The sequence below is a fragment of the Sciurus carolinensis genome, chromosome 14 (genome assembly GCF_902686445.1).
Source record: "Sciurus carolinensis chromosome 14, mSciCar1.2, whole genome shotgun sequence".
NCBI lineage: Eukaryota > Metazoa > Chordata > Mammalia > Rodentia > Sciuridae > Sciurus > Sciurus carolinensis.
In genome coordinates, this window is record NC_062226.1 from 39,970,586 (window position 1) to 40,042,674 (window position 72,089).

Genomic DNA, 72,089 nt, shown 5'->3' on the forward strand with positions numbered 1-72,089 from the left:
TAAAAAGGCATATTTGTATCAGCTAGAAGAAATAGTATGTGTTTGACTAGAAAAGGCTCCATGTTCATTGTAGGAAACACAGTGTAATCACACCCTGCCTTCTCATGCTCTGCTCTCATGTTAATTTTAAAATGTTGCTTATTCAAATTCTGTTTAATTGGGTCTCTGACAACTCTCTGTCAGTGAATACAGTACCACCCAGTCTAGGACTCTGGCTTGAAAGCTAGACTGAGTTCAACTTCCAGTTCAGCCTCATCTTGGCTATGTTTCCTTGGTGATATATGTAACAGATCTGCTCTTCATTTACCTTTCTTGCTTTTCAGTTAAAAGTGTAGCTCATTTTATTAACTTTGTAAAGATTCAGTGTATAAATATGTAAAATCTTACAGTTTGGCCCATAGTAAGAGTTTAAGTAATACTCTTGATTACCTTTTCACATTATTCTCTCCAGGGGTCTCAGTTCAGCTTCATGATGGTAGAACTTCATTCCAGTGCCATTGTCTGTTGTTACTCTGAACACTTTATGTTTCTCGAACATTTTTTCTGTGGTGTCTTAGAGTTTCTTATATGGGTTTGCAATTTTTACTTGTTAAATCTTTTAAGACCTGGTTATGTAAACACTCCAAAAATTATAAAGCACAACCTGTCTCTTAAAGTCAAAATGTATAAATTGATCTGAGTTTAGTAGGTGCTGGTGATTTGGTTGACTGGAATGATCACATGAAAACTACTCTTAGCTGAACCTGGAGGAAACATATCAAATTGTTTTATGTTTTGAGATTTTAAGTGGTGAATTTTAAAAAATTTAAAAGAGTCATCTTTCTAATCTTTCAATTTTAAATAATTCTTCAGGTGATATTATTCACTCTTCTTTGCTTCCTTTTTTCTTTGCATTCATGATACATATATCTGCCCTACTTATTTTGTGTGTGTTTAAAGATTTTTACTGCTGCAAAATATATATAAAATTTTCTCTCTCAACCATTTTTAAGCATATAATTCAGAAGTATTAAGTACATTCATACTGTGCAACCATCACCATCCATCTCCAGATATATTTTCATCTTGCAAAACTGAAACTCCACATTCATTAAACAATTAATTCCCTCTTCCCTCCCCCTGTAGTTCCTATAAGCCACCATTACACTTTTTGTCTCTTTGATTTTTGACTACCCAAAGTATCTCATCTACAGAAAAGCATTTAGTTTTGGTCTTTTTGTGATTGCTTTATTTTATTTAGCATAATATTCTCAGAGTTCATCCATGTTGTAGCAAATGCCAGAATGTTCTCCCCTTCCTTTTCCCTTTGAGTACTGGGGACTGAACCCAGGGGACACCCCACCTCTGAGCTACACTGCCAGCCCTTTTACTTTTTAATTTTGAGACAGCTAAGTTGCCCAGGCTGTCCTCCAAATTGCAATCTTCCTGCCCAGCCTCCAAAGACGCTGGGATAACAGACAAGTGCGTGTATGTGCTACATTTTGCTTATCCTTTCTCCGTTCGTGGACACTTGGGTTGTTCCCACTTTTTAGTTAGTGTGAATAATGATGCTATCAACGTGTGTAATAAATTTCCCTACTTATTTTTTACTTCTGTAAACTCTGTGTGTGTGTGTGTGTGAGTGTGTGTGTGTGTGTTTTGGTTTTGTCTTTAACTTCCCTTAAGCCCTTGGGGCTAGCTAGAAATCTTTACAGTTGTGATGTTTAATCTTGGTTGTTAGTGTGAATGGATTGAGCGATGCCTAGAAAATTAGTAAAACACATTCCTGGGTGTGTCTGAGGGTGTTTCCAGAGATGATTGGCATCGGAATCAGCAGTCTGAGGTGGGAAGACCACCTTGAATGTGAGCAGTGCCTTCCAATAAGCTAGGAGTCAGGTTAAGACAAAAAGCTGGCGGAAGCTTGTGAGTGCGCATGTGTGGGCTCTTGCGCCGTTTTCCTCCAGCGGCTGAGTGTTTTTTGTTTTTTGTTTTTGTTTCTGCCATGGCTTATGGACGTCAGACTGCAGATTCTTCAGCCTCTGAACAAGGACTTACACTAGCAACTCCCCTGGGAACTTCCAGAATTTCAGCCTTAGACTGGGGCTGCAAACAGCCTCTGACCAGGTGAGCCAGTTTAATAAATCCCTTCTTGTAATTATGTATGATTTCCATCGGTTATGTTCCTCCGGAAAACCTCAATGCACTAATTTTCTGTGATTAGAACCTTCTTTTTTTTTTTTTTTCTTTTTTTCTTTTTGGTATAGGTGTTAGCTATGTTGCCTTGGCTGCCCTGGAACTCATGCTCAAGTGATTTTCCTGCCTCAGCCTCCAGTAGCTGGGACTATACAGGCCTAACTCCTAATTCTTTATTCTAAATCTCCAACCCCTTTTCCTGCTGTCTCCATTAAGAGACCTCCCCTCTACCATTCAAACATAACTGCAGTGACCAGGAGTTTCCTCACATTGTTATTCTAAATCTACAAAAATAACTGCTCCCTATGGCAAAATTTTCCCTCTTTGCTACTGTAATGTTAGACGTACAGCTTCTCCTGTGTGAGCATGCTCACATTAACTCTGCATTTGACTCCTCTAAGTCATTCCTCAAATCGCTCACACTCAATCAACTACCAGGCCCTTTAGAGTCTGCTTGCCAGTTTGGTCTAATTCTTTTTGTATCTACAGCAGTACTTCTCCTAGCTGGTATTAAGTTGAAAAAAGATACGTGGTTGCTGGTCTTGTCTGCCCTTTCTCTTCTGCTTTCTTCCAATGCTCTACACAACATCCAGGGCAATTTTTCGTAAGTGTAATCCTTATTCTTTCACTATATTGCTTAAATCTGTCAGTGGCTTTTTGGTGCCCTCAAAATAACATCTGAACAGATAAGAATATCTTGCAAATTTTGCCTTTGCATACCTTGTCATTCTCTCTTGTGCCCATGCTCCAAATTAATGATTTGATGGGTGAAAATTATTTATTATTTATTTGACCTCCAAAACTCAGTTTTCTAAGGGGTTAGTATCTGATCTTGGGTAGATTTATGGCAGTAGTTTATAGAATTTTGATTATGCATACTTAGTTTATAAAATGATTTACCTGTAGATAAGTTCTTATTTATGTTTTATAATTAAGTCATGAATTAGTTCAAAAATAATTAAGTCATGAATTAGTTCAAAAAGGTGAACTGAATCAGAGAACAAATATACTTTCAGCAGTATGTTAAATTGTCTTTGCCAACCACATTTGTAAGCCAAATGTCATCAATTTCATGATACTCACTGATAGGCCAAATGTTGAAATGACTCATTTCACAAAAACTTTTGAAATTATTTGCAAATATTCTACAAATGGCTTTCCTTTCTCTTCCTTTAGCTGGTTAAAAGCCATCAACAATGCTTTGTATTTGTCACAATTAATATGTCTTGGAAATATATGTGCATCTCATTTCCAATGCAGTTTACATAAATCTCTCAGTCAGACATGCCACTTTTAATGAAATACTATTCATTTTTCTGTCTGAGAAGAATTTTTCATCTGTGGAGATGTTATTATGTCAAAAGGGCATTTTTATCCAGAAAGCTTGTAATATTAGACTGGTAGAATTTATTTCCTTTTAAAAATTCTTTATCATGTACTATTCTCAGATGTTCATTCTTGGGGCATACATTCTTAGAGTTCCATACTGGAAAATTAAGTTATATTCTTCAGAGATATTAAACTTCCTATCCTGTCTTTTTAATTAGTTAGAAGCATGATAAAATTATGTTTTTGAGTCAAAACCCATGACAAAAAAGTAAAGACAATTTATTTAGTATCAGCTCTCTGAAGACATTATAGTTATTTTAAAATGAACAGATAATGCAAATTAGGACTTTCAGCAGTTATAGGTGGTAGTGAAAACTGTACCTGAAATCCCAGTTTCTCTCAGGAGGGGCATGAGCCAGCATGCAGAAACCCTCTTTAAAAACTGTTATCTAGACATTTCAGGGTGCATTTCTTTCTAGTCCCAAAGGAAATCTCCAATGACTTGAGTAGGGAGATCAAATTGAAATGCATTTGAGACCAGGACTTTGGTGGCTTTTCTGATATGACTGAGTGTGGAGGTGGAGGGGCAGGGAGAGAAAGTTGAAAGAGCATGGTGTATGAGTATTTGGGGACATTGAAGGAGCAGCTACATAACATAGAAACTCAATTGACAAAGACGACTATAGACATGGTTAAAATTATACAGTTTTACAAAAACAGGATAAAGGCGTGCAGATCATTACATAACACACGTGGGCTTCACACTGCTGGAAATACAGTTACATATTTATTTTCTTATTTAGTCTTTACACTGCCATATTAGAAATGCAGTTTTTCATTAAAAAAAAAAAAAATGGACAGATTCTAGGAGGACCTTACAGTGTTATAAAGTCTATAGGACAGAAATTGGTTTTTCTTCTTAGGCTTGTCCTTATCTCAGGCTTGGACCTCCACAGATGAGGTGTCCTCCACAATACTTTCTGTATTCTGACTTGTGTGTTTCTCCATTTTCTCTCCATCCATTTCCTCGTCAAGTCTCATTCTAAGGATTCCAAACACCCAGAGAAAGTTTTACCCCCTCAGATTTTATTTTGCTTATTGAACTTTCAAGCATACCTCAGGTATGAGTTGGATTTAGTATCTCTGTTATGTTGTATCTTAACTTGCAGGTTACTGGGTTATGGGGGTGAATGAAATCAACTTTACCACAAGGGGCACTGTGATCCTGTTGCTTTCCTTTTAAGTCTCTTTGAAGTGAAAGTAACTTTCAGGTAACCTATTTTTCCTAGAGATGACACAATTCCATACTAAGGGAAAAAATATTACTATTCTAATAGCAATACTTTTACCTTTGTGTAGAAAGCTATTTTCTTTTCTGTTTTTTTGTTTTTTTGTTTTTTTTTTTTAGTTTGTTTTTCTTCTGTCTTACCTGTGACTTGACTGTATTTTATAGGAACCAGGAACCACATTATTGCACTAGTCTAAATGTACCAGTACCAGTTAAATTATTTGATTCCCATTACTTTTTCATCAAAGGAGTCAGGAACAATGAAATTTGCCAGTTTATCTGAAATAAATATAGTGGAAATTTCTGGTATCTCAATGGATAAATGACATGCTTTGAAAGTGATTTCTGTCCACCTGCTTGATTTTGATTTCTCTTCTTAGATTTTAGAATTCATTAATTCCATTAGAATATATTGTATGCCTACTGTGTACCAGGTTTACTGCCAAATGCTGAAAGTTATTTAAACTAAATAATTACATTGAAAACTAAATCAAATAATTGCATTGAAAACTAAGGTCAGTATAGAGATATGCCAAAGTTTATGCCCCACTTACAGAATATGATTAAAATAAATGATTCTTTCTGATGTAGTGGCTTTGTTGGGAGTAGCACATAAAGCTGCTTTTCCTATGTCTTATTGAAATAATTATAGTATTATCTTTTAAAGAAGACATATCTAGTTCTTTTTAAAAGAACAAATAGCAAATAGAGAAATAATCTGTAGCAAATTAAAAATATTCACATTATAAAATAAGAACAAAGCTGTTTCAAAAAAAAAAGTAACCTTTGAAATACCTCTCAATTAAGAAACAAGAATGATTTTAGTAAACATTTGAGGCAGGACCACCACAATAGATTAAAATCCTAGGTTAAAGCTTGTTTCGTTTGTTTGTTTTTGGCTGCCTGATTGCAAGGCCCCTTTCCTGCTTGGATGCCTATACATTCTGTTGTTGCCCCAGGCTTCTGTAATATTAGTCAACCCCAGAGAGTTGTTTTGAACCCAAGCAATTCTTTTTTTGTTTTAAGAATTCTTTTGTTAACTCAGGTTAACAAACACATTTATCTATCTCTTTATGGGAATAACAGGTTAAAATTGTATACCTTCATTTGAATCAGTAAAAGAGAATGATCCATGGAGACTTTCCAATGAAAGGTTAGTTCCTCATCAAAACAGTATTAAAACCCAGACAGAGAACCGCCAATGGTACCCTCTTTGGAACCTCTCCCATGATATGGGAGCTTTTCTTTTTGCTTCTAATAGACTTTACGGAATTCCCACCCTCTTTTGTCTGTGTACTTCATTTTTTGGGTGTGAGAGATAAGAACCCTCCAGCGCTCACATGACCTTGTATTGCATATTGACCAAGATAGTCTTAACATTTCCTTCAAGCTGACTGAACATTACACAGGAGTCTTCCTGATTCTAGGTTCCTGGCTCCTGCTCCTTTCCTGTTCCTTTTCCTTCTCCTTTTGTTCTGTTCTGTTCTTCTTTTGGTACTGAGGATTGAACCCTGGGGTACTCTACCACTGTGATACATCCTCAGCCCTTTTTGTTTTTTATTTTGAGATGGGGTCTCTCAGAGTTGCTGAGGCTGACCTTGATCTTGGAATCCTCCTCCCTCAGCCTCCCAAGTCCCTGAGATTATAGGTGTAGGCTGCCATACTGGCCTGGCCTCACTCTTTAAAGAGTATTTTATTTAGAAAATGTGTTGTTGTAAACTCTTTCCCTGCCTTTTGACATGTAAGTAGTTTTAGAGGCTTCTTGGTAGTTTTATGGCTCAGCACTGCCTTTCTCAAAGACCTGGGAGCCATACCTTTGAAATGTAATCTTGAAAAAAGATAAGGTCCCCAAGTCCCAGTCTCTGTGGAAAGTAGGAGCCTATCTTCTGTGGGCTTCTTGGTATAATTTTAAAACCTACTTCATGTAATAAAGATGTATTTGAGAAAGTTTATGTTCCTTTTGAATAAGGCCAATTAATAAACACAAATGAGCTAAAATTTCCCAGGGTCTTGTAAAACACTCCAGCTCTTATTTCAACAGAGTTTGGGCTGCAGTGACCTTGAATTCAATCTTCCTTGCCTACTTAATATTACCTGAAGCAATTTTTCTTGGACAACTTCTACTATTTTCTGTGTCATAAGATAATGATTAAGTTATGTTAAGTAAGAAGAATGGGGCAAGAAAGAAAATAAAGTTAAAAGAGAAAACACACATAGATGAAATAACATAATGGTGGAAGAAAAATTGATCATATTTCAGGCCATTTCTGGGTAATGTAATGGGAGGTAGAAAGTGGCTGTAGCATAGATGTTAGCAAAATGCCATTTTAGTTCTGATAAAGATTTTCTTTTCTAAAACTTTCAATTTACTCTGGTAACTTCAGGGAGTCCTGAATAATCAAAGAGATTTCCATTAACATAGTAAATTAATTTATTTCCTTCCTTCCTTCCTTCCTTCCTTCCTTCCTTTCCTTTCTTCCTTTCTTCCTTTCTTCCTTTCTTCTTTCCTACTGGAGATTGAACCTAGGGGCTCTCTAACCACTGAGAAGCATCCCCAGCCCTTTTGTTTTTTATTTTTTTATTTTGATCCAGGGTCTCACTAAGTCTTTAGGGCCTCCATAAGTTGCTGAGGCTGACTTTGAACTCTTGATCCTCCTGCCTCAGCCTCCTGACCTGCTGGGATTCAAGACATGTGCCACCTTGCCCAGCTGACATAGTACAATTTAACACTTAGAAAAGGATCTCTAATCTACCATTCCATCCCCCAAACAAACACACAAGAAACAAATAACATGAACAATAACAAAAAAGATAACACGAATAAGAGTGAAAAGATAATTGAAGATATAAGAAAATGTAGAACAGCCAAATTTATAAATAGAACTTATAATACTTTAATATACAGAATACAAAATTATTAGCTTTATAGAGGGAAAAGCACAAACACAAAATTTAAAATAATAAAATTAATATATGAAAAATTAAAGAGCAATATGTTTTCTACCATTGAAACTTTAGTGCCATAAATTTGAAAGTCTAAATAAAACAAATAATAGAAAGTATAACACTGACTCCAGAATCTCAGTACGTTAGTCATTTGGGAGAAAAAAAGAAAATATTCTATAAAGTTTTCTCCTTCTTCCCCCACATACCTAACATTGATAGATTTAGTAGTGATTTCTTTTAAGCTTTGAAAAAAACAATACCTTTGTTCTATAAACTTTCTTAGAAAGTACGATTCTGAGAATGCAAGGAAATATGATGAATTCCCCAAAGGAGAAAATAAATTTTATAATATTATCTTAACAAATATTCATTGAATCTTGGCAGTGGGTATAGAGCTTTGCTAAACAGATAAAAGAATATAAAAATATGATGGATACCTCTTCCTCTAAGATAGGGAGGATATATAAACATAAAATAGTAACAATTCAAGATAATTAGTGATTGAATGCCAACATGGTTAGATGGAGCATACATATGATAATAGCTGAGAAAGGGGAGATTGTTTTATATTGAAAGATGACTTAGACCACAGCATTTGACACTTTTTCATAAAAGACAAAAAGATTCATCTTGACCACATTAGTATAATCCACAGGTGGTAAAAGGTCTGTGGGAATAATCACCTTGACTTCCTTATTCAGAGTAAAGCAGTTAGAAAAATTGAGATAAATATTTGGAAATGCAGGTGTGATTATCCAAGCGTAAGACCTTTTTCTTTCTGTACTTATCCTTCCATGAAGCTCTTTGTGAATACATACCTGAAATCTTGAACTTAATATAAACAGGTTAAAATAAAGTAGAAAGTTTCTAGAGCCCCTTAGAAGGCAAGAGTCTTTAAGAGTTTCAGCCCTGATGTTACTTTGTTGATACTGATCATTTAGTATCCCAGAGAAGCCTTTCAGACATCCAATTTTCCACTGGTTGCTAACCCGTTTGTCAAAATTGAGTCACTATGCAAATACTACCTGAATTTTAGTTCTGTTTAGTTCTGAATGAAAGATTTTGTCCTTTATCAAAGCAGCATTAGCCTCAGAAATCAGGTAGGAGATAAATTTGGGGGCATATTTAGAGGAGCTAAAAGGATACACATCTCTATCCTTATGTACATAGCACATGGGCCTCCTGCTCTCCCGTCTCAAAAGGTCTTATACTAGCAGCCTAGACTGAGGGCAGGTGGCCTAAGTTCAAGTTCTGACTCCATCATTGATTTGCTACGTGACCTTGGGCATTCGTTAACATCTTTGTGTTTCATTTTATCATCTGTAAGTGTTAGTACTTGCAATATATTTTACATCTTAGTCCTGTGATGATTCAGTGAGGTATGCAATAGAATACTTAGAATGGTTTCTGTCATAAAATAAGCCTTTACGAAGGATTATGAAATGGTAGTCCTAATGATAGCACTAGCAATGCTAGGAAAGCATTGAAGCACACACACGCAGCACTAAGAGTAGTAGTAATCCTTACCCTTTGTACACACGCTGCAATATTGATTGACATCCTACAAATAGTTCTGATATGCTGTGGTTACATGTTAATGTGGGCATTGTTGATTTTTTTTTCTGCCCACAACTCAGCATTCTAATTGCTGTACTTATGTTGATCCTCCATCAAACACTCTTTGAGAAGCAAGTTGATAAGCCTCCAGAGTTGCTTTATTGGACACCTGAGCATTTAATTAATATATGCTGACTGGCTGTTTCTATCTGGAGTGACAGTTTCGTTGCATCACACATTGCCCAGAATCAGCTGGGTGTCCTCATCCTGCCTCACCAGACCCACTGCCATGGGCACTGGAGAAGCACTGTTATTTTACAGAACCATGTTGTTCACATGCTGTGATCTGGCCTCAGAATAAAGAGCCCCCAAGCCTTGCTCTTCTGATGTGATGTTACCACATGGCGGGGAAGATGGATCACAAAGGCAGCATAAAATGTCTGAGTTGAGGGCAGCCAGCTGTTTATTGCTACATTATCTGTTTCCAGAAAAGAGACTACTGAGCTGCCCTCCTTTTTTTCCCCCACACATAAAACTTGATGAGAAATTAACATTTAAATTACAGCACTCTTTATTTTTATTTTGTTCTAGAAGCTTTGAAATGCATTAGATTGTTTCAAACTGCCTTTTGGGGAAATTTAATAGCACCTCCAGCTTTTCTGTGGTCTTTTTCAACCTTCGTACCTGCTGTCACTCTCCAAGTCCACAGAAGGGGATTCCAGGAATTGCTAAAGCCCCAGGCTCTTGCTTGTCTAAATTCCCCACATGTTTAATCTCCAAGGTACTTCACCCTGATGATTTGGTCCAAACAAAAAGCAAAATATCAGTTTCCTCTAAGAATTCCCAGGTGCCTGAGCCCTCTCTTTCCTTTCTGTCAGTGAATCTGTCTTATGACCACAAGGACTTTTAATTAGCAAAGTCCCTGTCATGGGGTCTGTGGAGGCCAGTTTTCTACCAGTGAGTGGCAAATAGTGTTTTCTATGAATAAAACCCTGGTGGTCCTGCCCACCATCACCTCTCCCACATTCTGCTCTGCATGTCTAGCCTGTCTCCAACTCTTCCTTTAAGACCAGAACACATGTCCCCTTTTTTCTGTAGCTTTCCCTAGCCCTTATCCCCCTCTTCCCTACCTTCTGATCTCTCACAGAATGAGCTGCTCCCATTTTTCTTCTCGGAAAAGACCATTTGTGTTGCTTGTTAAATAAAAAGTGAAGTAAAATAATAAAGATGTTGTGCGGAAAAATAAGTGGAGTTTTAAAGTGCTGGAAACATCCTTTGGTCTATACTACCTGAGTAGAAACCTCACCTGAATAAATGGCCAAAGCACTGAGTTAAGATAATATAATAATGGCTGTCATTTATTGAGTGTTACTCGTGCTAGGCACTATCAGAGGAACTTTCCACGACATCCTGTGAACTAAATGTTATTATGTTTGTCTTAAAGATGAGAGAAAACTGAGGTTCAGAAAGGGCTAAATAACACCCACAAGATGATGAGGTTAGTATGTTGTATTAGTTAAGGTTTCCTAGAAAAACAGAATCAATAGGATATACTTGCATATCTATATACCCACATCTATATTTATCTATATCTATCATGAGAAGGAGTCAGAGATTGACTTAAGGGATTGGTTCATGTGATGGTGGGGGCAAGCAAGTCTGGAATTCATAAACAAGCTGACAGGCTGGAAATTCAGCTCAGAGTTGATGTTATGGTCTTGGGTCTGAATTTCTTGGGGCAGCAGGCCAGAAACTCAGGCTTGGCTTCTATGTTACTGTCTTGGGGAGAATTCCTTCATTTTGGGAAACCTCGTTTATTGCTCGTAAGGCCTTCAGTTGATTTGATAGAGCCCACATTGTAAAGGGTAATCTGTTTCACTTAAAGTTTGCTTCTTTCATTGTTGATCACAACTGAAAAATACCCTTTCAGCAATATCTAGACTGGTCTCTGACTAAGCAATAGGAAAACCCAGCCCAGCCAGATTGACACATAGATCTAACCATCATGTAAGTGGTAAGAATTTGAAGTCAAGTCTGATGCCTACATGCCTGCCACAGTGTCATATTCAGGTCTTAGACTAGTCCTCCATGGATTTTGTTCTTTTTCTCTGCTATGTCATGTCCCCTGTGAATGTGGTGCATTCTCTGTGAGTTCGACCGGACACACTCTTTTCTGCTTTGCTTCTTGTCTCAGTTATTTTTACCTGGCGCTGACATACCCACTCTGAGCACATTTGCCAGCCATCTCTAATTCCATACTGTGGGTCCCAAAGCTAAGAAGACAGGATGCAGATGAAGTGCTGAGTGTTCTGAGAACTGAAAGGTAAGCCAGGATAAAATTCCCTTGTGTCATTTTCAGTGGTGATGTGCTCATGTCCCAAGGAGCATGATGTTAAGACGAAGATGTTGGCTGAATTATTTGCTCTTGCAGAGGTCAGCTATTTTTATGTCTGCAAATAAGCTGTAAGTCCTTTTGGAGCTTGTAGAACAAGTCAAAAAAGTCAAATGAGGTCACATATTTGAATCCATTTGAAAACCCAATGAAAAATGTGAAAAAGCTTTTAAAATGTTGATTATTAAAGCTCTTACTTTGGATCTTCAGTGAATTCCTCCTCTCTCTTCTTCTAGAAAGATATATATCCTCAACTGAACAGGAATTATTTTAGGGTAGAAACTGCTTCTTATGTAAGAGGTAAATAGTGCAGTGATTAAGAGCTCAGATTTCAAGGGCCACATGCCTGAACTTGAAGCCAATCTGCTCCTGTCACCTACTAGATGTATGATTTTGGGCAAACCAGTTATTTATTTTTTTTGCCTTGGTATCCTCATTTTTTTTAATGGGCATAAAATAACATTTTTCTTATAGAGCTATTACAAAGATTTAATGTTCTTTAAAGGAAACACTTAGCCGAGTGCATGGCAGGCTCAAAGTACTGTTATTTTTCTAGCTGTCCAATTCATAAGGATTTGCTCTGTCAACATTAGCACCTTACTCTACATTTTAGATTGATTCTGTTGCCAGGGTTTAAGCTCTTTTGACTTTTATATCAACACATCCAAAGTAAGGTAGACCCTATCAATACTAGCCTTTGGGAGCACCAAAACCTGGGAAATGTGGGCCTTTGAAGGGTACTCAACATTAGGGATTGGAAATCAAAGTAATTAATTCTTAAAACTATTAAGGAGGTGGGATTAAGGACATATGGGTCCAAAATTGCAGGAATGGTTTCTTCCTGAGTTGCCTTATGACAGAGGAAACCGATCTGATTTCTTGTCTTCTTTCTGCCTTTGAAGTGATGAGTATGGAAATGTCAAGCAAATGTAAAGCCAAACTACTTGGATAAAAACTTTTTGATATATTACTGAAGATATTTTCCTTCAGATTAAAGAAATTATAAGAACTGTTTTTGTGATTTTTTTTGAAGGGGCAGCTTGTATGCATTTAAAAAATATTTTTGTTGAGAAATAATTCACATACCATAAAATTCATTCATATAAAATGTACTATGTGAAGGTATTTTAGTATTTCAGTAGAATTAGTCAGTCATCACTGCTATTTCTAGAACAATTTCATCACTTCAAAAGCAACTTCATAGTTCTTAGTAGTCACTTCCCTTTCTCTTCCTTCAGCTCAACCCCAGGCAACCACTGAGTCAATTTCTGACTCTATGGATGGCTATTCTGTGCTTTTCATATAAATGGAATCATATGACATATAGTCTTTTTGACTGATTATTTAACTTACTGTTTATTGTTCCCAAGGTTTATCCACTGTAGCATGTATCACTGCTTCATTCTTGTTGCTGGGTAGTAATCCATTGTATGGATATACCACATTTTGCTTATATATTCACCAATTGATGGGAATGACAGTTGTTTTCACTGTGTGACTGTTATGAATAATAGTACTGTGGTTATCAGTGTACATTTCTTTATGTGTGGACAAAGAATTTCATTTCTCTTGAATACCCAGAAGTGGAATTGATGTACATTTAAAACCAGTGATAAAATGACTATTGAATTACTTTTGTAAAGAAGTAAACACAAAAAGCTTTCTGCTGCATGAAAAGATTGATACAGAAAGAAAAAAATACCTTTAATTTAGATAGGTTCCCTGACTATTGCAAGTTGTTATCTCAGTTGTTCTCACCACTGCACTCTGAATAAGGGACTAAAGATGTGATTGTTTTCATTTTACAGATGAATAAATGGACTGTGCTGAGAGACAGGGCTTAAAGCACACTTCTGCCAAATGCGAGAGTAAGAGAAAAGAACCATATTCCTGCATTCTTTCCAAAATTTTCTTCTTCTTTAGTAGGGGATCATTATATTCCTATTGGAGTAGACATTCTTAGCGGTTTGTAATAAACATAACTTCACAGGATCTGGCAAGTTATATAACAGGTTTATTTTTCTTTTTTATGGATGAATACAGAATTAAGTAAAAAGATTTGGTTTGTATATCTACCATTATTTTACTATAATATGTTTGTATGTGTGTATTTTTTTCCCAAGATATCTAATCCTTTGACTATTTCCTCTCTCCCCAACATTTCTGTACTCTAATACTGAATGATTCTGGATAAAAGTATAAAATAGTGTGCCCCTGTACCACTTGCAAGTTTTCTACCTCAATTGGAGTCTTAGAACTAACTACTCAGGAAACAGTTTTTGTGTTCTTCAGGCATCTCTACTCTGAGGCTAAAACAATCACTCAGGTGCAATGGGCACATCACATCTAAGGTCTCGGCTGGACCCCTAATCTTTTAATGAAAGGACACTTTCATGTATTTTTTACCTCTGGAGTGACTCATGTATGGAGTGTAATCAATAGACATCGGCTGATGAGCATTATTATGACATCACCTTCCTAGTCATGGCTTGAAGGATCTTTAATCAAAGTCTTCACAAATAGACTTCTGTTTATACTTCACCAGGCATTAGTATAAAATAGGCAGTGTTTGTTTGCTTATTTCAGGAAATCAATAGTCTTACCAAAATATTTATTTACTGTTTTATGGTTCTCAATCGAGGTTGAATATTCTACAGCAATTAATATTGGTATAACCCATGAAGATACCTTTATTGCATTAATGTTCTAGTTTGAGGGCATTAAATACACTCACATGTATCCTAATTGGGTATGATCTGGTGTTTTCCCTATTGAAATACAAAAGGATTTGATGATTCATGACCCAACTTAGTTTACTACTTTTCTTATTGATTTTGACTGGTGATGCTCGGTAAACTTATAACTACTTAACTTAGGCCTTGTATTTGACTTTGCCATATATTTTGATGAATTCTCATTAACAGTTATCTTGGCACCCTGCATTGCTTGTAGACAAAACTTATCCTGTAGGATGAATCCTGTATAATATACAAGCTTCCTTTCAAGTCACTTAGTGTAAATATGTGTATCTAATAATGAGTAAGTTAATTTGTCAGTTGTTGACTTTCTAATAAGCCTTGCGGTTTTAAAGCTGATAACATGAGGTACTAATTCCATAGTCCCACAAAAATAAGAATCAGTCCATTGTCTAATAATATCATATAGTGTAATGGTTGAATATTATACTTTCTACGTATCTCCGTGCTCCTGGCAGTAAGAATTGGAAAATGCAAAGCAACCACACACTCATCCTAACAAACAAAAGAGAAGCATTTTAATGGTTGACATATGAAAGTTAACTAAAATTTTGCTAGAGAGAATTAGAGAGACAGCCAATAATTCCTGACTTTTATTTGAAGAGTATTTTAACAGTAGTCAGTTTAATTCCCTGTACTAAGGAGACACATCAGTTTCAGTGGCCTATAACTTAATATTTCTTATTTGCATGGTGAGCAATGTCTTATCTTCACCAACTAATTTATATTTCAAAGGTCCTCAGCTTTGCAGGTTCATGGCCCCATCTCACAATAGCTCTGCTGATGCAAAGGTGTTCATCCTGAAAGAACAAAGTTTACTTTTCAGAAAACCAGGTTTGTGCTCGTGTGTACTGCACTTCATTGATCACTTTGAAAAACAGGATCTTTGGGGTGTCTTTTCTCCCAGGTGCTCTCAGGAAAAGAAGACACAACTGAATTCCCCTGACATGGCAGACCGTTTATGTCTGATAGAGCTAAGAGGGCTTTGCTAGTTGATAATTGGATAAAGACATAGGGATTTCTTTTCACAGAGGGAAGATTACTGTGCCTGGGCTCTATTAACTCTTTATTAAGGAGCATGAATTAGCCCAGCTAGGTTGAAATTTCTGATAATGGCTGGGCATAAATAAGTAAGAGAATAAAAGGAAACAGTGTGGAACAAGGGCCTGGGGTGGCAAGAGGGGGAAGTCTGTGTCTGTATTTTCCAAAAGGGAAAAGAGAACTGTGGGCTGCTTGATTTCATTCCCAAGATCAGGAGGCCTTGCCTTTGCTCCTCCTTGACGTCCATAACTATATATCATGGTATGGGTGGCTTAATTTATCTCTCAAAGTGCTATAAGATAGAAGTCTGAGATCAAGGTGTTGGCCAAATCAGTTTCTGGTGAGGACTTGCTTCCTGGCTTGCAGATGGCCTCCTCCTTACTTTGTCTTCACGGGGCCTTTCTTCCGTGTGTGTACTTACAGAGCTCCTTTTCTCTTCCTCTGCTTATAAGGTCACTAATCCTATCAGGAAGATTCCACCCTTATGATCTCACCCAAATTTCCTGCCATATGTTCAATCTCCAACCACCTTCACATGGGGGATGGTAGCTTCCACATACGAATTTGGTGGGGGGAGGTACAATTCAGTTCGTAGCAGCCTGTAAGTCCTAATCTTTATTCCTGGTTGAAGTGACTCTGTGAGGCACCGAATGCAGAGAGAGATTTCAGTGTCAGAGCTGAGCACAGAGAAGGGTTAAACTACCTGTTAACTGCAGAACTTGGAGCCAGGAGAGTTGTAAAAGGCAGAGCCAGGGACCAAAGCTAAAATCTATAGCCAGCCCCCCAAAAAAGAACTAAAGGCCATGCTCAGAGGGAAGGAAACTAAGTCACCAAAGCTGAGCAAGTAGGTGCAGAAGTGAAGCTTGCGAAGCAGAGCCTGGAGGGAGCTTCTAAGGAGCTGGCATAAACGTCATGTGTGCCCTGGGAGAGGTGGGAAAGACAGGCTAGAAAGACACAAAACACCCACCTGTATGAAGAGAAAGTTGATGAGGGGCCTCCAATGAGATCCTGGTCTCTGGAAAGATATCAGAATTTGATCACTTGCAGATACAATGATCTTATATGCTTAGCATTTCTAGGAAGAGACCTAGAAACGAGTAAGATCAGTTGTCTCTGAGGAGAGGTACTGTGACAATGGCTTCAGGGAAGGAGGAGAGTTTGCACTGTATTCTCTAGTATTTTTAAAAATTCTGTGCTATATAAATATGATAGAAGGAAGGCAGTTTTTTTTTAAATTTTCAAAAGGAATATAGTACAATAAAAATATTAAAAGGAAGAGACAGGTAAAATATTAAGAAGAAATAAGAAATGCAAAAATTGTTCATGAAAACTTTGAAGGCCAGCAACTACTATTCCATCACGGAATTCCTAGTATTTGAATTAAGAAGGTAGTGTAAAGTTATATTGATGTTCCTATTTCCCTTTAGGTGAAATAGTATTTTGAGTATGACTGTGTTTGAACTATTGGGCCCAAATTCATTTGAAAATTATATATAAACAGTCTACTAGTCACTTAATAGAACATTTTGGTATTCAAAATATCTCTAATTTCATACTGATGCATTTTTACTAAATGTTAAAAACACACCAAATCCTGAAAGTCACTACTAGTTAAATATCCTTTGTCTGAAATGCTTGGGACCAGAAGTGTTTCAGATTTTTTTTTTTTTAAATTTTGGAGTATTCACATATGAATAATGAGATATCTTGGGAAAGGGATCCAAGTCTAAAATTGATGCCTGGTACACATGGCCTTAATTTTATACATATTTTTAGTGTACCCGTGTTTTGATAGCGACCCATCACAAGAGGTCAGGTGTGGAATTCTTCACTAGTGGCATCATGTTGGTGCTCAAAACTTTTCAAATTTTGGAGCGTTTTGTATTTCATATTTTTATGTTAGAGCTGCTCAACCTGTATTGCTAGACAGTGTATAATACAGGCACAGATATGAAGTAATATTAGCATAAGAGTCTGTACAAGTCAAAGAGTGAATATGTACAGAATAGTGTTAAGGAGAGAGGGTTGAGCCATGGCAAATCTTGGAGGCATTATGAAAAACCCTCCTTTCTCCTGTTGCTAAGAAAAGGCTTTCTGGAGAAGGAAATTTGCTATTGAACAGAGAGAGGATAGAGTATGCCAGGCATGTAACAGCTGAGAAGAACATTCAGAAATGAGAGTGGGAGGATTGGGGAAAGGCCAACTAAATAGATGTTCCACAGAAAACGAATTGTCCAGAGGGTGAAAAGTGGAGAGTCAGCCTAGCAAAGACATGGGAAAAGAGGCAGGAGGAGGGGCAGAGGATAATAGCACATCATGTTCAGAATGTTAAACTGCACAGCCCCAAGGCAGATGGGAAGACTTAAAGAGCCATGTTGGCAACTGCAGAATGGTTGAGAAGCCAGGGGAAGTGAGCTTTTCAAGAAAAAAGTGGTCAGTAGTGCCAGAGCTGTATAGGATCCAAGACAAATAAGAACATAGATTCGTCTTTTCTTTAATCTTTCTCATTGAGCAACCACGTGGTGATTGGGGACCTGAAGAAGGAAGTCAGGGCAGAGCGGGGCAGGAGCAGCAGACTGCTGTGATTTGCAGGATCCACAGGGCTGCAGAAGTGGAGACAGCACTGACAATCCATAAAAAAAGCAAATCTGGGAAAGAAATGAGACATACACATGGCCGAAAGTGTCAAGAGGAATTTTTTATTTTGTAGATGAGGGGGCCTTGAATTCATAGAAATGAAGAACAGTAGTGGCAGAGAGATCGAAGTTGTAGCAGGCTAGCAATAGCTAAGGCCATCATGTGACTGAACTTGAAGCCACAAGCACAAAACATTTTGAATCAGCTTTAGAAAGAAGGGTGTTATCTTCCACCAAAAAGGGAGGACAGGCTGTTTTTAAGTCATGTCATAAGTCCCTACCTCAGTAAAAGTGCTTTACATCCAGAGGTAAGGTCCTGTTTATGGGTGTGAAGGCCAGAACCCTGTGGATATTCTTAAGGACCATTTACATCCTGCATTTCAACTTCTGGAGAAAACCAAACTAAAGAGTATTTAGAGAGCTTAGAATCAATATACATGGTTGGAGGAGAGAGAGAGACCAGCAAATGCTCCTGAGGTCAAGGAAGCCTGTTTCCCATGAGTCTTACCGTGTTTAAAGTCCCTGTGGTCAACTCTAGAGGCACAGGAACATTGAGAGCTTGGCCACAGCCACAAGTGGCCAGGCCCATGGAACTCTCTAGACAATGCTGTGAGGAGTCCTGTCTGTCTTGGGGCATATGAAGCTCTGTTAACTCAGGAGACAATTAGCTATGGACCAAGAGAGACCCACATCTGTTGGAATGTAAGTTCCTTGGGGAGATTCCTTGCCTGTTCTTTTTAGTGCCTGGTACATATTGAAAAATGAATAGATGATAGCATGTCTTCCTACATCTACATCTCAGAAACAGTGATGGCTGCGGTGATCTCGCAATGGTAAGCTCACAGATAACAACAGAGGACCAGGAAAGTCCTTGCATCAAGCATCTCTGGGCACCAGTAGCCCTGGGGGTGAGTATGCACAGAGATTGATAGGTACCCAGGAGAGATAGGTGAAGTCTGAGACCCAGGCAGGTGCATTTTTTCCCCCTGCGTAGCAGTGGTGTGTTTAGGATCAGCCATGTAGAACCTTGGTTTCTTCATCTATGAAATGATGGTGATAAAACAAACTCCCTTTTAGGTAAGTCCTGAAGATTAAATGACATACTGACTAGATGCTTAGCACAGTGTATAGAATATTGATGACTTTAGATAAAAACCTCATTTCTTCCCACCCTAACACCTCAGACTGAGCAAGCATCCAATCGCCATGGAGCAAAATGTGCAGTGTTTGCAAGGAGTCTAGTGTGGTTCCATAGGTGAACACACTAAGATGATTATGATAGCTCTTTGACCTAAAGAATGTGAGTGATAGTGAATGTAAACTCCAGTGCTGTCAGCCTGGATCAATACATATCAGGAGTAATGATCCATTGACTTCTGGATAATGAGAGAAAGTTATGATGTTGTGACTGTATTATGGCTTCTTGGAATTTTTATTGCTTTCCCTGTGCATTAATATAATAACAAGAAGCATGAATCATTTGCTTCTGAACTGCAAGAAGCCGCAGGCTGAGGTGTTGATCATTTTATGTCAGAAAGTCATTTCTGAAAGAAAAACAACCGGGACAGTGCTATGGCATTTACTGACAAGTACTTTAAATTTGCAGCGATCCACATTAGGTGATTTGTCTCTGGAATCACTTGGCTCCTCTTTGGGAACAACACTTGTATTAGAAAGGCGGTGTGCAGTCAAGAGTGAGAACTGAAGACAAATTTTACAAAGTCCTGTGCATATTTCAACAAACATTTTCTTTTGTACCTACTGTGTGCTAGATTTCCTTCCAGGAGTTAAGAGTATAAACATGCATGTTACACATTCTCTTGTCTTTAAGACATTTGTGTTGTAGTGGCAGGTAGAGCCAAATAAATGAATAATTGGAAAGCAATAAGGAAAATATTAAATTTAGTGACTTGTCAGTTTGGATATTATGAAAGCTCAGAGGAGTGAATTTTAACATAGTCTTGGCAGATGGTATCCCTTGGGTTTTTCAGCTTTATTTAAGTATAACTGACAAATAAAAATTATATATATTTATAACATGCAATGTGACAGTTTTATATATGTATACATACTGAAGTGATTAATTCAAGCTAGTTATTATATTCATCACCTCACATACATCTCTCTTTTTTTTTAGTACTGAGAACATAATACTCCTTGGCAGTTTTCAAGTATGTAATATATTTTGATTAACTATTGCCATGCTGTACAATAGATCTCCAGAACTTATTCACCCTAACTGAAAGTGTTTTCTTTGACCAATATCTCCCCATCCCCACTACCCCTGCCCCTTAGCCCATCTACTCTGCTTCTTTGAGACTGACCTTTTTGGATTATACATGTAAATGAGAACATGCAGTATTTTTATTACTGTGCCTGGTTTATTTGACATAGAAATATCCTCCAGGTTCATCCATGCTGTCAAAAATGATAGAATTTTCTTCTTTTTGAGGGGTAAAGGGTATTCCGTTATGAATACATACCTCATTTTCTTTATCCATTCATCTGTTGATGGACACTGAGGGTGATTCCGTATTTTGGCTATTGTGAATAATGCTGTAATGAGCACGGACTCTTTCTTTGAGATTCTGATTTTATTTCCTTTGGATGCAAGTACAGAGGTGAGATTGCTGAATCATATGTAGTTCTATTTAAATTTTTTTTGAGGACCTTCATACTGATTTCCATAATAGCTATACTAATTTACATTCCCAACACACACAACACAGGGTTCTCTTTTCTCCACATCCTTGCCAACAGTTATTATTGTTGATTTTTTTGATAGCAGTCATCCAACAGGTGTGAGGTATCTCATGTGGTTATGATTTACATTAACGTGATAATAAGTGCTTTGAGTATCTTCTCCTATACATGTCAGTCTATTCTCGAGTCTTTGAAAACTGTTAGTTTGGGTCCTCTGCTCATTTTTTAGTCAAGTTATTTTTTATTTTTTGGTATTCAGTTGTGTGAGTTACTTATATACTCTTATAAGATGTATAGTTGGCAAATATTTTTTTCCTTGATCCATAGAGCACCTTTTCATTTTGTTGATTAGTGTTATCAAAAACCACTTCTTTTATTATGTTTTCAGAATCTACAAGATTAATGTTTTTCTAGCTATGAACAGGTTCTTTCTTTTTCAAGTGCTTATAAAGGCCAAATTTCCTAACATAGTTGGGGTAGAGTTTGTTGACCAGTGGCCGATTGTGCCATGGATCCAGAAGCTGCATCAGGAAGGTGAATCCTGGAAGAGCTCTGTGAACACACTGGTGGGCAGCCTTGGGTAGAACTGGTGTTTTTTTTTAAAAAGACAATTCTTGGGTCTGGTTTTCTAATTCTAGGTCTGGGCATCTTCTCTGCACTGTTTGATTTGTCTTCAGGAAAAGAGAAAACCCTCCTAAAAATGGTGTCACTGTCCCTCTTTTCTAAATAAGTTCTTTAATTTTGCCTCTTTTTCTTGATTTGGACTTTCATGTTGAATCATCTGTTTTCCCATGCCCTTCCTAATTAATTTGCTAGGCTAAATTAGTGCCAAATAAATAATGAGTTTCCAAATTAGCTGACACCATAATGGAACAGAGATTTAATTAATTTACTATCAGGGGCCTCTACAATCGTATGTTTATAGCATAAAATTATGGTATTTATTAATGTGGAAAGTTTTCCTTATTTGAACAGGTTGTTTTAATAACCAGACTTTAATATGGAAAACTCATTTTCATCGATGTGAACAGCAGGATTCAAGTCAGGCAAAGAACTCACTGATATTCAGTACATTTAATTTCCTATGAAGTTCTTTCATTTCACTTTTTTAGCATTCGGAATAATTGGTAACTCTCTGAACTAAAGTGTGTATATGTTCATGATATTTCTAGTAAATTATTTGACCCATATATCAGAATCGTAAACCTTCACAAAAAATCTCTACTATTTTCTTTCATGGGATCAGTAGACAAAAAGCCTTCTCTTCCATAATGGCTTTTAGTATATGTGCTGTGCCAATCTCTTCCACTATTTCCTTAAATGGATTCTTATATGCTAGTAATTTCCACAGAACCCTAAATGGTAGCAACTGTACAATAACTGGGAAATTCTACTTGGTAAACATATAATTTGAGAAATAATATTCATCAAGAACCTTGATTTCTTCCCACTTAAAATATAGGTATTTATAGATATAATTACCTTCCCTAATAAATTCACTGGATTATTTAGAAAAAAAATCAGATTATGGTCATGAACACCAATTAAATTCCATAGAAGGCACTTAAACACTTATTATGACCCTGAACAAATTACAAAATCACCTTGAATATTCTATACAATAAAGATCTTATGCTAGTATTATTTTTATTTTTATTAAAAATACTCATATATTGCTTGTTGTGGTGGTGCATGCCAGTAATCCTGGTTACCTCAGGAGGCTGAAACAGGAAGATCACAAGTTCAAGGCCAGCCTGGGCAACTTAGTGAAACTGTTCCATAAACAAACAAACAAATAGCACCAAAAAACTTACATGACAAAAATCTGTATGAATAGTTAGAGTATTTGGAAAGCACCTACAATAAAAGTGAATCAAGTATCTGTTTTGGTAGTAATGAGAATAATGTTTTTCATTATTGTTACTAAAATAATGAAATATGGAATCGCTGTACTTCTATACACTTAACATACTTCTTCCTGAATTGAAAAAATATCAAACCACACAGAGATTATTCTTCTGAAATGTGATCCTTGATGTTACCAAGTTGACATAGCACATTCCATGATAGCTAAGCCAAACACTGGATTGAGTAGGATCTGTGGAAACATGGAGGGATGGGAGAATGCCTGTATCTTAGGATTAATGATTCAAGTGGGTAGTGGAAGAGGAAGGGGTGATAGAATTTACTCAGTTTTTTAAGTGTATGGAACAGAATAGGTAGGAATATAAGCAATATCTTAAACAAAGCTCCTAAAAATATAAATGGTTTATTTGTGTAATAAAGAGAAAGGAGAGGTAACAAAGATGAATACTGCAAATGCTTTTGTAATGGGAAGTTCTTGTTAATAGTATATTTATAAGCAAGCTCTGGCTCTTTTATTTATATTTAAGGAGAAGTGTTATGACTTAGGCTAAGAGAAGAGTGTGAAAATCTGTGTAAATTTTATCTGGGATTTCTTTATAAAGGAAACATTAATAAACCCATAAACTGGGATATAGAATGTCATAGAACAGCCTTGTGCCCAAGAAAAGAGAGAGATTCTGTGCATCTCTAAAGTGAGAGGATTATTTGATGTTCTGAAGTTGAAATGTAACATCAAGTTAATATGCCTTAGTCAGGAAAAACCTCATACCTTTGGGTAAACTCCATTAAATAATTCTTAAACTGGAAGATTAGCTGCTGACACAAAAATATATGTCTTAATATTATGTACAACTTTTTCTTGAGGATCTCTTTCTCTTTCTCTGGATAGGTAGGTAGATTCCATCACAGAATGTTATATGTATGAGTATGTATGAATATAAAACTTTTATTGACCTAAACCTTATTTAAATAAAAAAAATGTTGTGGTAATCATTATTCTTATATTAGAAATGAGGAAACTCAGATTCAGGGAGGATAAGACCAGGGACAGGGTCATTCGGCTAAGTTGCAGAGCTGAGATTCAAACACCAGGCTGATGGTTCCATTTTCCTCCTTCTATAGCTATGATACAAACCTGGCCTGGTCTTACAAGAGTATGTGCCTTTACAGACTCGTCTCATCATCAGGCCCAGTTCTAACGTCTGTGTGTCTTGGGGCACACATGGAGATTGAGTTCCATATACCATCAATCTAAGTGCTTAAGTAATGTAAATAAATCTAGCAAATTTAAAATATGTTCTACCTTTGTATCCTGAGACATCTACCTTAACAAGGCTAGTTTTGAAGTGAGAACTCATACTACATGGATATCTGTATCAAGACATGACCCACATAGCATCTCGTTCTTTTACTATCCCTGACTCTGCCTTACACCCTGGAGAGTTTTATACATAACTGTGTAGACACTCTGGTTCATACAGACACGGTCCATCCGACTCTTTCCTGCTGTCCCTTGGCCTCCTTTTGCCTGTCTAGAAAAAGAAGCCCCCATACTCTGCAGGTGAGTTCAGGACTTCTGGGTAGTAATTACAGCTTCTTAGTTACCCCAGGTTTGTTCTAGAAGAAGAGGATATGGGTGTGTGCACTTCTTATGAATCATATACACTGGGTCTTGCTGGCTTTTCATTCCCTGAAGAATGGGTACAGTCAGTGGATGGCCAAAGGCCAGAGTTCTCTATTGCCTGGGTGGAAGGCCGGTACTGCTCACACTTGTACCTGCTAGTACTGGGGAGAGGAATGGTTTCTGTGCTGTAGAAATAGCCTGTCCTTGCCTATTCAGGCAACATTGTCTATGTTCATGTCAGAAAGCAGCAGATGAGAGATTTTCTTACCCTCTCTGACCCTTCTCCCACTACTTCTACTCTTCTAGATGTAGTAAGCTAAATTTAAGGTAAAGGGAGAGAGCATTTCCAGAAAAAGTACCAGTTTGATACATAAATTTTAAGGATTTAAAAGAATTCTGGGCTATATTGACTACATAGCATATCTGAAATCTTAGCAGATGCTAAAAACTGAGCCAGAAAAAATGTACAAAAACCAATTTTATTGTAAGCCAGCTTGCCAACATACTTCCTGGATTCTGAGTCAATAATTCATGCAAAGTGATGCTGTTTATTAAATTGTTCTATGTTCTTCCTCTTACATCCATCTTAAGAAATATCTCAGGTTCCAAGAAGCTTCAAAATTAAAAAATTAAGAAGAAAGATGCCAAAACCTCAATTTGTAAAAGATCCTCAACTCATGCCTTTTACAAATATAACTTATGAGAATGTTTTGTTCTTTAAATTAACAAGTTGTATGACAGGAATAATTTAAATTCCTTTTTGTTATTTTTCATATTGAAAACATAGATAATGTAGGCTCTGTCAGGAAGACTATATGAAGCACTGGTAATCTTCAGGGTTCCAGTATAATATGCACACTATGGAAAGTTGATTAGAAACTGCTACCTGGTTTCCATGGGAATTAGTGTATTTACCTAAAGAGAGATACAGATTAAAATGTCAGGATAAGTTTCATTAATGCAATAACAATGTATTTAGGAACATAATATAGGTACAAAAGTTAAAGACTGAGGAGATCTAAGGTCTGTAGTTGGAAAGAAATTATTACAAAATTGTCATAGTGCTACTTATTTTAATATGTGAATCTATTTTAAATTAAAGGGAAGTTCTTTGACTAAATTTCAGAGACATTGGTAAAAATTTTGATGTAAGATTCCTTCCTCTTATTTCTACATACAGTGCAAAATTAAATTAATTTTCATAAGCAACGATCACTAATGACTATGATAAAAAACAGAATGAAACAATTTAAGCAAACACTTTTTAATTTTATTGGTTCTTTTTTAGTTATACATGACAGTAGAATCCATTTTGATATAATCACACAAGCATGAAAATATATCTTATTAGAATTAGGACCCCAGTCTTTTTTTTAAACTTAATTTTTTATTTTATTTTTTTATCTTTACATACTGCATTATGATTCATTGTACACAAATGGAGTACATCTTTTCATTTCTATGGTTGTGCACAATGTTGATTCATACCATTCGTGTAACCATACATGTACATAGGATAATGATGTCTGTCTCATTCCACCATTTTTCATACCCTTCTCCTATCTCTCATTTCCCTCTACGTAATCTAAAGTTCCTCCATTCTTCTCTCACCCTGACATCCCACTCCCATTATATATCATCATCCGCTTATCAGGGAAAACATTCGGCCTTTGGGTTTTTGGGATTGGCTTTTTTCACTTAGTATGATATTCTCCAATTCCATCCATTTATCTGCAAATGCCATAATATTATTCATGGCTGAACAGCATTCCATTGTGTATATATACCACACTTTCTTTATCCATTCATCTGTTGAAGGGCATCTAGGTTCGTTCCACAATCTAACTATTGTGACCTGAGCTGCTATAAACATTATGTGGCTGCGTTCACTATAGTATGCTAATTTTAAGTCCTTTGGATATAAACCGAGGAGTGGGATAACTGGGTCAAAATGTGGGTTCATTCCAAGTTTTCTGAGGATTCTCCACACTGCTTTACAGAGTGACTGCACCAATTTGCAACTCTACCAGCAATGTAAAAGTCTTATGGATGTACACACTGAGATTCACTGTGGTGTATTCATATATGTACATAGAAAAGTTGTGTCAGACTCATTCCACTGTCTTTCCTATTCCTGTCCCCCACTCCCTTTCCTTCCTTTGTCCTTGTCTAATCTGTGGAACTTCTATTCTTTCCCTCCCCTCTCCCCTCTTATTGTGGTTAGGTTCCACATATCAGAGAAAACACTCAACCTTTGGCTTTTGGGGATTAACTTATTTCACTTAGTATGATAGTCTCCAGATCCAACCATTTACTGCCAAATATCTAAAGTCATTCTTTTTAATGGCCAAATAATAGTCCCCTGTGTGCATATACCACATTTTCTTTATCCATTCATCTGTTGAAGGGTTGGCTCCATAGCTTACCTATTGTAAATTGTGCTGCTATTAATATTGATATGACTGTGTCACTACAGTATGCTGATTTTAAGTCCTTTGAGTATGTGTTGAGGAGTGGGGTAACTGGGTCAAATGGTGGTTCTATTCTAAGTTTTCTGAGGAATCTCCAAACTGCTTTCCAGAATGATTGTATCAATTTACAGTTCTGCCAACAATGTATGAGCATACCCTTTCACCCACATCCTTGCCAACATTTATTGCTACTTATAGTCTTGATAATTGCCATTCTGACTGGAGTGAGATAAAATCTCAGTACATTTCTCAAATTGCTAGAGATGTTGAACATTTTTTCATGTATTCGTTGACCATATTTTTTCCTTTGAGAAATGTCTATTTAGTTTCTTTGTCCATTTATCGATTGAGTTATTTGGTTTTTTGAGTTCTTTATATATCCTTGATATTAATGCCCTATCTGAGGTACAGGTGGCAAAGATTTTTTTCCATTTTGTAGGCTCTCTCTTCAAGCTCTTAATGGTTTCCTTTGCTGTGAAGAAGCTTTTTAGTTTGATGCCATCCCATTTATTGATTTTTGATTTTGCTTCTTGAACTTTAGGAGTCTTGTTGAGGAAGTTGGCTCCTAAGTCAACATGCTGGAGTATTAGACCTATGTTTTCTTCTAGTAGAAGTAGGTTTCTGGTCTAATGTCTAGGTGTTTGATCTACTTGGAGTTGAGTTTTGCGCAGGGTCGAGATAGGGGTTACATGTCATTCTGCTACATGTGGATTTCCAGTTTTCCTAGCACCAGTTCTTGAAGACGCTATCTTTTCTTCAATATATGTATTTGGTGCCTTTGTCTAGTATGAGATAACTCTAATTTTGTGGGTTTGCCTCTGTGTCTTCTATTCTGTTCCATTGGTTTTCATATGGTTTAGGTGCCAATACCATGCTGTTACACTTTAGCTTTGTAGTATAATTTAAGGTCTGATAATTGTGATGCTTCCTGCTTCATTTTTCTTTACTCAGAATTGCTTTTACTATTCTGGACCTCTTATTTTTCCAGATGAATTTTATGACTGCCTTTTCTATTCATATGAGGAATATCATTGGAATTTTAATGGGAATTGCATTAAATCTGTATAGCACTTTTAGTAGTTGACCATTTTGACAGTATTAACTCTGCTTATTGAAGAACATGAGAGGTCTCTCCATCTTCTAAGTTCTTCAATTTCTTTCTTTAGTGTTCTTTAGATTTCATTGTAGAGGTCCTTTACATCTTTTTTTTTTTTTTTTTTTTTTTTTTTTTTTTTTTGATTTTTTGGTACCAGGGCTTGATCCCAGGGGCACTGAACCACTGAGCCACATCCCAAGCATTTTTTTATATTTTACTTAGAGACAGGATCCCAGTGAATTGCTAAATGCTGTGCTAATATGCTGAGACTGACTTTGAAGATTCTCTGGCCTCAGCCAACCTAGTTGCTGGTATTATAAGCATGAGCCACCAAGCCCGACCCTTCACCTCGTTTGAGATTAATTCCTAAGAATTTTTTTTTTTTGAGGCTATTGGGAATGGGATAGTTATCCTGATTTCTCTCTCAGCTGATTCATCATTGGAGAACAGGAACTCAATTGATTTATGGGTGTTACTTTTGTATCCTGCTATTTTGCTGAATTCATTTATGGTTCTAGAAGTTTTCCGGTGTGTCTTCTAGATATAGGATTATGTCATCAGTGAACAAATAGTTTGCATTCTTCTTTTCCTATTCATATCCCTTTAATTTCTTTCTTTTACCTGATTGCTCTGCCTAGAATTTCAAAAATCATGTTGAATATAAGTGGTACATGTGGGCACCCATTTCTTGTTCCAGTGTTTAGAGGGAATGCTTTCAGTTTTTAGAATGCTGTTGGCCTTGGGTTTGTCAGATAGCTTTAACCATGTGGACGTATGTTCCTTCTGACCCTAGTTTTTCCAGTGTTTTAAGTATGAATGAATGTTGTATTTGTCAGATGCTTTTTCTACATCTATTTGGATAATCATGTGATTCTTGTCTTTAATTCTGTTGATGTGGTGAATTACCTTTATTGATTTCTGTATGTTTAACCAACCTTATATCCCTGGGTTGAACCCCACTTGAACATGGTACACTATCTTTTTAATATGTTTTTGTATGTGATTTACCAGTATTTTATTAATAATTTTTGCATCTATATTCATGTGGTGTAGTGGTCTACAGTTTTCTTTCTTTGATTTGTCTTTGTCTGGTTTTGGTATCAGGGTGATACTAGCTTCAAAGAATGAGTTTGAAAGGGTTCCCTCCTTTTCTATTTCATGGAATAATTTGAGGAGGATTGGTGTTAGTTCTACTTTGAAGGTCTGGTAGAACTTAGCTGAGAATCCATCTGGTCCTGGGCTTTTCTTTGTTGGTAGGTTTTTAATGGCATCTTCAATTTTATTTCTTGATATTGACATGTTAAATTTTCTAAATCCTGGTTCAGTTTGGGGAGGTCTTATGTCTATGAGAATTTTTCAATGTCTTCAAGGTTTTCCAGTTTATTGGAGTATAAATTTTCAAAATAATTTTTGATAATCCTCTGTATTTCAGTAGTGTCTGTGGTAATATTTCCTTTTTCATCATGGTTTTTCTCTTGTCTATGGGTTTATTTTGTTTATTCTTACAAAGAATCAACTTTTGGTTTCATCTTTTTTTGATTTTTTTTTTAATCTCAGTTTCATGGATTTTGGCTCTGATTTTAATTATTTTCTGTCTTCTACTAATTTTGATGTTGATTTGTTCTTCTTTTTCCAGGGCCTTGAGATGTAATGTTATATTATTTATTTGGTATTTTTCTATTCTTTTAATGAATGGGCTCAATGCTATGGACTTCCCTCTTAGAACCACCTTCCTGGTGTTCCAGAGATTTTGATATGTTGTATCACTATTCTTATTTACCTCTAAGTATTTTTAAAATTTCACTCCTGATTTTTTTCTGCTATCCATTCATCATTCATTAGTGTATTATTTTATTCTCCAAGTGTTACATTAGTTTCTATTTTTTTATCTAATTACTGATTTCCAACTTTATTCCATTATGATCTGATATAATGCAGGGTATTATTTCTCTTTTTTTATATTGGCTAAAAGCTGCTTTGTGGCCCAAAATAGGGTCTTTTAGAAAATATTCCATGTGCTGCTGAGAAGAAAGTGTATTTAGTCATTGATGGGTGAAATATTCTATATGTCTATTAAGACTGACTTATTGATTGTACCTTTTAGTTCTGTAGCATCTTTATACAGACACACATTTACAGCTTAAAATATAAATGAAAACATGTTCCACCTTAATGAATTTCTCTAATTCTCCAGTGTGGTCATTCAGTGCCATTGGTGTTCAGTTGTTGCATGAAATAATGATGGCAGCTAGGTGAGACCTCAGAGAATTTCTTCATTGATGGTTCCCATAACGGACTGATCATGAAGATCACCTGCATCAGTGCCTCTCAAACTTTGGTGCACATTCAGATCACAGGGTTCTTGTTAAAATAAAGATTCATAAGTTTAGAGTGGGGTCTGAGATTCTGCATTTTCTAATCCACTCCCAGGGTTATGCTGCTGGTCTATGCATCAGACTTTGGGTAGCAAAAACCTAGAGCCTATGTCAAAATAGATTTTGAGGCCACTCCTAGAGATTCCAACTTAGTGCAAAAGAACTTGAAAAATTCCTATTTTAAATAAAGACACTGAAGTTCAAAGAGGTCTAGTCACATCATAGGTGTCATCATAGTCAGTGGTCGAGTCATAGGTCAAAAACCTTCTAATCCCAGACTGAAGCTGTTTCACCCATATAATAATGCCTCACATATTATGCCTTTCATTTTGTAGTGTGTGTCCTATGGACTGCAGCACAGGGCTTCATGCTAAGAGGAGTCTCATGTTTATGGTATGCTTTGAGGTTGCCATCTTGAAATTTGTAATATTTTGTCTTTGAATTCATGTTTTGTAACTGAAGGCCAATGTAGCCTGTGCAGCAGTGGGATTATCAGTCACCTGCTACCCATCCCTGGTGCCCCAGCCTCTGCTTGATATCCTTTTCTCCATTTCTGTCCCAGATTCCTGCTGGTCTTCATCAGGAGCAGTGCCGGGTTACACTGGTGAAGGAAAGCTTGCCCTCTATCAGTATGCTTCACCCTCTGTGCAGGTCTAGGTAAAGATGTGGGGAGGATTGGAGTTGAGATTATCCTGTGGTGTCCTGGGCAGAGAACAATGGCGGCATCTAGTGCAATGGTGTAATTTTTAGCTGGCTTATCAGGAACCTCTCATGTACCCTGATTCAAGCACCAGAATGTCTCTTTGCTGAACATTAAATCCATTGAGAGCTGCCCATGGGTTGTGGGTTTGAGTAGCAGGCTTGTAGAAAGAAGACATTGACTATGCCTTGCCCTGACTGGGGCCCTCAATTTTCATTTTGTATTAGATCCTGCCACTTATGTGACTGGCCCTTTTGACAACACTGTATGGTGTATCAGTTCTCTAAAGGAACAGCAGCCAGAGGCTACCTGGGAATTTCAAGTGTCTGACTTCCTTTAATTTTTATAGACTACTTTCCAAATGGTCCTAGATTATTGATTTAGACTATAGATGGGTTAAAACTTATCACTTTAAATAATCCTTCTAGGTGATATAGCTGTCCTTTTAAAATTTGCACTTGTTTGGGATGAAGTACACAGTGAGCCAACTTGGCACATTTGGTGATTGGAATTGTGAAGAAAGGAAGCTCTGTCCTTCCTCCTAGAAGTCTCTCTCCTGTCGGGGTATTCTTTTGTGAATCTGTATGGCAGCACTTGGAGTTTCTCCTTTACTACAAAAGGATGAGGTGCATTTTAGGAATTGCTCTGACAAATTTCTTCCATATTTTGCTTCTATTTTATGTCTCCAAATCTATCATATGGCTGAGGTTACAGAGGAATATCTTCTGATGTGGATATCTCAACCATCTTGGGGGTAAGTGATGGAGAAGGTGATCACAGTTGAGTGTGCATGCTTATTCCCAGTGATCTCATGCAGTGCTCCTTGTGGTAGACACCACCAAGTCAGGAGCAGGAGAGAGAACTTTGCCACCTCAGCAGCAGGCAGAAGGAGCACAGGGCATAGTCATCAAGCTGTTTAACAGGACATGTCCTTAGGAGCCAGGCTGTCCTCCCCACACCAACAGAAATGTACATGGAATCGGGAGTCCATATTTCTGCCTAAGAAAAAAATTCATTTTAGTTAATTTCTTAATATAGTCAGATAATGTCTAATCACCTTGGTGCAAAATAGAAAGAAGGAGAATGAAATCAGAAAGCAGAGGAGCTGGCCCCAAACCCTGAGAGAGGAGACAGGCAGCAAGGAGAAACTGCTGGAGTAAAAAGTGATTAGAAAGTGGTGTTTACAGAACATGTTTTGTGGTCAGAAGATTCCCCTTGGGAATATTATCTATAAGCTCTCAATGTCTAAAGTGAATTTAGAGTTATTACAGATTATCAAAATCAATAAAATCTCAAACTGCGATAGGGGACCTGACACTAAGTCATTTGCAGTTTGTTTTTAATTATGCTTACCTGCATAATAAATTCTTTGTGATTGGTATTTTACAAAGTGAGATATTTTGCATTTTTCTTCACAGGAGTATTGTCTTGAACTGGCGGGGTTAACCTTGACTACTATGAACTAAAACATTATTCCCAGGGAATTGAGCAAATATCCCATGGAAATATCGCATAGGTCATGTCCTTTGCCAGACCTAAACCTGTGATTATGCTTAAGTTAAGCATTGCACAGTGTCATTCAACCAGCTGGCCACTGTCTTGTCCAGAGGGTTCCACAGTGTTGGTCCATAAGATCACAGTTATAAAAATGAGTTGTTGGAATCCCTAGCTCTGAATCAGTTAGTCTTTGAAGATACAACAGAAATGGGTAGAAGAAACTACTTAAAATAGCCAGGAAGGAAAATGAGTACTCTCAGGGCTTCAACGACCCTCTCCCACCAAAATAATCAACTGTGAATGCACATCAAAGCTCCTAGAAATTGTTTCATGTACATAAAGTCGAACAGATTCTACAATTTTGGTGAAAAATGTCATCTTTAATAGAGATGAGATAAAAACACATTTATAAGCTCTTCCTCTGCTACATGTTAAAGCTTCATATTGAACTGAGGTACATGAAAAAGAATGCAGTGAAGTTTTGGAATGTGCCCTTGACTAGCTCCAGATTTGTTGCATATAATTTTAGTGTTTTACCTTTTGTGGTGAAAATGATTTATACTGTACTTAAATCACTTGTGGAACTATTTTCCTAAAAGCCTTTATGGCAAATGCCTATTAATTTGATAGAATGATAGCATTTATGGCTATAATCATAAGCTTTTTATCATTTAATGTTTTTATTTGCTTCATTTTTTGATAATGAATTATCTTTTTACTTCTTGAATAAATTCTACATTTTCCGTCTTTGATATGACTACAGATTTACTTCTTAATTTTTTTTTTTTTTTTTAGTTTTGTGACTTTTTTAAAGAATAATTTTTTTTTTTTTAAACTAGGTTCTGGCATTAAAATTACGCTGACTTCATGAATACAGTCAAGAGTCTTTTATTCTCTCTGTCCTGGATTAATAAATAGAAAATTATCTGTTTTGTACCTGTGAATTCATTTGGTATTGGTACATTTAAAGGTTAGAGTTTAAAATCTCATTTCTTATAGTTTTAAATATTTCTTTTTCGGTAATTTTTAGCAAATAAAATAATTTTTATGTATTTTAAAACTTGTTGTAATATTTCACCTTGTTTTTGTTACTATTTCCTTAACTGTTTTTTACACATATAGTTCAGTTTCCTTTCTTATTCCTAATCTTGTATATTTTTGACCTTTCTTTTTTCTTAATCAGGCCCACAGTAACTTTTCTATTTTATTTTCAAACTCCTTTCAAAGTGCTTAAAGTTCATTATTTCTATTATGCTTTTGTTTTCCTTTCCATTAACTTCATGTTTATCATTATCTAGTCTCTCTTCTAGGTTTCTTTTGGTTTATTTAATTTTTATTTGAATTTTTTCAAATGAACACTAATTTATATATTTTGGAGTTTTTAAAAATATTTAATGCAATACATTTCCTCTGGGCATATCATTTTAGTTATTATTTTATTGGTGCATTATAATTATACATAATAGTGGGACTTATTCTGACATATTCATATATGCACATTTTATTTCTCAGTGCCTTCCCTTTCCCTGTTCCTTCCCCCCTATCCACTTTGAGCTTTACTTTAACAGTATTGGTGTCTATATATTTTTTAATTTGCTGTGATCCATGGTTATTGAAGGATTTTAATCTGTCTGGTAGTATATTTATACTATAGTTTTAAAGAATATGATTGTTGTCAGTGAATATGATCTAGAAAATCTCTACCTCTTAAATGTAAACCCTTTTAATCAAATACATAATATGCTTTTATACATATTGATACAAAATTGGTATTGTATGTGTGCATGTGTGTGCACACACTCTATGTTGGTATAGACACACGCACACACACACACACACACACACACACACACACACACACATACACATACACTTTTGGAGATTTATTCACGGGTATTCAGTTTTTCATTTTCCTTCCTTGGTTTTGATCATTAAACCTCAAATAATTTTATTAAATTTATACTATAATTTGATTTTTATCAATTTCTTCTTACATTTGCAGTGTTTTCCACATATATAAAATATGTTACAAGATGTATATTGTCTTGATAATTGCTTCAATATGAACTGTTTATTGTAATTTTAAAATGTTCCTCTTAACCCTGCTTACAACTTTTAATCTTACCTAATCTATTATCTAAGCTTTTCTGATGAAGTATTAGCATTCTTGCCTTTCATAATGTGTGCACTTGCCTGGGTTGCTTGGCTTATTCCTTTATTTTCAACTGTTCTTTATTGCTTGGTCTGAAGCAAGTTTCTTGCAAATAGCACATTGCTTAGTTTTGTTTTTTAACCTAATTTTACAGCTTTTGTCTTTTTATGGAAGAATTCAGTCAGAGGATTCAGTTTTTAAAATGAACTAGAGCACAGAGGGGAGACTGTCTCTGCATATTTAAGTAGATTGTGTTCCAAAGATAAGGAAATTGTTGAGGCAGGAGAACTAACTAGCTTCTTATTTGGAAAGGTATTTCCGTAGGGAGTGCTCCATGAACTTCCAATTAATTGTTTCACAGATTAAGAGAGCCACCAAAGTTCCCTTGTAACATTTCTCATAGAAGAGTGTCCTGTGGGGGAAGAAATAAAAATCTGAGCAGGCCAGGAAGCTAGGACAAGAATCAGAAGAAAAAGGAAAGTGAGCAAAAAGATAATGTTAACTTACTGTTGAGCCAATTAAGGAGCAGAAGAGGCAGCAGGATGCCCCAGACAAAAGGATCAGAGGTCAAGTGTAGACAACTAGTAGGAGTTCTTGCACAGCTAATGCATCCCCAGGTGTGAGCTGAGTTAAGATAGGTATCTTCTACCATTCCCCTACTGGTTGGGTTAAGAAGGCAAGAACATTGCAGGCTGCAGAATTAACAGGCAGTGCAAAAGCAGGAGTGGATCCAGGTTTTATGAGACCTGAAGCTTAAACTATTAGACTTTCTTTAAGAAAAAGGATGCAAAATTAGGTACCAGTCTGATTATTTACTGAGATAAGAAATGGAAATGCAACAAATGATTGGGTCCTTACAGATTCACGTCTTTTTTTCTTGGATCTTTTTGAATATGTTACCAGAAATGCTTATGTAGAAATGTTGCCTGACTCTACCCAAGTTTTCCCTCTCTACATAGAAGACTTGAAAACTCCCATTTTTGGCAGGGAACATGTAAGTGAGAGACTAGGAAGCTGAACATCATTAGGCTAACAGTAAGTCTGTCTTTGGTTAGAATGTCAGTTTCAGTAGGAGTTGGGGTAAGGCGTGTATGTCTTTAACATGAATTGGCCCAGGAAGCCAGGCCCAGGAATATAGAAGGCAATCCTAAAATAAAGAGTTGCTCCCAGGATGTAGCTAAAACTAAGTGAACTCAGATTTTTGTCATCCAAAATTTGGGTGATTTAGGAGGACTTAGGTGTCGATAATTTCTGAATCTTTACATTTGGTCAGCACATCCTATTGATTGTTAAAGAAACATCATGGAAGAAACCTAACTCCTGGGGTAGGGTTTAGAATCTAGGGTGTAAGAATCTGGGTATTAAAATCTAGGACCTATAAATGATGGCAGCATCACTTGCTTTCCCTGAAAAAGAGGCAGGCAGATCTATAAAGAGAGAACTAAATTAAAGGACGACTTGGTGAACCTATGCTAGAGCAATCTTAAACTTAAGTGGCCATATCTTTTATTTTTTAGTTAACTAATTGTCACTTAGTTGTTAAAAGTTCTGAAGGAGTTAGTGTGTAGTACAAATATTGTTGACTCTAGATGAATAATTCCTAACCTCCTTCTAGTCAGTAAAGCTGGTATAAGGAGCATGATCCATTTGGGGACAAGTTCTCTAAAGTCTATTGTCCCAGCACAAGATAATGTGCAGTCACTTAAAGAAGTTGATTAATTGAAATCTGTTGTTCTAAAAGAGGTGGGGAGACCTAAATTTTGATAAGATTATTCTGGATTAAAGACCATGGAACCAAACTGAATTTTCTATCCAGGCATCTTCTTAAATATTCAGGCTTTGTCAGTCTTTGCTTCTGAGAGCCTGATACCTATCTCTTCCACTGATCATCTGGATATATTAGAGACACCTTAACTCATGTGTGGGCTAGCTGGGGAACTGGGTGAGCTTGATTCTTGCAATATATTAGGAGCTCAACTTTATCTGGGGTAATGTAGAAATGATGTCAGCTATATAGACAATACCTGTAATTATATACAATACCTGTATCAGGCCTAGAGAGCTTGTGTATGCATAGTCTCTTCCATGCATACTCAGTCTTTGTAAATAAGAACTGTCCTTACATTTCTGATTTAGAACTGGTGTCTTATAGGGACTTGAAACTTGCTTGGGCAAGATATTGACCACCCATTAAACTTGCCAGAACCCCATTTTTGGATAATGATCTTTATATCGTTTCATTTTGACTTGTTACCACTTTATACTTCACAGACTCCATTTCCCCCCAAAAGATTCCTGAACCTATAACATCTTGAAAGAAGTTTTTAAAATTTGCAAATGCCTGTTGACCCTGTATTTGTGACATTTCAACATAGGAAGCCCCAAGTAAACATTTCTTAAAAAGGGTTGCATGGTTTATGACTTCTTGTTTAGAACTCTGAACTCTGTAATATTTTATAAAGGAGCAACAGATGTAAGTAAACTTAGACAGTCAAGTGAAATCCTGTTGTGTTTCAGGTTTAATATAATACTTTGATATGAAATCCTCTACGCAGACTTTTAGGTTTCCCACTGAAACAAGAAGTCCAGTGAAAACAGGCCTAAAGTCTAAAAGAAACTGAAGTAATAGAGAGTGTGATGCCCAGGTTTTATTGTATCCCAAATTCAATCTGCCCTTGGTCTTAGGGATTTGGTCTCCACTGATCTCACTACTTGTGACACATATAAAACCTAAGTCTGAGAAGTATGAATTGTTCTACTTCTCTGTGTAGGTTTTTGTGGGGATAAACATCTAATATATTTTTGAATTAGTTTTTGTGCCAGCTGATATTTATTATAAACTTTTCTGTGTGAGAATTCCACATTAACAAGATGTGCTTCTAACATTTATTTAGTGGAGAACATGAATAAGAAATGTTAAGGAACAACTGCATTTTAAAGTACTGTTCACCATGCACATTTCCTTGGAAAAATGTGTCTACTCTCTTGACATACTTGTGGTATGTTTAATTGGTAATTTTCTGTAACTTTTAATTTTCATTTATGGGGCTCAGTTACTGGATCACAGTTGTAGAGAATATTGGGATTTACAAAGCACTCACGACATTTGTAAAGGTAGAGGAAGCATTCAACAGGATGGAAGATGTAACCCCAGTCTTTTAAAATGATTAGTAAGAGGTTAATCTAAAGATAGGAAAGTTGAACAAATGCCAGAGAAGATTCAGGAGTGAGGCCTAAAATCATATAACTCTAACAGTTAATATCAGTCTAACTGAAAATTATATTATTAATAATATTGCTAATGCAATTTATTGAACATTATTATGTCTCAGGCAATATTTGGAGGCTTTTGCATGAACTAATCCATTGAGATGTTGTAACAACCTAGTACGGTAAGTACTGCCATTAACTACATTTTCCAACTACAGTGTTTTGAAATATAAAATTGAGAAACATATTACAAAGCCAGTTTAGCTCTAAATGTATGTTTAATCACAAAGGGGGAAGCATTAGTTTTTGATCTCATGCCTGTAAATATTATTTCAGACAAACTGTATTTTCAATTATAACAAATTATTTTTAATAATCACTGTTCAAAAATAACATCAAGCCTCTACAGAGATGATACATAGCATTTGATGTACTTCTTTGTGGTCATTTTTGTTTTAGTTACCATAAACTATAAAATTAGATAAAAGGTATGGATATTTGCAAAATAAAATAAATCAACAATTTTGTAATTTTGCCATAATATTTTAAATTGAGTCATTTATATCTGGAAATATATGTTGACAAGATTAAGGAATTCTGGAATATGATGCACATACAGAAGTAAGGTCAAGGTTTATAAATGCCCAGGCTCCTCGTATGTCACATGTATAGTATTGTTCTAGAATAATAAGATGGGCACAATTTAACACTCATTTATACCTATAAGATAGAAAAATATATCCAAGTGAAATTTGAACACCAATACTCATGCACTTCAAAGAATGCTATATCCAAGCTCTGGCTGTGAAAACATTTTTTAAAGAACATTTTCTCCTCCATTAATTATGTCAATTACTTCCCTAGCAATTTATGTTCATGAACCTTGGTTTCCAAGGCATTTTATAATGACATCATAAATGATGAACGTAGGCTTTTCAGCCTTCCGTTTATGTGAAAATGGTTAAGGGCACCTTTTAAGTGTTCCCATTGTTCTATCACTGTGTACTTCCTCTGAGAATAATTGCATTACCTTTGCCTACTCCTGGTTATCCTTGAAAATAGAAACCAAGGTTTTATCTCAGAGGTAAATGTTCTGCAAACCTGACAGTCATCACTGTTCTTGCTAATTCCCTTGCTGAAGCCCATGACCTCCATTGTCATCAGTCTTAGAGAACAGCTTTCAAGTAGTCCCATTTGGTGACTGAATGTGAAATGTTTTGTTCAAGTCACCAGAAACAAGTTACATAATAGCTCTATTTACATGTTAATGGAACAGCAGGGCAGGGGTGTTTAAGTCAACCAGAAATCACCATCAAGATCTCTCAGGTAGCATGCATTATTGCAGGCTTTGTTACAGATGACTCCAAAAATAACCAAATGAATTAAGGATGCCCTCTTTCAACCTTACCTAATTCACCTGTATAATGTGACTGTTGGAGTATTACTCTTCAGTCCCTCTCACTTGTAATCCTACCCTTGGTTCTGGGCCAGGACACTCTCATGGTCTGGGCATTCTTTCTATGGGATAGGGTAGAAGATGATAATTGTGACATAAATTACCACTTTTAGACCATAAATTTCCTGTGTTGGGTTACTTCCAAGGCTTTTATCCAAGGAGGCATCCAGTGGGGGAGGTTGAGTACAAAGGTACCTTTCAAACAGAATATGCAAATTTTAGCAGTCTTCTCTGTAACTATAGTTCATTGCTTTCATGGATTCAGTCTCATATTTCACAAGTTAAGACAGAGCCACTTCCTCACAGGATCATGTCACCCCAAATAATGTATTAGATGTGGGGACTCATCTCCCCATGACTCGTTCACTCCCTAGACCTCCTTAGAGAACTGGGGTAGGGTTGTTTCATCATTATTGTCTTAATTGCACTATTTACTTTGGAAAGATAAATGTTAATCTGAAGGATCAAGGCATTTCGCTGACCTATATCAGCTCTGTTATTTCTAATTTATTTAAATAAAACAGTACATTAAACTTCTAGTTAAACATGGCATATTGAAAAATTTTGTTTATCTCTTCTCCCAGGAACACGCTCACACTAAGTGATGTTACAGGAAAGAAAATAAGGGTTTGAATTCACATAGACAAATATAGAAGGAAAAAAGCAACATAAGAGACCCTTTGCTTGGGCAGGAGGGAGTGTGCAGAGGTGTAATGGGGAGTGGGTGGCGGTGGGGGTGACTTCAGACAGTAATACTAGTCACAAGTGAGCAAATTCACCCCTGGACCTGTGCCTGGACTTGGAGGCATAAGGTACCCCAGTGAGAAAGGATCAAATAGGGAATCATTGAAAACACCATAGGAAGAAGATAGAACCCCTGATCCTCTTTTTCACTTCTAAAGTCCAGGTGGTACTTCTTTTCTATCCATGATCCGTTCTTAGGCAAGAATATGACATTTTTTACCCTCTGGACAAATTGACATGGAGAAATTATAGAAAAACTACATCAAAAAGGAAAGAATAAACAGTAATAATGTCTGAAGACAGAGGAATATAAAAAATTCCAGGACTACACCCCACAGTGCATGACAGTTTTAGGAAATTGCCATATTTAACCAAAAGTTTAGTTTTAGTTTAATTTTCAAACCTTATGATGTTGTCACACTGAATGGTAAAAGCTTCAACTCCTTCACCCTCCCAGCTCCCAGAAGACTAGCATATTTTACCATCTCTGTACTTCTGGGCCTGAAAAGAAGACTGGGGAATGAAGGGAAACTTTAAATGAGTTTCACTTATTTACATTTGAGATACCCCCCAATGAACCAGGCAGCTTTCTAACTAGGCACCCTGTAATGAAATTATTTATACTTATATAAAACTTCCAATTTGTCTGCTCTAGTAAATGAGAGTGGACATCAAGGAACCACCAGGCATTTGAGAAAAACGTTTGAAATGAAAGGGATCAACACAAATAGACCAAAGGAGGTCATACTGGACAACCTCAAACTGTAATCCTCTAACTGAAATGTTGTTACATACACAAAAGGGCAATCAGATGCTATGAGGAAGGAGTAGTCAGAGAAGAGTAAAGCACTTTGAAAATGGAAATACAAGGGCCAAACTAATTTTTTAAAAATGAATAGTAGTGTTTTTGTTCATATAAGATAGAGTAAGCACACATTCTTTTCCTCCCTCCCACAAAATGCAAATAAAAACCTGAAGGTAGGACACAGTGCCACAATCTGATAACTGTGAACAGTAAATTATAGCAGGCAGAGTAGGTAAGAAAACTAAACCTGAAAATACTAACAATCTAGTAGTAATTTTCTATTTTCTTTTACATCATCCAGTTTCAAAGCAAATGTGGTCAAATCCTAGAACTATTCATGGAAAAAGACCTGTTGGGGAACTCCAACAGGCATTCATTTGAATACATTAACTGGGTGGTAACTATAGGCTGGTAGGGTGTGGCTGAAGGAGGTAGGTCACCAGGGGTGAACTTTGGGGGTATATATTTTGTCCCTGGTGAGCAGAGCTTTCTGCTTCCGGATAGTCATGTCTTGAACTGCTTTCCTCCTCCACACTCTTTGGAGATGATATCCTGCCTCATCTTGGGCCCAGAGCAATCAAGTCGGCCATCTATTACCAGAGACCTCTGAAACCGTGAAGACCGAATAAACTTGTCTTCCTCTTAAATTGTTCTTGTCAGGTTTTTTGGTCACAGCGTCAAAAAAAAAAAAAACTGACTAAAACAATCACAGGACACAGGTTCAAACACTGCCTACATCTCAGATTGGCCACTTAAAGCAGATCCAAGCAGTACTGCCAAGGTGAAAATTAAACTGACACTGTAACCACAGTTCACAGGAAGTGAGTTGATAGGTGGCCTGAAGTTAATTGATTTCTCACTAAAACAAATAATATCAATATTCTCTGTAAAATTTAAGTAAGACCCAAGATTGTATTATCCAGAAGGTATTGCAAAATTACTTGCTACATGAAGAATGAAGAAATTCTCATCAATCTGCAAGAGAGAAGACAGTCAAAAGATGGGAAGTTCTGAGGACTGACATGGAACAAATTATAGCCCATGCATATATGATTGTGTCTAACTGAAGCCCAATATTCAGTATAACTGTAATGTACTAATGAAAACATTTAAAAAGATCAGTAATCCCAAGATAACTCAAATGTTGGAATTCTGAAACAAAAACTTTTGAATTATCCACAATAACCACAGCCCAAGGGTTCAGGGCCAGTACTTTTGGAACAAATGTAAAGATAGACCACTTCACAGGGGGAAAATAAAAATAGAATAAAAGTTTAGAAATGAAAAACACAGTAATCAACATTTAAAAAGTACTTGGTAGACTAAATAACTGAAGATGACAAGGGAAGAATCAGTGAACTTGAACAAACTACATCAATAAAAATTATCCAACCTTACAACTAAAGTTTTTTAAAAATAGAGCAACATCTCTCCCTAGGATATTATAAAATGTTGAAGGGTCTCATTTTCATCTCAACAGAATTGGTGATGAAAAAGACAAGAAGGGGGGGTCCAGAAAAAATATATAAATACATGAAAATATAGATTAGTAAGGAGGGTGAATCAGTAATAAAGCCTTCCATCATATAAAATTTGGGTTGGATGACTTTACAGCTGAATACCACCAGAGGTTTTTAAAAGAATGAATACCAATCCTCGAACTCTTTCTAAAATTTTAAGAAGGGATACTTCCAAACTTATTTTATCAGACCATCATTACACTGATACCAAAACCAAAGACACTACAAGAAAATAAAATTTCAAAACAATACCCCCAATGAACATAGATGCAGAAATCCTCAAAAAATTTCAACAATGTAAATTCAACCACACGTAAAAAATTACCATCATCAAGTGGGAATTATTCCAGAGAGGCAAGAATGGTTCAACATACACAGATCAGTAAATTCTATATATCATATTAACAGAATGAATGATAAAAATTATATAATCTTTTTAATAGATGCAGAAAAAGCACTTGACAAACCATACTTTCATGATAAACTTGAAATAGATTTGGTGTAGAAGGAATATTCCTCAACACAGTAAGGGCCAGATCATACTCAATGGTAAAAAGTTGAAAGCTTTTTCTCAGATAAAGAATGAGACAAAGATATTCACTCTTACCACTTCTGTACAATATAGTCATTGTTATGGTTTGAATATAAGCTGTCCCCCAAAAGTTTCTGTTAATGCAGAAATATTGAGAGGTAAAATAATTAAATTATGAGAGATGTAACCTAATCAGTCCGCCCTGGTTTGAATGGACTGACTGGCTGATAACTATAGGCAGATGGGTGTGCCCTAGAAAGATGATTTTTCCTTTGGTTTCTGACACCCCCACCCCTTCCTGGCCACCACGAGCTGAGCAACTTTTCTTTGCTGGACACTTCATCCATGATGTGCTGCCTCACTGTGGGACTAGAGCAGTGGAGTTGGTCATCTATGAACTGAGAACTTTGAAACTGAGTTCCAAACAAACTTTTCCTCTTCTAAGTTGCTCTTGGGTGATTTGATAACAATGATGGAAGTCCCGTGAAAACAAAAATGGAAGTCATAGCTGAAAAAAATCAGGAAGTGAAAGAAATAATAGACATCTTAATAGGAAAGGAGGAAGGTGAATTTTTTTATGGAAGAAATGATATCCTATTTCATAAAAACCCTAAGGATTCTGTCAAAATGATTAGAACTGAAAATTTAGGATCCAAAACCAAACATAGAAAAATCCAGTAGTATTTATATATACTAATAAATAACTTTCTAAAATAGAAATTAATAAAATAATTTATTTATAATAGCAATAACAACAATAAAATATTTAGATGTAATTTTAACTAAGAAGGTGAAAGATCTGTGCACTGAAAGCTAGAAAACACTTCTGAAAGAAATGGAAGAAAATACAAATGGATTATCATCCTACATTCACAGATTTGGAAGCATTAATATTAATATGTCCATATTACCTAAAGCAACTTACAAATTCAATGCAACCTCTATCAAAGTTTTAATGGCATTTTACACATAAATGGGAAAAATGATCCAAAATTTATGTGGAACCACGAAAGATGCCAAGTAACCTACCCAGGCAATCTTCTGTAAAAAGAAAAAAGCTGGAGGCATTATGCTCCCTTTTTCAAAATATATTGCAAAGCTTTAGTAATCAAACCAGTAATGTGCTGGCATAAAAACAGACACATTGAGGAATGGAACAGACACATAGATCCCAGAAAGAAATTCACGTTTGTGGCCAACTGGTTTTCAACGAAGTTGCCAAAAACACAATAGGGAAGGAAGAGTCTCTTTTAGTAAGTGGTGCTTGGAAAACTGGAGCTACAAATGAAGAAGAATAAAACTGGAACCTTATTTTACACTGTAGACAAATATCAACACAAGATAGATTGAAGACCTGAAACTGTGAAACTACTGGAAGAAGATACAGGGAAAGTCTTCTTGATACTTTTTTGGACGATTTTTTTTTTTTAAATAACCCAAAATCAGAGGCCACAAAAGCGGAAGTTATCAAATGGGAATTGAGCAAATCAAAAAGCTGTAGACAGCAAAGGAAACAATGAACAGAGTGAACAGAAAACCAACAAAATGGAAGAAAATATTTTAAACCATGTATTTGAGAATATTGTTTAGCCTTAAAAAGAAGAAAATTCTTGAATTTGCAAGGAGTTAATATCCAAAATAGATAAAATCTCCAAACAACTCAATAGCAAGAAATAAATGACCATATTAAAAATTTGACAAAGGGCCTATATAGACATGTTTTAAAGAGAAGTACAATTTGCTTAACAGCATCAGGAAAATGCAAGTAAATACCATAATTAGATATTGGCTCTCTCAATTTTCAATGGCTATTATAAAAAACAAAGACAACAAGAGTGGTACAGTGTTGGCGGGAATGCAAATTGGTATAACCATTTGGTAAACTATATGAAGGTTCCATAAAAAATTAAATATAGACCTACCATATGATCCAGCTTTCTTCTTTACAAATATATTCAGAGGAAATGAAAGAAGGAGCTTAAAGAGATATCTGTAATTACATGTTTATTGCAGCATTATTTATACAATAACCAAGATATGGAACCAACTTAAGTGTCCATTTACAAATGATTAGATAAAGAAAATGTGGTACTATATATATTTATACACACATACCCAATGAAATAATTTTTGACCTTGAAGGAAATTCTATCATTTGTAACCATATGGACAAACCTGGGGGACATTATGCTAAATCAAGTAAGACAGGCACAGGAAGATCACTGATAAGATCTTAGGTGTGGACTCACTTATTACTTATATGTGGAATCTAAAAACATCTAAAATATATAAAAGAGAGCAGGAGATGTTGATCAAAGCAGGAAGTTTCAGTTACATGGGATTGGTATGTTTGGAGATCTTAAGTACCACATGCTTACTGTGACTAGTAATATTTTGTTGTTGTATATTTTAAGTTTGTCAAGAGAGTAAGTAGATCTGAAATGTTCTTACTACAGAAAAACAAAGGTAATTACCTCATGTTATGGATATGTTAATTAACTTAATATGTTAATCATTTCACAGTGTATATGTATATCAAAATGTTACACACTGTCAACATATGAAACTTTTATTTTTGACTTACACCTCAAAATATCTCAAAATAATTAAATTATTTTAAGAATGATAATATTCTTTCAAGAATAATTACATTCTTTCAATTATATATTTTAAAGAACTAAGAGGAAAAATATATTTAGTATCATATTTAGCAATTTTGTTGCTTGTCCTGCATTTCTGAAGTTCAGATTTTCTGATATAATTTCCTTCATATATTAACAGCTTTCTTCCATATTTGTTTTAGAAAAATATGCCATTGATGAATTAGTTTTCACCTGAGAATGTCTTTATTTCACTTTCATTACTAAGGGATATTGTGTTCTATGTAGAATTATGGGTTGATAATTCCTTAAATTGTATGATAAGTTGTCCTGTTACTTCCTGGCTTCCATGGAGTCTAATAAATTCACGGTCATTCCCTACCTAATGTGTGGTGTTTTGCTCTGACTCTTTCTATGAATTTCTTTTGGGGGTGTGAATGGTATTTTTTTTTTTTCAGTAGTTAGACTGTGATATGTCTGGACATAGACTTTTTTCTGTTTATTGTATTTATTTCCTTTCCTTTTTTTTAAAAAAACTGAGACATAAAAATTGTATGGATAAATGGAGGTACCATATGACATTTTGATATGGGATATACTATATACTGTTCAAATCATGGTAAATACATCTCTTTCTTCAAATATTTGTCATTTCTGTATGCAAAAGCATTCAAAATTCTTCTAGCTTTCTTTAAAAAATATATAGTATATTGCCATTATCTGTAGTGACCCTGTGTAATGGCACATCAGAAATTCTTGTTCCAATGTAACTAAAGCTTAGTATCCATTGATCAACCTCTTCCCAACCTGCCTCCCACACTCTCCAGCCTCTCAACTTCTAGATAAACTGTTTTAGTTTCTACCTATGAGTGTTGTATTATCTTTCTGTTCTGGCTTATTTCACTTAACATAATGTTCTTCAGTTCCATCCATGTTGTTTCGAATGATAGGGTTTCATGCTTTTTTATGGATTATAGATTATATTTCCATTTATTTTGTTTTCTGGGTAGATTTTTTTTTATTGTATGTGAGATGTAATACACATGATAACATAAAGAGAGAAAGTCAAAACACCTTTATGGTGAGAATTTTTCTATATTCAATTTGAAATAGAAAAATATTAATTTTAAATGGACCATGAAGTGTAATACCTAAGAAAAATTACTAAAAATAAACTGAAATATAATTAAAATATATAAGAGGAAATGAAGAGGAGTACTATTTTATAGGAATCTTTAAATAATCAAGGAACACTTACTAAAGGGAAATATAGGAATTTAAGCCAAAGGAGAAAAATCAGATAGGAAATAATAAAATGGTAGGTATCTTAAACCCTGTCAATAATCATATTAAATACAAGATGTCTGATCACATAAAGGATAAATATTGTCAGAAATGACTAAAAGTGAAACATTAACTGACTAGAAACTGATTTCAAATGTAATTTTCAAGTAAATTAAAAGTTGAAAAAGAATACATCATGCAACCACTAATGAAAGTAAAGCAGAAGAGGCTACAATAATATTTGAAAAATCAGACTACAAATGAAATAAAATTATCAAGGAAAAAGAAAGAAATTGCATAATAATAAAAGATTTAATTCACCAAAAAATTAGTGATTTTAAATATGTACAAACATAACAAGAGAGTTACAAACTGTGTGAAGCAAAAGTTAACAGAAATAAAAGAGAAAGATGAGTTCATAGTTATAGTGTTATTATGTCAACATTCCTATCCCAGAAACAGATGAAATTGGTAGAAAATCAGCAATAATATAGAACTATCATGATCAGCTCACTGGATCTAATTAAAGCACAATTTTCAAATGCATTTGAAATAGTCAACCAATAAGATAGACCATTTTCTGGGTCACAAAACAAACCTTAATTAATATTTTTAAAAGCATTCAAATCTTACAAAGTATGCTTTGTGATAATAATGGAATTGAACTAGAAATTAAAAACAGAAAAAAAAATCTCCAAACAATGGGAAACTTAAACAATATATTTCTAATTATTTCATGAGTCTAAGAGGCGATCTCAAGGGATACAAGAAAATAGTTTGAGTTAAACAAAAATGAAAATGCAATGTGCCAATATTTGCAGAATGTGGCTACAGAAGTGCTTTGATTGAAATATATGTTGCTTTGTTCACTCATATTAGAAAAGAAAGTTTTCATATCCATAGTCTAATCTTCCACCTAAAGAATTAGAAAACAACAACAACAACAAAATAAATCCAAATCAAGCAGAAGAAAGGAAACAAGAGCTAATTAATAAAACTGGACACAGAGAAAAATAGAAAAAAAATTCAGTGAACAGAAAAATCTACTCTATGAAAAGAGCAGTCATATTAAAAAATGTCTAGTAAAATTCACAGCAAAAAAGATAAACAAATTACTAATATGAGAGATGATGTGGATGATATCACCGTATACCACACAGACATGAAAAGGATAAGAAGGAAATACTACTAACAAGGGTATGCACATAAATTTTACAACTTAGGTGAAAATATCAGTTCCTTACAAGCTATAATCTACCAAAACTCTCCATGGAAAAAGAGAAAGAAAAATGACCATAACTATGGAAAAAGAGGATACTTCAGGCCTAGCTCACACAAAACCCAACTTATTCTCTGTGTTGGAATTTTGGGTGGTAGATTCTTTGTAAGCATTTGTATAAAAACATTACAAAGGGATATTCTTGATATTTAGGTTCTGCTGAGCTATGCTTGTGGGCAAAACAAAGAATATGTAACCTTCAGTATTGGTGAGGAGGTTAAATAAATTGCTAGTGGTATACATGAAGTGTGTTCATAGTTCTCCCTAGCCATAATATATGAAGAGTAAAGTAAGGTGAACAAACCTTTTCTTAACTTGAGGGAGTAAATTATTCAACATTTACAAACAAAACTACAAGGCAGGGTTAACAACTTTGGAATCAGAGGAAAATTTAAATTTTTAGATTATTTTGCATGTGTAACTGGAGGATTCCTTAGAATTAGTACCCATTGTTCTTCATGCACTCAATAAATAATAAGTATTCCCTACACACTATTGTCGAGCTACAACATTGGATTAAATAACCATCTCACGGATCTTTTATTTTTCATACACACTTGTGTAGTGTATATGTATGTATGTATGTATGTATATATGTGTGTGTGTGTGTGCTTGCATGTATGTGTACATATACACAGAGAGAGAGAGAGGGAGAGAGAAAAGGACTCCTTCTCCATCGTGGTTTTAATAATAGAATTAGAATTCTCAAACATCGTTGTTATCTTGTTGTATCTTACTCAGCCTTGGTAACTTCATAGTTGGAGATTTTTACTCAATTCCAGTCCATAACTGATACCAAGATATGAAGCATTAAGTTCTCTAACAATTCTTTCAAGTTGTTCACAGACTTTGGGCTTACAAGTAAAAAGTGAAACAAACTGATTTGGAGTGCCACTGGATGAATAACAATGGATCTCAAGTCAAAAATTCAACCAATTATGTTGAGTTAAAGTTGATTAAGTTTCATGACAATCATGTAATAATTCTCAAGTTGCTATAGAGATTCTAGACATGGAGTAAATAAACTTATCTGTTCAAGCATTTTTAACCCATCAAGATTAGGGAAGGTATAATATGCATATATACATATGTTTATTTGTGCTTAGTAAATAAATATATAGAGTAATAAGCTTTCATTCAAGAGAGGTCATGGGACCAATGTTAATATTTTCTAAGAGATTTTTTTTAGGTAGTAGTGAGTAATGAGAAGTGGAATGCAAACCAATAACCCAGCAGGGTCACTGGTTTTCTTAAATTGCCTTTAAGACTAATGAATAATTAACTTGCAGAGAAAAACATCAGGTGTACTAACCCTGTGGAAAAAAAGGGAGCCAATTAAGAAATATGTCAAGAAAGAAAGATCAATGGGGCTAATTCATGGCAGAGTCAACTGGAATCATTGTTCTGTTAGGATTTGTGGCCATACATTTCACAATATGTATCTGAAGGGAAATGATTCTCTCCTAGCACAGGTGAAAACAGTTTGCCAGGTCATTGACACTAACACCCCAACACCTGCATTAAAATAGGGTTGACTTGTGGATGAAGCACCCACTGAGGGATGGTAGTCATGACAGTTCCAGAAAGGACTTACCAAGGTCAAAAACTCCCCCACTGAATGTGAGGGAGGAGTTAAATATTGAACTGATAGACTGAAGACGGTAGAACCAAGTTATAGCAAACATTAATGGATAAAAAATTTGGAAGTAATATTAAGTTTCCATTGTCATTCTCTGTTCACAGATGACCCACTCTCTCTGTCTAGAGAGTGTTCTTTTCTTGAATTTTATTTTTATTTTAATAAAATTCTCTTTCTTGGCTTTTCGTGTCTGATTCTAAACGTTCTTTAATCAGAAACAATTAAAATTTTTTTGTTTGTCGGGACAGGAGAACCCATGGTTGGAGCTCTGGCTCCCTATTTGCCTATGGCAATTTGTAAATATGACAAGTATGGGTTTGAATACCACCTTTTCTGCCTTACCTAAACTCTGAGAACTTAGATAACTGTTTGCCTATTTAAACTTCTGTTTTCTGAATTTTAAAATCTCAAACTTATTTTGAAGATGAACAGCATTAATAGAGAAGGTACATGTAAAGCATGGTTCTTCCATGTGTTAGGAAAGATGGCTACCAGTGTTTCTGACCTTCTCCTCTTAAGGCTCCTTGGTCAGAGTCTGATGAGGAGCTCTGTTATGGTTTGGAAATAAAGTGTCCCCCAAAAGTTCCTGTGTTAATGCAGAAATGTTCAGAGGTGAAATATCTGCATTATGAGAGCTGTACCCTAATCAGTCCTATCTCATTTAAATGGACTGGGTGGTCACTGGAGTCAGGTGGGATATGGTTGGAGGAGTTGTCACTGGGGTATTGCCCCGGAAGAATTCATCTTCCCTGTGGCCCTTTCCCCTCCCCACAACCCCTGGTTTCCTGACCACGCAGTGCTTCTCCACCATGCCCTCTCACCATGATGTTCTGCCTCACCTTGGACCCAAAACAGTGGAAGCAGCCCACCATGGACTAAATCTCTGAAACTGTGAGCCAAAATAAACCTTTCCTCCTCTGACTTGTTCTTGTTAGTTATTTTTATCACAACAAAACACACACTAACACAGTCTCTTAACCCCTTTGTTGACTTCACATATTTATATAAGAGCATTTTCACTTTCAATCTCCTGAATTAGTTCAAGAGTAAGGGCCAGAGCTCATGATCCTATTTAATTCTACTTTGTCCTATTTCTGACATTTTAATTAATACTTTAACCATTGTAAAGCAGTTATTACTTAAGCAGGAATTTTATCTATAAATAGAAGTGAGGATACAGTTTGTAGGGAGCATCTATATTGCTTTGATCCTCATCTTCAGTGCATTGCACTTTTTACTCACCAAACCACACTCATCTGATCATCAGATCCCCACTCATGAGTACCTTCTAGTGTATTTCATTAAGGTGACATGTATTCTGTGGATTTTTCAGAATTCTCCTGTGATTCTGTCAGTGTCCCTTATTATTTTAGTAGATCCATCAGATAGTCCTACAGCCTGGACTTTTGGGATAGTAGATCTGAATAACTAGATCTTACAGGAATGGTGTGGACAGTGGAGAGATTCATGAATAAATATTAAGTTGAAATATGTCTCTGGAAAACCACCACAAGGTTCCGTTACTCTTGGAAAACAAACTAATATCTACTGAGGCACAGTTGTAGAATACTCCACTAAGGCTTTTGAACTTAATTCCTGGGACTGTGAATATGATGAGAAATCAAAACTGTTATGATGTTACCTTACATAGCAAAAGGGATTTTGCAGAAATATTAATGTGTTGACTTTGAGCTAATCAAAGGCAGATTATAGGGTTGAGTCTAATCTCACATGAACCATTTCATAAAATTTTTTCTTCCTGGATGATTGAAGAAGTGAAATCATATGAAGAGTAGATCTGGTACAAGAACTTTTAGGAGCTATGAGTAATCTTTAACCAACAACCAGGAAGATAACTGAGATGATTGAAGAAAATAACTCCTGCCAATTATAGGAATGAACCTTGAAAAAGGATTCTAAGTTCCAGATGAAAATTTAGCTAGTCAGCACTTTTAGTCCTGTAAGACCCTCAGCAGGGAACCCAGTTAAGCCTCCTAGACTTCTCACCTTACAGAGCTGTAAACTAATGAATGTTATTTTAAGTCATTGGGTGGTAATTTGTAATAATGCAAAAATAATACAAATGTTATCTAGTAGTCAGATATTCTAAGAATGTTCTACCTAACATTCAATTATCACAGCAACCCCATGAGGGATAGAGCCTTGTAACTGTTTTACAGACAGGAAGCAGAGACTCAGGTTGTTTATGGGACTTGCCTAAGGTCTCTTATACTGGTTGTAAGTGGCAGAGTCCAGATTGAGTCATTGACTGTATATAAGTCAATGGTATAAGCAAGTAGCTTCCATTACACTGTTCTCAGAAGTCTGGTAAAATAACTAAAAAGGATACGATCCATCTATGGAAAGTTAGTCCAAAAGAAAGCCTCAAAGGAACACATTTTCCTCCCGAACTACTTAGTCATTGAAGAAAAATCAGTGTTAAAGACTAAAATTATTAATTTCCTGTGATTCCTCCCTGTCTTTTTTAATGCAACATGACCTCATGTTAGTGTTAATAATTCATTTCTGAATTGTAATTCAAGAGTTAATATTTAATTTCTGAATTGTAAGTCAAGAGTGCACTGTCTTTTCTATATAGTGATAAGTTTTTGCTTTTGGTAGTCTTGTACTTAATGTTTTATTTTTGCCTTACTGATATGGAATGGTGCTGATTCCAGGTGACATCTTAACTATTTGTTGTTAAATTCATCTGCCAGATCTATCCCCACCCCCACATCAACTAAATGGAAGTAAAGTTCCAATTTCTTACATGAGATCTTTATATTACTTTTTAAATGTAGTTTTTCGGAAGAAAGCCTAGCATAGTTCAGTTAACCCTAATCAGATTCATCTGTTAAATCTATTTGATCAACTGGACCATAGGCATAATTAATTGATTGAATTATGATAATTCTTAGAAAATATAACTAAAAGCGATCACCTAAATTCAATTAGGATTGAACAGTGATCTTTGTAGATTTTCATGTGGTGATATTATTTTCCTTTCTAGTATTTGATTTCATTTACAAATAAAACATGGCTCTTGCTCTGTAAATCATACATAGCTACAGAAAATCTTCACGAGATTAAGAATAAGAATGAACTCTAGAAAAAAGAATTTAATATTTTGTATGCACCATTTGAAACAACTTTCAGATGAATCATGAATGTTTAAGTCAATTTTCATGATCCAAAATGTCCAAATTATTTTTTGCAAATTGAGGTCTATTTTTCTTCTTGTTTTTGTTTGTTTGTTTGTTTGTTTGTTTTTTGGGTGCTGGGGATCGAACCCAGGGCCTTGTGCTTACAAGGCAAGCACTCTACCGACTGAGCTATCTCCCCAGCCCCTTGTTGTTAATTTTTGAGTAGAATTATTTTTTCACACCAACAGAACTCCATTTGAAACTCTAGTAATCAGTAGTTACTGAATTCCTACAGAATCATTCTCCATTATAGATTATAATCAATAATTCATACAGTATAAACATACTAAAAGACATAATACAATTAAAGAAAAATATTCTGAGGCCTGATTCAAAGAAAATAACTAAATATGTTAGCCTATTATTTTAAGATATGTACTGTTTATAGTATCAAACTAGACAAGAAGACCAATGGAATAGAATAGAAGACACAGAGACAGAACCTCATACTTACAGCCAACTGATACTTGACAATGGTGCCAAAAATATATGTTGGAAGAAAGATAGCATTTTTACCAAATGGTATTGGGAAAACTGAATATATGTATGTAGAAGAATGAAACTCTCTAACCTGCGCAAGAAGCAAATCAACGTAGATCCAAGTCTTAGGAATTAGACCAAAAACTTGGAATTGCTGGAAGAAAACACAGGGTCAACACTCCATCATATTGGTGGAGGCACCAGCTTCCTTAACTAGACCCTTAAAGCTCAAGAAATGAAACAAGCAATTAATAAGTGGGTTGGCAGTGAATTAAAAATCTGTATAGCAAAGAAAACTATTAAGAGCATGAAGAGAGACTAGAGAGTGGAAGAAAATCTTTGCCAGCTACTCTTTCTGACAGGGCATTAATATCCAGAATATATAAAGAACTTTAAGAGCCTGACACCAGAAAAATAAATGAAAACTAAAAAACCCAGTCAATAAATGGGGAAAAGAACTGAACAGCCAAGAAGAAACATAAACAGCCAACAAATATGTGAAAAAATATCCAACATCTTTAGCAATCAGAGAATTGCAAATCAAAACTACACTAAGATTTCATTTTACTCCAGTAAGAATGGCAACCATCAAGAATATAAAAAGTAATAAAGACTAGTGAGGATGTACTTTGTTGGTGGGATTGCAAGCTAGTACAACCATTCTGGAAGGCAATATGGAGATTCCTTAAAAAACTATGAATGGAATCACCATATGACCCAGCTATCCTACTAGTTGGTATTTTTCCAGAAGAACTAAAATCAACGTACTAGCCATATAGCTACTCCAACATTTATAGCAGCACAATTCACAGTAACCAAATTATGGAGCCAGCCCAGATGCCCATCAATAGCTAAATCAATAGATTAAGAAATGTGGCAAATATACACAATGGAGTTTTACTCAGCCATAAAACAGAATGAAATTATGGCATTTGCTGGTAACATATGGTAGTAGAGAATATCATGCTAAGTGAAATAACCCAGACTCTGAAAAGCAAGGGTTGAATATTTTCTCTCATGTTAGAGAAAACTAAAGGAAAAGGGTTGAGGGGGGTAATTGGGTATCATAAACATATGGGAAGATCAGTGGAGTAGAAGATCTAGAGAGAGGAAGGAGAGATGGGAAAGGAGAGGAAATGCAGAATGAATTTAACAGAATTATGATTTATGCATGTATAAATATATTGAATTCCACCTTTATGTATTATGAAACACCAATGAAAAATAATAAGTGAAAGGAAGTTCAGTAGAGTAGAGGAAGGAGAATAGGGAGAGGGAGGAGGGAAGGGGAAAGAGGGGAGCACCAGAGACTAAAATGGAGTAAATCACATTCCATTCTTGTATGATTTTGTTAAAATGAGCCCAAATATTATGTATGATCAAAAGGCAATAATAAAAAAAGAAAAAAAATGTAGTGTTTATATGGAGAATCACAATCACAGAACCTATTCAATTAATCATAAGTTTCTACACATAATATTAGAACATAAGTACTTTCTCATGTTATCATAGTCTCTGTAAACTTTACTCTGTGGCTGTGTAGTGTCCAACATGTGGCTGTATCTTAATTCATTACAAATTTTATTATTTTTAGGCATTTATATTGTGACCAATTTTCTTTACTACTGTGATAATTTGATGAGTATAAATTTTTGCATAAATCTTTTTTCTATTTCTTCTGTTTTGAGATAGCATCCCTTTTCATCAGTTGTGACTCTGATATATTTTAGCTTGAAGTCTCCCCTTAAGCAAATAAACAAAATTTGGTGTATACTTCATTCTCTAGGACTTGAGGAATATAATCCTTTCATTTTCACTTTCTTCAGAGGCAGCTTTTCTCTATCCACTGATTTAGATACCTCAGCTTCCAGTGGTTAAATCCTGACATCTTTTCACAGTCCATCTCCAGCACAGTGTTCCCTGTTCTGTGGTATCACAAGTGATTAACTTGAATTATAGTCATGCCCACCTTATAAGCAGAGGCCAAAAGAATGATTACAGAAATCATGTTTCATAATATTTTTCAGTAAGACTGAGCTTCTGCACAACTTTCTGGCTCAAATAACTAATAATTATGTATTATTACACAGAATTTGATTAAACTTATTTTATCCAATATCACCTATTAATTGTCTGATTACAGGTTAGAAAATGTATTGACTCTGTATCATGAGTCTGCAGGTAATAAGTAAGAGGGTGATGTTCCTTTAGTAATGCAGTTAAAATTAGGAGAAAAAATTCTCTAGATTAATTTGTATTTTATCTGATTTAATTAATTATATTACTCATAGGCTATTAATATACCATAAGAAAGGATTTATAAAACTTAATCATTAAGAAGTAATTATTATAATGTATTTAATGTGTGCTATGAAACTGATACTTTGCTGAGATTAACATATTACTGTATCTTATTTAATCCTTACAAAATGCTCTGAGGTGATGTTTTATTTATTTTTTAACATTTTAATGTTTTAAAATTGTTTTTATTGGTTCTAATTAGTTATACATGACAATAGAATGCATTTTGACACCTTGTACACAAATGGAGCACAACTTCTCCTTCCTCTGACTGAACATCTGTAGTGTAATCATACATGTTGAACATCTGTAGTGTAATCATGCATGTATATAGGGTAATAATTCCATGTCATTCCACTATCCTCTTCATCTCAATACTTCCTCCCCTCCCCTCACTCCTTTCTGTACAATCCAAATTTCCTTCATTCCCCCTCCTAATTAAGGATTAGTATCTGCTTATCAGAGAAAACATTTGGCATTTGGTTTTTTGGGTTTGGTTTATTTCACTTAGCATGATATTCTCCAGCTCCATCCATTTACTGGCAAATGCCATCATTTCATTCTTCAGGCTGAGTAATATTCCATCATATATCAGTTAAAAGAAGTGATATATATTTATCCATTCATCTGTTGAAGGGCACCTAGGCTGGTTTTATAGTTTAGATATTGTGAATTGAGCTGCTATAAACATTGATGTGGATGCATCACTGTAATATGCTGATTTTAAGTCTTTTGGGTATAAATTGAGAAGTGGGATTGCTGGGTCAAATAATGGTTCCATTCCAAGTTTTCTAAGGAATTTCCATACTACTTTCCAGAGTGGTTGCACCACTTTGCTTTCCCACCAGCAATGTATGAGTGTACTTTATTCCCCACATCTTCGCTAACATTTATCATTGCTTCTATTCTTAATAATTGCCATGTAATGGGAGTGAGATGAAATCAGAGTAGTTTTGATTTGCATTTCTCTAATTACTGGATATGTTGAACATTTCTTCATATATTTGTTGATTGATTATATTTCTTCTTCTGTGAAGCTGCTCAGTTCCTTAGCCTATTTTTTGGGTTGTTTGTTTGTTTTGGTGTTAAGTTTTTTGAGTTCTTTATATATCCTGGAGATTAATGCGCTATCTGAGGTTCATGTGGTAAAGATTTCCTCCCATTCTGTAGGCTCTCTGTCTGTTCACATTATTGATTGTTTCCTTTGCTGAGAAGAAGGTTTTTAGTTTGAATCTATCTCATTTATTGATTCTTGATTTTACTTCTTGTGCTTTGAGAGTCTTGTTAAAGAAGTATGGTACTAAGCTGACATGATGAAGATTTGGGTCTACTTTTTCTTCTGTTGTGCAGGGTCTCTTTTGTGATACAGGGTCTCTTGTCTAATGCCTAGGTCCTTGATCCATTTTGAGTTGTTTTGTATAGGTTGAGAGATAGGGGTTTAATTTCATTTTGCTGCATATGTATTTACAGTTTTCTCAGCACCATTTGTTGAAGAGGCTATCTTTTCTCCACTGTATGTTTTTGACAACTTTGTGTAGCATGAGATAAATGTATTTATATGAGTTTGTCTCAGTGTCTTCAATTCTGGACTGTTGGTCTACCTGCCTATTTTGGTGCCAATATCATGCTGTTTTTGTGACTATTGCTCTGTAGTATAGTTTAATGTCTGGTATTGTGACATCTCCTGCATCACTCTTCCTGCCCAGTATTTCTTTGGCTATTCTGGGTTTCTTATTTTTCCAGATGAATTTCATGTTTGCTTTCTCTAGTTCTATAAGGAATGTCATTGGGATTTTAATTGGAATTGCATTGAATCTGCATAATGCTTTCGGTGGTATGGCCATTTTGACAATATTAATTCTGCCTATCCAAGAACATGGGAGATCTTTCCATCTTCCAAGGTCTTCTTCAGTTCTTTCTTTAGTGTTCTGTAGTTTTCATTGTAGAGGTCTTTCACCTCTTTTTTTTAGATTAATTCCTGAGTAATTTTTTTTTTTTGAAGCTATTGTGAATGGGGTAGTTTTCTTGAATTCCCTTTCAGTAGATATATAGGAGCATGTTTGATTTGGGTGTTGATTTTAAACCTCCTACATTGCTGAATTGATTTATGAGTTTTAGGAGTTTTCTGGTGCAATTTTTTGGATCTTCTCAATATAGAATCACATCATCAGCAAATAATGATAGTTTGAGTTCTTCTTTTCCTAATTGTATTCTTTTAATTTTTTTCTTCTCTATGATGGCTCTGGCTAGAATTTCAAGGATGATGTTGAATAGATGTGGTTAAAGAGGGCATCCCTGTCTTGTTCCAGTTTTTAGAGGGAATGTTTTCAGTTTTTCTCCATTTAGAATGATGTTGGCCTTAGGATTAGTATGATAGCCTTTACAATGTTGAGATATGTTCCTACTCTCCTGGTTTTTCTAGTGTTTTGAACATGAAGGGGTGATATGTTTTATCAAGTGCTTTTTCTGCATCTATTGAAATGACCACGTGATTTTTAACTTTAAGTCTATTGATGTGATGAGCTACATTTATTGATTTTCGGATGTTGAACCAACTTTGCTTTCTTGGGATGAAACCCACTTGATCATGATGCACTATCTTTTTAATATGTTTTTGTATGTGATTTGCCATAATTTTGCTAAGAATTTTTGCATCTATCAGGGATATTGGTCTGAAGTTTCCTTTCCTTGATATGTCTTTGTCTGGTTTTGGTATCAGGGAGATATTGGCCTCATAGAATGAGTTTGGAAGGATTTCCTCCTTTTCTATTTCATGGAATAATTTGAGGAATATTGGTGTTAATGCTTCTTTGAAGGTCTTATAGAACTTGGCTGAGAATTTGTCTGATCTTGGGCTTTTCTTGATTGGTAGGCTTTTGAATGTATTTTCTATTTCATTATTTATAATTGATCTGTTTAAATTGTGTCTGTCCTCCTGATTCAGTTTGGGTAAGTCATATGTCTCTAGAAGTTTGTAGATGTCTGTGGGGGTCTCTCAGCCATGTCCTGCATGGATGAGAGAAGAGTTAACTGCCGAACAATTATATTGGCTATAAACCAATCAACGACCCATAAACTTATTTAATCAATAAACACACGAAAGCCAATACTCTTTTGAAATGAGAGAGGGCATGACAGGTCTGGCCATACCAGTTCTGGCCTCTAACAACATGGAGTAGCCCAACTCTCCTATTTTATAGTCACACAAGTAAAGGTGTGGGGACGAGGAGGGGTTTCTTCTGTGATAAACAGGATAGGGTGGAGTTAGTGGAGTCATTTTCTTAGGGGAACTATCTCAGAAGCAGACAAGGAACCCCTCCCCCAGTACCACATACCCTTAGCAATCTGGGACAGACCTCCATTTCTGTCATTTCTGGGAAGTCAGACCTCTGCATCATGAGGTTCGACCTAGTCTGATTCTGCTAGCTAAGGATGGCTTCCCACAGATGTCTTCAAGGCTTTCTATTTTATTGGAGTATAAATTTTCAAAATAGTTTCTAATTATCTTCTGTATTTCACTTGTGTCCGTTGTGATAATTCCATTTTCATCATAAATTTTAGTAATTTGAGGTTTTTCTCTCCTCTTTGTTACTGTGGTTAGGGATTTATCAATTTTATTTATTTTTTTCAAAGGACCGACTTTTCGTTGTGTTAATTGTGTCTTTTGTTTCAATTTCATTGATTTCGAAGCCAGAATTGAGGATAGGCGATTAGTCTAGAATAGGAAATCTGATCGAATTGAGGAATGAAGGCCATTGGAGTCTGGGAAGTTGGAGACTGCTCCTGAGAGATTGGAATGTTAGTGTCTCCAGTGTCCTTTGGATCACCAAGGTCACCTACCTAACTCCCCCCCCCCCAAAAAAAAAAAAAACTGCATGCAAAGAATTGCTAATTAATGCCCCCTGGGCTCCTACCTGCCTGAGTCATCTCTGCCATCTGCTTCTCACCTTTTTTGCCATGTCAGTGGCAACTCCTGGGCCTAGTCATGTAGGCAGGAAGGAGAAAGATAAGGGGTGGAGAGAACAGAACAAAGGGGACGCTAATCTACAAAAGAGGCTCCCTTCTTGGGATTCTAGAACATCAACCATGGGCCCCTTCTCCTTCCCGGGAGAAGTCTGTGTTACTACTTTTAAATAAAATCTGCTTAATATATGCTTTCCTTGGAGTGCTTCTCTGGTTGTTATACTTCAACACCTGAGGAAGTAGAACTTGTCACTGGTATGAATTTTAGCTCTGATTTTAGTTATTTCCTGTCTTCTACCGCTTTTGGTGTTGATTTGCTCTTTTTTTTCCCCCCCCTAGGGATTTGAGTTGTAATGTTAGATCATTTATTTGTTGACTTTTTATTCCTTTAATGAATGAGCTCAGTGCAATGAACTTTTCTCTTAGTACAGTCTCCATAGTGTCCCGGAGATTTTGACATGTTGTATCACTAATCTCACTTACTTTTAAGTACTTTTTTTATTTCATCTCTGATTTCTTCTGTTATCAATTCATCATTCAATAGCATATTATTTTGTCTCCAGGTGTTATAGTAGCTTCTATTTTTTACTCTATCATTGATTTCTAATTTTATTCCATTATGATGAAATAAGATGCAGGATATTCTTCATTTTTGTGTTTGGTAAGAGTTGCTTTATGGCATAAGATGTGGCCTATTTTAGAGAAGGATCCATATACTGCTGAGAAGAAAGTGTGTTCACATATTGATGGATGAAATATTCTATATATGTCTGTTAAGTCTAAAATTTTGATTGTATTATTTAGATCTAGAATTTCTTTGTTTAGTTTTTGTTTGGAAGCTCTAGCCATTGGTGAGAGAGACATGTTAAAGTCAACAAATATCATTGTGTTGTGGTCTATTTGATTCTTGAATATCAGAAGGGTTTGTTTGCTGTATGTAGAGGCTCCATTGTTTGGGGCATAAATATTTATGATTGTTATGTCTTGTTGATGGATAATTCCCTTAAGCAGTATGAAATGTCCTTCTTTGTCCCTTCTGATTAACTTTGCCTTGAAGTCCACTTCATCTGATATGAGGATAGAAACTCCTGCTTGTTTCTCCCATCCTTTCACCTTTAGGCTGTTGATGTCTTTGCCTGTGAAGTGAGTCTTTGGAGACAGCATATTGTTGTGTCTTGTTTTTAAACCCAATATGCTAAGTTATGTCTTTTGATTGATGAGTTTAGGCCATTAACATTCAAGGTTATTATTGAGATATGATTTGTGTTCCTGGTCGTTTTGGTTTATTTTTGGTTTTTAATTTGATGTAGTTTCTCCTCTGATTGACTATTCCTTTAGCATTGTTCCTCTCTCTGCTGTTTTTACTTTTTTCTTCTCACTTCTTCCTCATGGAATATTTGGTTGAGAATATTCTGTGGTGCAGGCTTTCTAGTTGTGAATTCTTTAAGCTTTTGTTTATCACAGAAGGTTTATATTTCACCTTCAAATTTGAACTTAATTTTGGTAGATATAAAATTCTTGGTTGACATCCACTTTCTTTCAGAGCCTGAAATATATTATTCCAAGACTTCCCAGCTTTGAGGATCTGGGTTTGAGAAATCAATTGAGATCTGAATTGGTTTCCCCATCTATGTAATTTAATTTTTTTCTCTCACTGCCTTTAAGATTTTATCTTTATTTTCTCTGTTAGTCATTCTCATTATCATGTGTCTTGTGTGGGTCTGTTGTAATGTTGTAATTTGGGGTTCTGTAAGCCTCTTATATTTGATTTTTCATTTCATTCTTTATGTTTGGGAAATTTTCTGATATTATGTTTTTGAAAAGATTATGCATTCTTTTGGTTTGTATCTCTGCTCCTGCATCTATTGCAATAAATCTTAAATTTGGTCTTTTCATGTTATACCACATTTTTGAAATGCGCTTCATGGTTTCTTACCATCTTCTCTGTACAGTCAAGTTTATTTTCAAGAGTATATATTTTGTCTTCGTTGACTGAGGCTCTTTCTTCCATGTGGTCTTGTCTTTTGGTGATACTTTTCATTGAATTTAAAAAAGAATTTTTTTTTAGTTGTATATGGGCATGTACCTCTCTTTCTTTAATTTATTTTTATGTGGTGACGGTTAAACCCAGTGCCTCACATATGCTAGGCAAACATTCTGCCAGATAGCCACATCCCCTGCCCTTCCATTGAATTTTTACTTTCGTTTATTGTTTCCTTTGTTTTTAGGAGACATTATGCTTGATTCCTTTTTATAATCTCTGCCACTTTATTTATTTATTTATTTATTTATTGTAAACAAACGGGGTACAACTTGTTTCTCTGTTTGCACATGAAGTAGAGCCATACCATTTGTGTAATCACACATTTACATAGGGTAATGGTGTTTTATTCATTTTGTTATTTTTTTCTTCCCCCCACCCCCCACCCCTCTTTTCCCTCTATACAGTCCCTCCTTCTTCCATTCTTGCCTCCCTCCCACCTCCTGTTATGTATCATCATCCACTTATCAGCGAGATCATTCATCCTTTGGTTTTTTTGAGATTGGCTTATCTCACTTAGCATGATATTCTCCAATTTCATCCATTTGCCTGCAAATGCCATCATTTTATTATTCTTTATGGCTGAGTAATATTCCATTGTATATATATACACCACAGTTTCTTTATCCATTCATCAATTGAGGGGTATCTAGGTTGGTTCCACAATCTGGCTATTGTGAATTTAGCAGCTATAGACATTGATGTGGCTGCATCACTGTAGTATGCTGATTTTAAGTCCCATGGGTATAGGCCAACAAGTGGGATAACTGGGTCAAATGGTGGTTCCGTTTCAAGTTTTCTAAGGAATCTCCACACTGCTTTCCAGAGTGGCTGCACTAATTTGCAACCCCACCAGCAATGTGTGAGTGTACCTTTTTCCCCACATCCTCGCCAACACCTATTATTGTTTGTATTCTTGGTAATCGCCACTCTAATTGGGGTGAGATGGAATCTTAGGGTAGTTTTGATTTGCATTTCTCTTATTACTAGAGATGTTGAACATTTTTTCATATGTTTGGTGATTGCTTGTAGATCTTCTTCTGTGAAGTGTCTGTTCATTTCCTTAGCCCATTTGTTGATTGGGTTATTTGTATGCTTGATGTAGAGTTTTTTGAGTTCTTTATATATTCTGGAAATTAGTGCTGTATCTGAAGTATGATTGGCAAAGATTTTCTCCCACTCTGTAGGCTCTCTCTTCACATTGTTGTTAGTTTCCTTTGCTGAGAGAAAGATTTTTAGTTTGAATCTATCCCAGTTGTTGATTCTTGCTTTTATTTCTTCTGCTATGGGAGTCCTGTTAAGGAAGTCTGATCCTAAGCCGACATGTTGAAGATTTGGACCTACTTTTTCTTCTATAAGATGCAGGGTCTCTGGTCTGATTCCAAGGTCCTTTATCCATTTTGAGTTGAAGTGATCATTCACTTCCTGTATCTTCTCTCCAATACCATCCTTTATTTAAGGATCAGTGTAACTACGTACCTTCTAAACACCTTCTCTGACATTTCTTCTACTGTATTGTTTATGGATTCTATTGTTGGAACATCTTAGTTTGTTTGAGGTACTTTGTTCTCTTGTCTTTTCACATTATTGATCATTATCAAAGCCCAGATCCAATCTCAGGTTCTTATCACCGCAGCCAAGTCTTTAATCCTGTGTTTTCCCATGGAAATATCTCTGAAGATTTCTTTGCTGTGTCTTGTTACATATGGTATATGAGGTGATAGTCTTATGTATCTATATCCTTTCTACTTTGTAAAATAACAATTATGGAAGGTCCACTGTGACAAGCATAAGCATCGTTTGCAACTTTGCTCAACACTGAGGATTTTACTTCAAAAGAGAACACATATTCTCTCTCTTGAACATGATCTCTGAGTCTTCTGGAGAGAAACTTCAAAAATATGGGTTGATTTAACTAGGGAATAAGTTGAACAGCTGTATGAGTACAGTGTAAGATTACGGAAAGTCTGTGATACTCAGAGTTTGAGCCCCACTCATAGATAGCTCCATTGACAGAAGGCTGCCTCTTTCCTGTTTTGGGTTGTTCAGGAAGCAGCAGTGTCCAGACAAAAAGGTGGGAGCTCTGTGGCTGTGATGTAATTAGTCATGGAAGTGTAGGTGCTTGAGTCATTGTGGAATTTGGGCATGTCCACTCTCCTCTTGGGTCACATGACTACTGAGGGTCAGAGAAAGTGATAAATTAGGTAAGAGACAATCTGAAATAGCTAAAAACTGACCATTTGGCCAGAGTTACATTCCAGATATCTACTAGTATCTTTAACAGGAAAAAGAAAGTTCATATAGTGAATATATCAAAAATCTGAAGAAAAAAATATTATAAATCCCTCTCAACAACCTTTTTTTTTTCTTCTTCAGAAATACAACCTCTCAAAGCATTAATAGACTTTTTATGAAGGCTTCAGTCATGAGGTTACCCAAGAATTCTAAAGAAATATACTTAGAAACATAAAAGAAAATAGTAAAGTTATAGAAAAGATAGGGAAAAAATATACATGCATGTTTTAGAATCTCATGACCACTTTAAATGCTTCATTGATTTAGATTATCCACCCCTATAAGCCCCTAAGTGAATATTTACTAGGGTGATCTAGAATTCGTAATTTTGCAAAATCTCATTACCAGTATTATTTGATCATTCTTTCAAAAACAACTTTATTTATATTAAAGAAAAAAATATATAAATACATGTGTGTGTGTGTGTGTGAAAATTAAGCTCAAGGACAAATTATAAAAAGAAAAGCAGAGATTCTTCACATTCTAACCAACTATAATTTTGGATGATAAACCATAAAACAAATATGATTTTCCAATTGATAGGTGATAATTAAATTTATGTTACCTGCTAATAAGGTCTGACTCTTCATAGTTCTTTTGAAATATCTTGCATGTGAACAAACAATTTCACTGATTAAGATGATTATGTGGATTTTTATCCCTTGACTTGTGTCCTCATTTTGAACCTTTCTTTCATACCTGTTTCCTTCGATGCCACATGTTGTGCTAGGTGCCCGAGGTTCAGTGGGTGAGAGAGGTGCTGATTTTATGAATCTTGGCATCTAATCGAGGAAATAAACACATCAATCAGTAATAATAATGAATTGTGGTAGGTGCTATGTGAAGTACTTATGAATGGTGACAAAGCACTCAATTTAGTTAGAGTGCTAGGTTAAGATATGGACAGTACTACTTGGAGTGGTCAGAAATTTTGTCAGAGAGGAAGAATAACATGGAAGCCCTTAACAGATAACATAAGCAACAAAGTATCATGTCAACATATTTCATAAAGAAATTCCTCAGCCTCTTAAAATTTTATCTCCCAAGTCACTTGTGAGGCTAAAGGCAAAATAAATGCCAGTTTATTACCATGGACATTCTTCATTGGGTTGTCTAGCATCTTATTTGCAGATACATACAGCAGCCTTTAAGGCCTCAGATAACACTGAGGCAGATAAAGCTCCTTTACAAATGCAGGGGCACACCTACATTCCAAGATTGCAAAATATCACTACAGCAAAATTGGATGAGATACTTTTTGTTACCATTCTGATTTATAGACTGTGGGCCTACTGACTTGGACTCACTACCTTCCTTTCAGGCAAACTGAAGTTACCAAATTATAAAGTCACGTACTTAATTTTTTTTGGATCATGACTTCAGGATATCCAATAAGATAGGTATTGAATTGAGGCTTTGACATCTAAGCTAGTGAAGATCTAAAAAGAATTTATGGGATTACTATAACCAGACCCAGAAGGAGGATGCACATGTTTGCTGAGAGTCCTGATATGCAGATACTGATAGGGTGAATTCCATTTCTATTTCAAGTATCAACACCGGATAATGAGATGTTCCAGAATCATTGTTAAAAATAAAAGAAGTGTGAAACTATATGTGTATAAAGAACATTAGGTTATACTGGGCATGGTGGCACATGCCTATAATCCCAGGATTTCTGGAGGCTGAGGCAGAAGGCCAGCCAGTTAGAGGCCAGCCTGGGGAATATAGTGAGACTCTGTCTCCAAAAAAAGGTTAAATAATATGAACTTGCTTTATATTCTCCCTTTTGATGCCTAGAATATAGCAATTTCATATGATTCAAGCTAGCAATAATACAATCACAGGGACCACATCAACAATCTGTAACAGAGCACTTTAAGTATATTTAACACTCTAAGAGATAGCAGAAAGTTGTCTTCCTAAATGACATGGGGTACACTGAAATCTTTTCCCCATCTGGGAACTGGAGTGACTCAGTCGATACCTTAACTTGGAGATATATAATATTCAAATTTCATATAAGACTAAGACAGCTTAAATGGTTCTCTGAGGCCCTGAGAATTAAAAATAGGGGAAACTCAACTGCCTGAGTTGTCAAAATATTAGGTCATTTAAAAATACCATTAGATATTGGATTGATATGTATGTGTGAATAGCTTTTGTGCTTTTATAGCTTTATTAGATTATACCTTTATATATCTTTTTATTATAGTAGCCAAATAAGTGTGTTGGCTTTGAACAAAGACTGATGATTCAAGACATGACAGAGTTGGAATAAATGTTAATATATTTCCATTTTTATTTAAGCAATCACATATTTTCTATTTTTTTTTTATAATAAAGCTTACAGTTGAGTAAAACTAGTTCTAATTCAACAACTAGGAATACAAATACAACTAGGAATACAAATGATGTCATTTCATGTAATTTATAATTATTTCTAAAATAATTTGTAACTTTCCATTATTAATTAATAATGATATCACTGTTTTGTAAGTATTGATAAAAAATTGCCCTCTGCCCTATATTCATCACCTTCTTAACCTTTACCAACCTTAATCCCACCTAGAATCATTTGGAAACCTGGAGCTGGCTCATTTTAAAGGGGTTACTCCTGCTTCCAATGGCAGTCACTGGGGAGAACTGGGAAATCTGGTCAGTGCACCCAAACCAGGGTTTCCATCGTACCTATCATTCCTGCTTCTGAATCCTGTTGAAGGGTAGTATAGACCACGTATGTGTGTTGATGCACAGAGCCATGCCAGTAACTCAACTTAAAAGGTGGCCTCAAGCTCCACCTTTTAAGCTCCTTTGGTCCATATGCATTAGATTCAGAAATTGTCCCTAAAGCATGACATTATGCCCCAATGACTTATTCCAGAGATCCTTTGTTCTTAGCTATATGATCACTAGGCCTTTGTTAGAACAGATCTAGTTACCACTGTCCATTTACCAGTAGGAGATCTTCTTTTCTCACACATCCATCCACCTCAGAATCATACTGGTCCTTCATGAAACATTTTTCTTCTGGCAATCATACCCAGCAGTTGTTTTTTTTTTTTTTTTTTAACATCCCTGTCTCCGTGACCTTGCCTTCAGTCTCTTTTTCTCTCCTCAAGTTCTTCAAATGGTATTACTTCTATGTCTTGTCTTCTCTATTATGGTCTTTCTCTTGATAAATTATTCTAGTTTCAAGGCTCTAGACATCATCTAAATATTGATGAAAAAGTCTGTCTGCAAATCTGACCATGTCTCACTGTATTTAATACTCTCAGTATTAAATGCGTAGTCTAAAGCACCATTATCTCTTGCTCAATCCACTTGCTGCTGGAGTCTCTCAGCTGGGCCTCCTGCTTCATCCTCATCTGATGGGTGATGGACCAGCCGACAGAAGGGGTCATGGTAATTTTAAGTCTCACAAGAGACATGATGCCAATTGTTAATCCATTCTTCTTTTACCCTTAGTCTTATATTTTTGCCTCTAAAATCGTTGCCTAGCTAGGAAGTTAGAGGGAGGTTGCAGGAGCTCACAAAAGATCTCATGTCTCCTTTATCTAGAGTAGTGCTTCTGTCCTGGGACTTTATATAAGGGACACACATACTGTGGCTCTTCCCTGTGAAATTGTCTCAGGTTGGGGACTAGGTCGATGCACACAAAGAAGTATTGTCTGAACATCTGCCTCTTCAGCTTACATAAGAAAATATGTGTTTAATAATGATAACCACCAACAAGGAAACCCCAGCCTCTCACAGATACCAAGAATTATACATGCTTCCCTTAATGATAATTGGCACAAATTAAAATACAATGATTTATAGCTCTATAAAGTAAAAATATTCAGTTCCCAGGTAGTGAGAATATTTCAGAAGTCTTTAATGCCTCACCTTTTTGTTCTACTTGCCAATCTCTCAGGCTTGTTTTTGTTTCCCTTTTAGCCATAGAAGTTTACATTCAAGTTAGTTTTCTTCTCACCTACTTTATCTTTTTCTGACACACCAAGGCGCTTCTGTGGGGTTCACTTATGGGGTCAGGATGACTGCTGTATGAAAAGTTACTGTGTTCAAATGAATCCACAGTATAGCCGTTCTTATATAAATAGTAAGGTCTCTAGAGCAGCCTTCCTTTCTCTCATGTTGCCATCCTGAATATAAGTGAATACAGATGAACACAGTATTTTCTACTCATTCTTGCTTCTTATTCTAATGTTTCCTATCTGCATATACCAAGCTTTAGAAGATGTCACATTATTTACACTAGGGCATCTTAAGTAGCAAATAAACTCTTTTCAGTGTCTGCAAAATTCCTTTAGTAGTTCTTCTTAACTGAAGAATTTGAAAGGTTTGACACTCTAGGGGTTTAAGAAAAGTTCAAATAAGTAAAATTCCTAGTCTGGTACTTAAAATAAATTGGTATGTTTCTCAGCTTTTCACAGCACAGTCCATTGAGACAGAAATTCCTTCACTTGATGTTGTGGAATTTGTATTTGCTAAGAATGAAGTAACTCCCAGAAGTTGATCCAAAAACTTACATAGTTTATACTTATTATCATGTGCCTCTATTGAAAAGGGGGAGGCTAGACTTGAGGAGGCATGGCTGAACCATGTTGAATCTAATTGACATTGCAAGACACATCACATTTTGCTCTTCTAGGTAAAGAACATTTCATAGACGGGTGCCTATGCAGCTAAGTAAATCTAAATTATAATCATTATCCTATATCATATTAACCCTGGAGACTTCAAGTTTAGTTTCACAAGTTTGGAGTGTTGGGGTCCTTTTAGAGGTTCCCACAAACCTAACAGTGCTTATTTGACAGCAAGTCATTGGAGGTCTACTGGTCATTTAAAAGCAAAGATAGTTTTCCTTTGCAGTAGCTGCCTGGGTAAGCTGTTCCAGTCATATACTGCCTGGGTGATTACATTTGCAAGTATATTAGAATATTCATTTAATATATGCTATCCTAAGCAGGGATGGCATAAAAAGCCCAGGCTGTTTTTAAACCTAATACACTTTGAGAACCTGGAATATAATTTGAAGCCCAAACCCCTAGCGATGCAAATTCTGCAATGTCCAGCTACAGATTCCTGCAGAAGTCTTCTACAAAAATAGCTGCAATGTGGATATTGCCTTGTCAGAAATTCAGAAGTTGTCTTCTTTCTCTGTTAAGAAGTGATTTCAGGGAAGTGTAGAATAAGATAAGTGTGAAGTTGAGAATCAGACAGACCTGATTTCCAGTCTGGGATCCACTACTTACCAGTAGGTACCTATTTTAACTTTGCAGTATTCTTTTATGTAAAATGAGAATAATAATGCCAGTCTCATATGATTATTTTAAAGACTATAATTAAAAAAAGTGCTGTGTTCAGATCTTTTTTTCTCTCCCCCTGACTCACTTTCTTTCTCCTTCTCGCATTTCCATTCTCTCTAGTGCGCGCCCTCTTTCCCTTTCTTTTCCTCTCATTTTCTCTCTTATCCTGCAGGAAGACATTCTGTTTGCTTAATAAACCCTCTTATGTGAAAAAAAAAAAAAAGTGCTGTGTTCAGAAAATATTCCTGCTGCAATTGGTGGTGTTTGTATATGAAAGCTCCCTGGATTTTCTTGAAGGCTACACATCTATAAATTATCTTCTGAAGACTCTGAGGGAAAGTTCTTTTTTCTGCAATGCAAAAGTCTTGTTTGCCTGATCATGTCATGGTAGAGCTTCTCCCACCAGGAAGAATTATTGGGCCCATGGGTTAGGGCGATGCTCGTGGTCTGAACTTGAGCTCCCTCTCTACCCGCTCTGTGGGCACTAGTGCACTTTCCTGCCTGGCCACAGGAGCCCTCAGAGAGGACAGTCTATTCTCTAGTAGGAAAAATTCCCTGCCAAGTTGGCGGGTCTCAGAGTTTGAGGTCCTTAAGTCACTCACACAGCCACCTCCCAGAAATGTAAGTTCATCCCAGGATGACTCCCTTTTCCTTATTCTCCTTCCAGAACTCCTGCCTCCTCTCAGATTTAGTGCTGAAGACAGTCTACAGGACTGTTTTTCTGATGCCAACTATAATTTTAATTCAGAGATGCCATTACCCTTACCTACCACCAAGCATTGGCTAGCATCACTCAGGTCTCTCCCAACACATTCTTCTAACTTTAATTCTTAGTATTTCAGTTTCTTCCCTTCCAGGAAGCCCCTGGGCTCCAAATGTAAATCGGTGTCCCCCTTGGCCAGAATTCTGCATGTCAAGATGAGAGTGCTGTTTTACTAAGACATAGAAAATAGCCTCCAAATAAACCTTCTATACTTTAGGTCTTATATTTATGCTCTAATTTATCAGTCACTCTTCTATATTATTTCATAATATTACAAATAAATATTATATGGGGGAAATAGCATTCTATTTTATAGGTGAAGAAATTTAGCCATAGCTTAGTCACATGGCTAAGGTCATCCAACTAGTTTAGAGAGCCAGGAACTGAACCCAGTTATAATAAATCTGGTAATTATTCTTCAGAAGTACAGATACCCATTTTTCCTTCACTCATATTTAAAATAGTAATTTACACATAAGAAAATACAATTGGCTACTTTTCTTTTATTGATTTATTTTAAGATAAATTTTTAAAAGCATACTGTTTTGTCAACATTAAGTACAAAACATAATGATTTTTCTTAATAGAGACAAATTGAAGAAATACCATCAGTATATTGTGCTCACCCCTATCAAGCAAACATTGTGTTCTTCCTCAGATTGTGTAAGAATTCCTTGGTCCAAACTTCTGGATTCTCCTACTGTCGAGTCCAAGTCCTCACTCTACTTAGACAATGAGACAGTCTTCTAAATACTTGCTCTGGGTTCACAGGAATCCATCTCAGTCACAAACTGGTAAATAGCAGATTTATGAGTTTAAAGCTAATGAGAAGAAAAGTCATTTTCAGCTTTCTTATTTTGTTGATCAGTATAACATACTAAAAAGAATATGGATTTGGAGCCTGTCAGATATGGATTCATAATTTTCTCCTCATAAACTTTAGTAAATTACTAAAAATTTTTGAGTCCAGTTTTCTCATTAATAAAAATTATTAAGATAATTCACTCAGCAGATAAGATATTATTCTAGAAACTGAATTCTTGTCTACTTAACTCTAAGGTCAGTGGTCAATCCTTCCTCCTGGAATTTCTCTTTGGCTCTTGTGTTCTAATTCTAGAAAATAAAGTTTTGCTTTTGAATATTTTCACCATAAGGAAATGATAAAATTTGAGGACATAGATAGATTTAACCTGATTTAAACATTGCACAATCTACACATCTTGAAACATCACATGGTATCCTGTAAATGTGTACAATTTTTATGTTTTTATGCATGAGATGAAAAACAAAATGAATAAAAATCAAAGTAGTGAGGTGGCAACTCAAAATATGCTATAGCCCATGTCCTAGTAATCATGCCCCTTTTTATGCCTCAGTGATTCTATTCTTTGATAGAGAGGGTACAATACTGAATGTGAATATTTTCCTTGTTAAATGAGTCATAGACATTATGTTCTGGTTTGCAAGGGAATTTTTGTCTACAAATGTTAAGAGCCATCTTCTCGTAACTTTCTTGCCTGCAGTAGTGAATGGTCTAGGCCCGAGAAGGGAAGACAGACCTTATAGTTTCTAGTGGTTCTTGGTTTTGGTGCCACACCCAGGATCCTGCCATAAATCAACATGCATTTAAAGTCTGAGATCATTTCCAAGTACTCACCTGTGACACTGGTCCAGGTCAGAATCATCCTAGCAATATTTTTTTTCATGGTTACATTTAAATGAGTGAATTTAAGGATTTGTAAAGGATTGGAATGGATACAGCTTAAGGATAGAGCATTTGTCCAGCCTGTGTGAGGGCTGGGTTTGATCCAATAAAAAAAAAAAAAAAGGGATTTATAAAAGTATGGAGAGAAAGCATATGCGGTATAAAGGGAAAGTATTTCCTTTCAGGACCTAGCAGTAGAACGTCCCCTTCCATATTCCATTTTTGGATGTGGAGTTATGACCTTGGAAGAGAAGGTAGACAATAGGGTAAGATGAGAGGTGCAAGGACTGATCTTGCACATTGGTGAAGGAAGGTAACCTTGTCCACATTCCTACCCTGTCCAGGGCTGGGAACAT